This window comes from Centruroides vittatus, unplaced genomic scaffold (genome assembly GCF_030686945.1).
Source record: "Centruroides vittatus isolate TY-2023 unplaced genomic scaffold, ASM3068694v2 contig_955, whole genome shotgun sequence".
In the NCBI taxonomy this organism is placed as follows: Eukaryota; Metazoa; Arthropoda; class Arachnida; order Scorpiones; family Buthidae; genus Centruroides; species Centruroides vittatus.
Window position 1 is genome coordinate 1337142 of NW_027122634.1, and position 61912 is coordinate 1399053.

General features: G+C 27.8%; 2 protein-coding genes and 1 pseudogene across 4 annotated transcripts; 1 reads left to right on the top strand and 2 right to left on the bottom strand.

The window, feature by feature from the left end:
- Window positions 1-11214: 11214 nt before the first annotated feature.
- Window positions 11215-16228, bottom strand: LOC136985229 (lysosomal membrane ascorbate-dependent ferrireductase CYB561A3-like). 2 transcript variants are annotated; one of them, XM_067282463.1, is made up of 5 exons: window positions 16102-16228; window positions 12549-12757; window positions 12266-12375; window positions 12042-12196; window positions 11215-11620 (listed from the first exon to the last, which is right to left on the bottom strand). In XM_067282463.1, exons 2-5 carry the CDS (start codon window positions 12742-12744, stop codon window positions 11452-11454), a joined length of 630 nt encoding a protein of 209 aa, XP_067138564.1. In that variant the 5' UTR covers window positions 12745-12757; window positions 16102-16228; the 3' UTR covers window positions 11215-11451. The 2 variants fall into 2 exon arrangements, with proteins under 2 accessions (XP_067138564.1, XP_067138563.1); XM_067282462.1 differs by having other exon boundaries at window positions 12266-12474.
- Window positions 16229-22805: 6577 nt separating this feature from the next.
- Window positions 22806-25572, bottom strand: LOC136985225 (four and a half LIM domains protein 2-like; annotated as a pseudogene).
- A 417-nt stretch (window positions 25573-25989) lies between these two features.
- Fbxl4 (F box and leucine-rich-repeat gene 4) lies at window positions 25990-54549 on the top strand. 2 transcript variants are annotated; one of them, XM_067282404.1, is made up of 15 exons: window positions 25999-26285; window positions 26366-26462; window positions 30414-30519; window positions 33046-33138; window positions 35498-35726; window positions 37113-37183; window positions 38168-38237; window positions 44871-44980; window positions 45200-45309; window positions 45387-45522; window positions 47541-47633; window positions 50926-51033; window positions 53757-53843; window positions 53927-54031; window positions 54317-54549. In XM_067282404.1, the coding sequence occupies exons 1-15, from the start codon at window positions 26031-26033 to the stop codon at window positions 54450-54452; spliced, it is 1806 nt and encodes a 601-aa protein (XP_067138505.1). In that variant the 5' UTR covers window positions 25999-26030; the 3' UTR covers window positions 54453-54549. The 2 variants fall into 2 exon arrangements, with proteins under 2 accessions (XP_067138506.1, XP_067138505.1); XM_067282405.1 differs by lacking the exons at window positions 53757-53843; window positions 53927-54031; window positions 54317-54549 and adding an exon at window positions 52869-53039 and having other exon boundaries at window positions 25990-26285.
- The last annotated feature ends 7363 nt before the right edge of the window (window positions 54550-61912 follow it).

Below are 61912 nucleotides of genomic sequence, written 5' to 3' on the forward strand. Positions count from 1 at the left end.
AAGTTCAAGTTGTTAAAAACGTTTACATTTACGAAAAGGCATTTTAGTCCGTGCCTACAACTGCAAAAGTTGAATTTTGCCCTGTTACGAGCAAGTTTTTTCCGATAATAATGACTCAATTTTTGTGACTTACCTGTAATATTTATTACTTTATATAAAACTTCTTTATCTTACAGATGTAGTCCGAGAAGTGTCCTGTAATATGGGGTTCATCTTACCAAAAACTTCAACCCTTCTTTAAAGCATTTACTTCGTCACTAGAAGATGGCTGACGAGCATGTTTAATTGAAAAGATCTTCCCCGAGATTTCTTTCTACTCTCGCCAATAATAACATGAAAATTTAACAAATTTTTACTATTTATAAACTGGAGTTTATTAATAGTAAGAATATACCCAAGTGAGCTTTTGAAAATCTCGTCCCCTAAAACCGATTGTAGTTCCAGGTGGAACAGTTTCAGACTCGGAACTACTAGAAATCGTTCCACACCGAATGCTGAAACAGTTGCAGTGGTAACTCTGAACGCGTTCTTCATTCTATACTTCCACGGAACAATGAATACCTATCTGAATTTGAACTTGAATTAAATGAAAATGTTCCATGAGTTGTTAGAAAAAAACGAAATTAGTTTTGAAAATTATATTTTTATTAGAGTTTATAACAACTTGTTTATAATAGTAATTTATAATTATGACAAATATATAAATTTCAAGAAATAAAAAACATTTTATTTATTACTACACTCTTGAGAGTAATATGATTTCATGTTTCACTTCCGTCATTCTATTTCCATATACGAAGGAATAATGTTTTTAATTTGTTGATTCTATTCCATGAAACACATTCTAGGCATTCCGAAAAACCGTTTAGTTCAACAAACTAGGCAGTTCTGCACTCGAAACGGTTCCAGCAATTCAAATTCCAGAAGAGGAAATGATTGCCATCTCTACACGAAGCAAACCAAATATAGTGAAAACTGCTTAGGTGATCACCTGCATTCGACGGGCACCTGTCAAAACGGGCAAAAATTTCTGGCACGGAATAGTTTATACATAGTCTTCGCACAAGTTACCGTATTAAACGACCACCTGTGTAACGCGACCGCAGGCATCGATTTTTGATCCGAAACAACATACAACAATTGCAATAAGCGACCATTTTCGCGAATATATCTGGTCTAAACTATTGTTCGAACCCACTTCGGGCACTTCTCCCACCCTTGAAATTAGGTGCAGGTGTTAATAAATTAGTCTAGCAACAAAGGAAATTCGTTTCAGTTTGTTCGAAATTGTCAGAAAAAAAAGAAAGGCAAAGTGCTGTCGTTAAGAGATCGTGTTAAAGTTATCAGAGAAAGTGAAAATGGTTTATCAAACGGCAATTTAGCTGCGAAGTTTAACTGTGGGAAAACGAAATTTATTTACCGTAGCTCAGTGGCGTAGCGAGGGGGTGTATCATGCACCGGGCGCCAAAATGGTCTCCAAGATAAACTATATGTGTTTCTGGAGAGGGGAAGGGGCACCAATAAAGTGTCGTGCCCCGGGCGCCAGTTATGTTCGCTACACCACTGCCGTAGACCTATAGTATTTTCCTTAGGGGTATAAAATATTGTACACGATACAATTAAACAGCTGATCTCATCGTTTGATAAAATTTATTTTACTTATTTATTTATTTTTTGACGCTTATATACAGTACTGTACATGTGCGATAAATAGTTTCTGTATCAACCTACCTTATTTCTACGATATTTTTAGAAAAATAATATCCAAGTAATTTTCGCACGCAAAATATTCAAAAAACAATAAACGCATTAACGCAAAAATCAGTTTTACAAGAAACCTTCCTTTTTCGATTTCGCCATTGTTATTGGATAATCACGGAATGTAATAAAATCGTATTATGAGAAAAAATAATAAAATCGTTTTATTATTAATTAATAAGTTTTCTTATCGAAAATGTTAAATATTTAAAAAACACAGTATTTTTAAAGTTAAAAGAAGATTAACGAAAATCAAAACCAAAGTGATGGAGAGAGACGACGCGCTTGTAGGCTATATCGATGACTTAATACACGTAACTGAGGAGCGAACGAAAAGAACCAAGTTGAATTAATTAAGTCCGAAAAAAGAAAGTGTGCATTATAATCGAGAAAATGCGAGTATTGTATTAATCTTTTAAATATTGGTATTAAATCTGTCTTATAAAATCACGACGACTGCTGTAAATCGAGTTATCCCATAAGAATAAAATACAATACCGGTATAGCTCTATCGTTGAAAAAATTCGCTTATTTTTGCTCACCTCGAGTTTTACTTAGTAGAAATGGCTATATACGCAAATAAAGTAGAAATGCGCAAAATACGTACGGAAATACGGTATTACAGCACCACCTGTCTAAAAGACCACTTTTTGAAGGAACTGTAGGTGGTCGCCATAGAAGGTTTTACTGTATTACAACGATCAAAGCACTTTGAATTACAGATACAAATATTCGAAAGGGAAGGGCAATTACTATGGTCATGAACCATTGGCAGGATTGTTTCTACTTTACATCTAATTTTGATAACAATGAATGCGTTAATCCTACCCAAGTTCCTTCCTTGGACTGCTTGATGATTAAGAATTGTTTAGAGACTAAAATTATGTTGTAATGTAGGCCTAACCTCTCTTCAGCTATTATTTGCGTCTTCAACATATTTCAACAGCTTCCTAGTGTTTATTTTTCATCTCTGATTACACATGTACGCATTCATAACTTTAGAAAAATAGGCCTATTATAACAGAAAAATTTCGTTAGGAAAGTTCGTTATAGTCATTAATTCTATTTATCTCACAAAGAATGACTACAAACACTTGTACATTTTATACTTAATATGGCTATTACGACTAAGCGTAGAAACATTCAAGTGTTAAGCCATTAAGCCAACAAACTGGCTAATGCGTAAAGGCACCAGAGTGGTAACTTTGAAGGAACACAAGATTCGAGTTCAAATCGGCTTAGAAAATTTAAAAAACGAATATAACATTTATGATATCTACTACTTTTTAAAATATTTATTAGTAATAATTTGTTGAAATAACAAATAATAATTATTTCAATTAAGCCTAGAGTAGTGTTCGGCGATGCGTTTTTGTCTATATTCTTGACTTACATTCAAATTCTGAAAAATTTGAATATAAGCCAACTGTACTGAGAGCTCACACTATGCAAATGTTTTAAATACGCCATAACTGTAGTTAATGACATCTTCAGTTTTAATTTTCCAGCTGTTATTAATATGTAATACAGGAAAAGTATGGCGATCGGTCAAAAATTATTTCCAAGAATTTTATATTTTTGGATTCAGGGGACCTTGAAACCTCGAAAAATGCAAAAAAAAAAAAAAAAAAAGTTGGAGGTTTTTCTGTATGCATGGATGTTAGGACGTATGCGGATGAGTTTTTTTTCACCCAATTTTAAGCTTAATAACTCCGGTGCCATTTGTCGAAAATGTCTAAAATTTTGCTGGAAGATTTGTATACTGGGGAGAAATATTACTAGAAATTTTCAGGAAAATCGAACCATTGGTTTGGAAGTTATTAAGAGCATGGCGGCCATATCTTAAAAAGCTTTCAAGTTATAAAATTTTTTTACTCGTACAGACTTTTCGTTTACCAGAAAATAAATGTATTTATTTCAAAATTTTTTATTATAATTAATAATATAAAACTTATTTATAAAAATAAACTATCATATAAAATGGTGCCTCTCTCTTTCATATTCCTCAACTACTCCCAACCATTATGTCACAATCCTTTTATTCTAGTCCTATTCACAATTATGTCACAATAAAAGCTTCATATTTACTTTACTTTCATAAAATTTAACTAATGACGGCAAGTCGTACGTATCCGGATTAGGTCATCAACTGTTCGAAATTTTCGTATAGGCCAGGGATCGTAATAGTATCAGTCGTTTGGCTTTAAAATGGACGTTTTCTTTTTCTTTTAAAGCCTTTCACACTATTTTCATATTGATGTTTCTTAACACTGTGTTTGGAATTTGTTACTCTGAAAGTTAGTAACCCTAGCCCGAATATAAGGAGTAGAAACGAAGTCAATGGATGAATGTATTGTATTAATATTATACCCATTTTCTCTAAAAGAAAGAATGCCAAAAAGTTATAAAAATAATTATATAATAATAAATAATTTTCCTATATTCCTGAAATATTTCACGAAATTTGGCAAGAGCCATTATTTGTTTGCTTTTCTTCAATTCACTAAACCATTCATATCTTTTAGTTTAAAAATGTTACATACAATGTTAAGCAGTAGATAATATTAATATATATATACTGTATATATAAAGTATGATACCTTTTACAAGAGTCAGCTTTAATTTTAATAAAGACAATTTAAACCTCTACATGTAAGTGGAATAATGTAGCGCATGTAACAATAGAAACGCCTAACGAATATCTGCTAAAACTTAAAAAAATAATAATAATAAATAAAAATGTTACTACATAACTATAGTTAATCGGTAGCAGGTTTTTCGAAATCAATTTTTGCCATATTTCATAATCGAGATTTATCAAATGAAGCTCTTATTGGATTCAGTAATTATAACAATTATATTTTGTCAAGCAACCTTCCATCCCTTATGAAAACTTTATATAATTCAAGTTGTTTGCAACTATCTACAACAGATTTTAATTTACCAGTTCAAAAATCTAAAACAGAAACAGCTACAAGTACAAAATAGTAAGCAAACTGCCTCATATAGAATTGATAAAAATCACTTTATTTTTCGGCAATTTTGTCGAGAGAACGTGCATAACTATAATACAAGCACACACCCCCTGATTATATCCGGACCCATACGAATTAACTTCATTCTTTAACTCTATCTATAATAAAAAGGACTTTTATCCGTAACGCGACTAGTTTTAATCAGGCGATACTAAATGGCCACCAGGAAAAATACGCTGTTACTATTGTTTTTATCTGTAGTCTCGTAGTAGGTATTTAGTGAGATTTTGTTAACTTGTAATAATATAGCCTATCGGTTGTTGACTTATCAATCAATACATTCTATATAAAGAAGAGTAGACGTCTGGAACTGTGGTTGGTTCATTCTCTTAGTGCCGTATGCGACAGCGCAGGTTACTGACCTCTCTAGAGAATACTTACTTTGATAAAAACTAACATCGGAATTCGGAGCAAACAAAATAATTCATGCCTGGGATCGTAATAGTATTGTCGAAATTACATCTATACAGAAGTGTTTGCAATTCGGCGATCATTTTAAATAAAAAATAAAAAAAAACATAAATTCACATAAAAAATTTTGATAAACTATAAATTAGAAGAGTTTTTCGACTAATTCTAGAATTCAGTTTGTAATGTATCTGTATTGTTTAATTTTTGTTTTTTACTCTTTGCATCCTGAGGCCTACCAGTGGTCAAACGGTTTTCGTTCCCTGAACACTGGTAGTTCGGTCGTAGTTTCGCGCCTCGCTCGGACGGGCTGGCCAGGTGGAGTTTTCGTGGTTTTCTCCACGTCTGTAACGCCTAAATAGGGCCTAGTTTCCCTTAAAAAGACCTCCCGAAAAGCATTTCCCTAGGCAGATCGTCCAAGTGTTGCGTTGCCATAACAAACAAACAAACAAACTTTGCGTCCTTGGGCACTAAGACGGCCTTTTAATCAAACCCATTATGAGTTTGGCCAGGCCCATAATAGGACATCCGGGTGGTGAGAACAAGGCTCGATATATCCTGGACGGACCGTTCCAGAAACTTTCTGGAATTTTTCAACCCGTCTAGATTCGTTTCCGGGTACACAGCGGTACGCTGACACCTTAACAGCTCGGCCGTCCGATCATCATATGTTGTGCAATGATAACCTATAGCAGTGTTTCTCAATCTTTTTCTCATCACGAATAGGTAAAATTATGAATAATTTTACGTGGACCAGTAATTATGCGACTATGAATTATGCTTATTTATTACGCTTATATATGCTTAACTAGAGCTACTGTACGTAAGAAAGTACAGTACTTACAGTAACTATAGATTACTATTTAAATGTCACCTGTAATCAACTGTGACAGCATCAGGTACGGTTAAATATTTTTCTACAAATCGGCGGTTGATAAACACTGATCTACACGATGGCAGAGACAGTAAGGGTCGATTTACACACAACAGTGACGTGTCGGCACAGTGACAGTTTGGTGCATAAACATCGATAAATATCACACATAGCTAATCAGAGTTTCATCTACGCCACGTGATCTGTATTCTGTCAATCATATAAGTGTCGTACATGAAATTCTGATTGGCTATGTGTGATATTTATCGATGCTTATTGCACTGTGCCGGCACGTCACTGTTGTGTGTAAATCGACCCTAAAGCTGCGTTCAGACTGACTCTTCTTACGTTGCGTTGCATCTGGAAAATCAAAGAAGGCGTTATAGATAACGTTTTCTTTGATTGGCCAGACGTAACGTAACGTTTTTCAAATTTTCAATCGCAGAAGGTTAATATTTCAAAACTATTGAGAAATCGCAATTTTACTCCTAAAAAAGTGCTTTACTGGGGGTAAAATATACAAAAGTCTGAGTACTATATAGTTATCAGGAACCAAAGAATTCTAAAATGCATTCCATTCCATTACTTAACTCGTGGAAACAGGTAAAATTCATAGACAATTTTTCATACCTGACAGTAAAAGTGAATTTTGAATTTTGTATTTAAAGAAGTGAAATCGCCTAGTTAAATGAAATTTCGCATAGACACGACTCTGTTGGTTTTTTCGTAATTTTAAGTAAATCGTTGCTAAAATTTATAAGAAAATCCTTAAATGTTTCTTATAAAAAAGTTACAATCAAGTTTTTAGAATCGATCCGAAATCTTTTCAATTGTTCATCTAAAATTCTATTCATTTTGTTATTCAATAGTAAAAAATTTATAATTTTTAATAAATTTTATACAATATTTTATTAAAAATACTGGAATAGAAATTTTAAATAAATAATCTCACAATTTAATCAGAGAGCATATTTATAAAGTCATGATTTCGTATCGGATTGCAAATGACGAAAGTGTGATGTTTCTTCTAATTAGGCCTACATAATTCATTGTATGAAATTGGCATTACAGAAAATATCAAATGAAATACTCCGCATTATCATTGTCTAAGATTATAAATAAATATGTGACAATGCGTGCCCTATGCTTCGGCACCCCGGAACCGAAGGGTCGATCGACTGCAATGACTAATTCGTCAGAACTGACACCACTGTCTTCTAGGTAGACACAGAAACCTAAGTGGTCGCTAATTTCGATTTTTCCCGCACGAGCGGTCGCGTTTTAGGCGTTTGGATCTGATACGAGGGATGGCACTGATGGGAAACTGCACCAAACACAATTCTAACAATAACAAATTTCGTTTATTAAGCTAGTTCTACAAAAAGATTATTATTTCACATTTAAACCTTAAAGCTTCTTCGCGAGATGTAAGTTGGAGAGAGAGAGACCTTACATGACATCGCGTGTCGTTATAAATACCCAAGGCACTGTGTGCGGATTTCAAGATGGCTGTGGAGTCGTTGGGGAGGCTTGAGAATGTCTCTTTCTTTGGATGGCGGTTAAAGTCTATCGGAGGAAATAATAATCCGTATGTGCTTCGAATGTGTTCCAAGAGAAACACGGGATATTCTTGGAGGAACGGGCGACGACGATAAACCTTTTTGGCCGGGCACTAAGTGATACACTCGTGGACTCTCGACCACCTTCTGTTCCTTGAGTTCTTTTTATATTTCCAAGTCACGTTGTCTTTTTTCACCAATAGTGAATTTTTAGTTTTAGTTCCCAGTGACACATTCTGAGTACCCTGGAAACGACTCCGGGGAGAGAAATGCACTCATCCTCCGGTAATAAAAATGCTGCTTTTCGCTTTTTTTTTCTGAGATTTAAATAAATTTCCTTTTCAAGACGAAAAATGAATTTTCCTTCGAACATTTCGTCAAGACCGGTCTCTCACAAATAGATTATATATTGAATATTTTTCTTATAATGTTCAGTCATACGCTCACAATACTGCCTAATATACGATTTTTTAAATATCAAGTTTTTAGAATCGGCCATCCAGCCGTCTTTTCCGGCTGTTATAACATAACACGGGAAAGTATTGTAATAATTTCAAATTTTTACTTTTTTGTTACTTTCCTGGCTGTTATGAGATTGTATTTTAAAAAATAACTTTTATATTATTATTGACACTATTAATAAATACTGTAATGTGTGGCGCCATATGTTAAGAGATTTTATCATAAAAGCTTTTATATTATTTATTATAAAACGGTAAAATACTTAATTTTGAAGGTAAAGATGAATTTTATTTTTAAAAAAGATTGAAAACGTTAATAACGAGTAAAATCTTGTCCGAACTCAATAATATGCAAAAATTTAAAACGTCGGCTATTTTATAAATATTGAAGAATTTTAAATAAAACGTTCAAAAGAACACCTAGGAAGCGGTCAGCTCTCGAAAGAGCTATTAACATATGTAGACCCCTAGATTGTTTGGTACCTTGGTGTTACTATTCTTTCTCATTGTAAATCTAATGAAAAATATGCTACATTTGAGATTGCATAAATCCAGAACGATCCAATGAATTTCTTCAAAATTTAAAATGTCTATAATACTCATCATGGACTAACTGTTTTAAATTTCATCCAAATATAATAGATTCATTGGTCTTGAAGATATTAAGAGTCAAAGTTGGCACTTTAACAGTATACCAGTGGCTGAGCTCTGATAAAAAAATAAATAAACAGAAAATAACTTGATATTGAAAGAATGAATCTCTCTCTATTAATTACAATTGCATATTAAGTTATAGTATTTCATTTGCATTGTTTCGTGTCTGCCATATTAATTTAACAATTCATATATTTTAAGAAAAATAACATCTTATCGTGGACGTCTCATTTATTTAAATTCCCTTTTGGTGGCAAGTAAAATAAATTAAATTTATTTCGAAACGTTACATTTTCAGAAACATAATTTTTAATAATAATCAGTAATATTTTCATTTACAAATCATTTAACTAATCATTTAATTAATAAGACAACATTGATTAGAGTTGCTATTAGAAATTCTGTTAATAACTCCATTTATTATTTATAATGCAAAGTATTGATTTATTTTTATTACATCTTTTCTTTCTTATTGTGAAAATTATTTCAACAATTATACTTAAAAATTCCTATGAATGACCGTTGAAGATTCTTCCATTAATTACAATAATAATCATTATGAAAATGACTAAAAATATCATTAACAAGATAATAATTTCCTTTTTACTTTTTGCTGTATGTAACAGGAAAAGCGTGGCAATCTGTCAAAAAAATGACTCCCCTCAACATTAATTTTTAAACTCAAGGAAATCTTGAAACCTCCCTTGCCGCTCATCGGTGGTGACCAGACCCTGAACACTGGGAAGTTCGGTCGTGGGTTCGCGCCGCGACTCGGACAGGCTGGCTGCTAGGAGTTTTCCGGGTTTTCTCCTAGCCAATAACGACTGAATAGGAGGCCAGTTCCCCATAAAAGTCCTCCCGGAAGGCACGGTTTCCCGCGCGTACGTTTAGGCCGTGAGATAAACGGTTGGTTCGTCGGTCGCGAAGCGATCATAGCACCACTCTTCGGAGGAAAGGCGAATATAAGGCTACAACCTCCATATGAACCAAGAGAGGCGAAGAATAGAATAGAAATCTTGAAACGTCGAGAAATGCAAAAAGAAAAAAAAGTTGGGGTTTTTCTATATATATGGATGTCAGTGTGTGAGAGGTACGATTTTATTCACCCTGTTTGAAGCTTAATAACTCCTGTGCTTTTTGTCAAATTTCCTGACATTTTGCAGGGAAGTTTTTGTATTAGGGAGATTGATGCTATTAAATTTTGATGGTTAAAGATCAAGGTATGGGGAGATAAACGGGATCATATCTCGAGTGGGGTAAGTCCTAAATGAAGATTTTACTTGTTATTAGCATTTAGAACTTTTTATAAAACTTCTCTCTACCCTCAAAATTAAGCTTTTTGCCATTTTATAATGTTATAATAGTTAAAAATATAAAATTTTTAAAAATAGAATATGATAACAGATGGAGCCACCAAATGTTACCGGGAAAGTTAATCAACTAGTTGCTGGATTTTTATATGTAGGACTTATATTTGTGTAAAATGCAATAATTTTACTTGTAAGTAATAATATTTTTAAGAATTAAGAATATATTAGATTAGAGTTTATAGAGAAATCAATTCTATACAAATGCTCTTAATATTTATAAATGAACATGAACATATATGTAGCGATAAATCAGTTGTAACATCTATTTTTATCATTATTTCTAAATATGCAGTTTTCAAATAATAATATAAAAAATTTTAAATAGTTTTACATGAAAAAATCTCGGTTAATTTATCCTGAAACTAGAATTTACCCACACAAAATTGCATCTGCAAAGAACATTCTTTAATCTTCTTTAGTATCTTTAACAGTTGTTAATACAGTTTCTTATCTTAATTTAATTTTTATAAAATAATTTAAAGTATAATTCATTATAATTAACACTTTAAAGTGGATTAAAAAAATACTAAAAGTGAAGAAAAAAATCATTGATTTAACACCATCATATACAGCATTTATAACAGATGTAAACAGTAAATTTTTATTAATTAAATGTTAGTTTAAGTTTTGTTAATTAACTGTTGATGCTACTTTATTGTTTTCTTTGTACTAAAACTTTTTGTAATATTAATTAAGGTTCTAGTTTCTAACCAATTACTCTCAAAGTAACATGTTTATCAATCAATCCATCCAATATTTTTCTCAAATCTGTAAGGTTTATTTTGACTTCTTACATAAATATTTGTTTTAATAAAATACAAATATTAAGTAACTTAATTAAATTCTAAACTCTTATTTTAAAGATTTTAATTTATAAAAAGATGTTAATAATTAATTAAATATAAATTCAAAAAAAATTTAATTTAGAAAATAAATTTGTTAAGTAAAACTTTATTCCAGAAATTCAATTTATGTTGTTTATAGAAAATTATTTTTTAAATAAAAATGTTTTATAAAAATCTAATTATTGTCTAAGTGTGTTTGATTAATTGAACTATTTAAAATATCAATAATAATAAATAATATTAACCATAATTAAGTATAATAAAATTATTTATTTTTTAATAAAAAATACACTTCATAAAAATATCTGAAATGTAATTTTCAACTTGATCGCCTTTAAAATATATATTTTATAAATCTCCGTTTAGTATAAACATCAAACAGTTTACAAATTGATGAAAATTTCATATTTAAAATGTTTATAAAAAATATTTCTCCTTTCAATAATGCAAATTATGTATCTTACATTCATATTCATCTTGGAAAATATCACAGAATATAAGATTGATCACTGGATTCGGATTTCCTGTAATTTGAATTGGTAACTAAGTAGCTAACATACATTGCTTGTATAACTAAAACAACTCCTAAAAAGTTTCCAGTGAGAGCAAGGGAAGGAAGATGATCATATCTTTCTGTAGGATTGGTTTTATTTTTTCTAAAAAAGAGAAAAGTCTTTTAAATTAGAAAATTGTGTAACATTTTTAGATTAAAAAGTAACATTTTCCACATTTAACTTACTATTTTTTATTTGGTTTATATATTTCTTTACCATTAACTTAAATATAGAATTAAATGCTTTAATAAGTTAATGATAGAACAATGAAAAATTATAAAATAATGTCATGGTTTTAAATAAAGAATAGAACTAAATTGAAAAATAATTAAATTTGGTATTCAATTTTTGACTGCATGCTCATAAACATATTTTTTTCTTTCCACTATTTATAAATGAAAAAGCTCTATCTCTCCAGTATTATTTACACATTTTGATCTGCTTAAACTACAATTAATAAATGCAAAATTTACTTCAAATTTATATCAATCAATGAAGAAATTTACTAAAAAGACATACTTACAATTTAAATATAATTTTTTCATTGATTCCAATTACGCAAGATCCAACAATTAAAGCAAATATAGTCAATCCAAAGTATTTATGAACTGATCTAAATGATTTCATTTCATAAATGGCGTAATATTTTAGGACGGTCATAGTGATGCCAAAAACAAGCTAAAAACAACAATTAAAATATTAAATTTTCGTTATTTAAATATTATTTTCGGATATTTATAAACTAACCTGTGCAGAAAATAAAATGACTGCGCCCAAACCGATCCAACTATGAAGAGTATACATATTTTTCTTCGGAATTTTAGCCAGATCGTGAGAATCAAAAACCGCTTTCAATGCTATTACGACAAAGATAAAGCATAACATAAAATGGACAGCGTGGATAATTTTCTTTTTTATATTTGAATAACGTTTTATTAGACGATATATTAACATTCCTATTTAAAAAATATAATTTTTAAATATTAGAATAAGGAAGAAATTAATTTTTAAAATGAGTATTGCTTCTTACCATTGCCATAAAGATAGACGAAGATTACCATAAAAAGTGGATGATAATTAAATTCGGTAGCGGGATTACTTTGCCAGGAAAAGCCTCCTAGTTGTTTTCCAGTCCAGATACCAACCAAAATCAAACTAGTTAATGATAATAAATGAACGATGCCAATACTGATGACGAATGATTGTCTATCGTTAGCCATCCTCATCTACACCTGTTAACTTAGAAGTTAAATAAATAATAATCTATTAATTTAATTTAATTTTAAAGATAAGAGCATAACTATTTCGCGTACAATTTTTCTAAAATATCTGTCTAACACGCTTTACATTCGTAGAGGTAAACAGAGATAAATAAAATTACATAGATTGATTTCAATGCAGTTGAGTATACACATTTTTCCCCATACTAAAATTATTGAATTCCTCAGATTTTTCTACAGAAAATGATGAAGTGCATAGAGTGTTAATAAAAGAATACGCAATTTGCTATCAAGCGTGAAACTATAAGATACGATGTACTGTATGACTTAAAATGCAATATCCAGAGGTAAACACCAAGTTATTACCCGGATATAATTCATTTACCTCTAAAAAAAAAAGAAAAAAAAAAAGGTCTTCTGAAACGTTCGAATGTTTTCCCTTTATTTACCTACTTTTTTATTAACCATTGTATTTTCTTCTTTGGGCGCAGCCATGTTTGTTGTAAAGTACATTGTCTCGAATAATTGCAAACAATGTTGCTGCAAAATTTAATAAAGTTGCACCGTGTTCGGACCAAGTTAAAAAGTTTTGATTATGTATTAATATAAAATTCAAATATTTTCGTCTAATTTTCTTGTAAATAAATAAAAGCAATTCCAATAATTAATATATTAAATCGCCGAAAGTTTAATGGAGAAATATATTTCATTATGCTGCAAGAATGCTATTTTTAATAAAAAAAATAACGTCAATCATAAGTGCGTTGCATAATTATCGCTTCATGTTAAGTGGCAGGCTTTCATTAATCCTGGACACAATTAAAACCTATAATTTAATATAAGTCAACTTATAGGTCGCTTATCAACTGTATTCGAGAATAACGGAGTCCACATAAATTCAGACTTATAATCCTTCAAAAAGACTCTTCTGGAATGAAAATGGAACAAATGATCACTGCGCAAACATCGTGGAAATAACACTGGAAATAAAGGTAGGGCTGGATTTATATATACTATAGCCCTTACATTGACTGAACATACCTTCAAAAAATGTCAGACAAATAAGAAAACAATTTAAGGTGAGGCCCTACCCTAAACCATGGCTTATCTTTCTTATATGTAAATCCAACATTGTTTTGAGGTGCACTGAAACGCCATGAAATTTCGACATGAAAATATCACAAGAAGAACATTTCGACACAACAAAATTCCGATCAAATCAGAATTTCAATTTGTCGGGTTTTAAAAGAATTTATTTTTTTGTTGTAGAAAAAAAAAAACAAATCTATTTTATTTTGCATTCTTACTTAAACAAAAATTACATTTACACGATTTAAATAAAATCCACTGAATAATGAATTTTATTTGATTACTGATTAAATATTTAATGTACAGTACTAATGACATTTCACATTTTACATAACAATTTGAAAAATAATAAATTATTCAGTTATTTATTTATATTATATTTGTTTAATATATATGTTGTACAGTACTTATCTATTCTGATGTATAAGTACAATTTAGGCTTCATCTACGAGGATACAAATTAAGGCCTTACGCTTTCAAATTCATTACTATTTAGTACAGAAAAAAGGGTTGTTTTAGATTTATCTAAAACCAATTTTATGCACAAATGTATTCCCGATAAGCTTCTAACGATGATACCCGAATATGTCGCTGGAAGCATAAATAGAACAGTAATGTCAAATCAACGGAACACGTGCTAATTTGCATGCATGCGGCGAGATTTTCATGGCATTTCAAAACAACCTGAAATTCTTAATAAAATTTTACTTCAAACGAAATTTAATTTAAGAAAAAAAGAGTATAATACTGTCAGCACTCAATTTAGAAAAGTGGAACTTGAAGTGATTGATTTCCACTCCAGATTAATATAGAAAGGAAAATCTATTGACGTAAGGAAGGTTGTTGAAGAAAGTGAATCAGATGGAAATATAGCTGTTAATATGGGTGATAAAAAAATTAAAAACAATGAAAACGTTTCTTTGATATTATATAGAATGTTATAAAATAGTAAAATATCTCTATGGGAAACTTTGACCTATTGATCCGAAAGTTTCCCCAGCATCTCACTGATAACGAGAAAGGCTTAAGTTTAAAATTTGAGTTTCTAGACCCAGTAGTTTTTTCTCTAGGAGAGTCTGCAGTGCCGGATGAAGAAAATACAACTTTTTTGAAAATTTTTTCTCTTTCAATTGCTTATATCTTCGGCAGCCCATTTACAGAAAACTGAAATTTTACACACTACTTAAGAGAACAATTATCTTACGAACGAGACATTCGGAATTACCATAGGCATTTGGGGGCGGATAAATCGACCTCCGAAAATCAGCAACTCAGACTCCTGTATACGTAGTCAGTGACATTTTTACTTGGTGCGGAGTCACTGCTGTAATTCTCAATACATAATATATTTCATATTTGTTTTAAAATATGGTTATTTTATTTTTTAACTCTTTCTGCCTTTATTTATCAAGCCCATTATGGATAAGGCCAAGTTAGCTGGGTTGAGAAACGGGCCTTAACCACCTTATCCATCTGGCTGGCTACTTTACTATAGTTAATTAAAATAAATATTTTTATAATCAAAACAAAAATATTTAATAAAAATTATAATTTAGGGTATAAATATCTGATACAAAAGAAATTTTCTATACTTTAACAAGTTACATAATCACCAAAAAAGACAATCTTAAAAACTATTAATACCTATACTTTTTATCATAAGTTTGACAATATAGTTGATGTCAATGTTCAACAAACATCCCAAAAAAGTGGAAAATAAATTTTAACTACAAAATACACTCTTATGGCATTCAAGATAAATTTAATAAGCAATCTTATACAGTTTATAAAGATATTTCCTTATTTAAATTTAATTTAACTAATAAAATTCTTCTGACAAAAATTTAATTTTGTATATATTATAATGTTTCTCTTCTCTTATACATGTATAATACATATAAATAAATATATAATTTAAGATGTTTACTTTTATATTTTAAGTGTAGATCATATTATTAAGTTATAAACTATGTGTAACAAGTGCTGCCATCTATTAGCATTACATTACAACTCAAAATTGTTAATATCATTTGTATTTATTATTTCCGCTAAATAATTCATAAATCATGTGGATTTGTGTTTCAATAATTAATTAAGTTATAAACTATTACATTTTATATTCCAAAAACTCATTAAGTTTAGTTTAGCAGTAATATTAAGACCGTGATAGATAATTTAATAAACACTAAGAGCTTAAAAATATATTGATAACTTATATTATAAATTTAAAATTGATTATATTTAATAATAATTAATTCAAGAAAAATAAATTACTTCAAACTTCCATGTTAGTGTCAGGTACTGTAACTGGAGGAAAGAGTTGAGCACCACCTAAGAAATAAAATTGAATTTACTCTAATTGTACCTAACAAGGAAATTGAAAATTTCCCGTAAATACATATACCGATTATTGAAGTTGGTTAAACATGAATTTAAAACCGGTTAGTTCGGTTTTAAATTCATGTTAACCAACTTAACTTAACCAAATTTAACATTGTTCTATAGAATCCATTTTAAACGACACATTATTATTGAACTGAGAAAAACAAATTCATAAAGACATTCGACTTTTATCTGAGATAAATATAAATGTATGATCAGAAGAATTATTAAAAAATTAAAAGTATAGCTAAATAAAAACTAAATTGAACTTAAAAAATCCTTTTACGAATTTATACGAGAAAGTTTTACGTATCGAAAGTATCATTATCCTATGAATTGATTATAGTCTATCGCATATATATATTGTTATTTTTCTAATACAAGTTTTACAAAAAGATTTACGACATATTTTAAATGCAATTAATGTTAAATTAAATATGAATTTGTCAATTTTCTATAAGCAATTAAATCTGTAAAAATTTCCATTCAAAATAAAAAATAAAGTACTTATCTATTAAATTATTGTTTCGACTTCCTCGAATTTAATCATGTTTTCCTATTTGCATTTTTCTGTTGAGTCAACGATTCTTTATCTACATTTACAATTTATCAGATTTAATTCTTATATATATATTTATAAATTTACTTTTTATCTGTAAATTTTTTATATACTGTATTTTAAAATAAAAGTTATTAATAATATAGTAAAGAAAATATTTTAAAATTTTATTACGCCTAAGTACCATTTTCCTAATATTGTATATTCGGATACATAGAGAAGGAGAGATAAAGTATGTGCCTCCGGCGATACAAATTTTCTTAATAAACAGTAAATAATTTTAAAAAAGTGTAAATAAAAAATTAAATGATATGCTAATATTAATATTAAAAATAGTTTTAAAAACACTTGCTTTATTCGTCATCAGTGTATGCTGTTATCAGTGGCGTAGCTAAGGGGGTGCGGTAGGTGCGGTCCGCACCGGGCCCCTGGAAAGCGATAGGCCCATGGGGGCCCCAAAATCACAAGAACAAAGACCCGAAAAATTTTTTCGGGGGCCCACAAATCTGGTTCCGCACCGGGCCCGGAGAACCGTAGCTACGCCACTGGCTGTTAGTGTGGAATTTCGCCGAAATTTTACAATATGTCTTTGAATATATGTATATTTTAAATATATTTAAATATATAATAAGTTTTTGAATATTTCTTCAATATTTTCTTTGATGTATTCTATTTAAAAAATCAAATTTATTATCCTATATTGTAAGATGGAAGTTTCATTATCAAAACATCGTCGACGTTCATGTTTATCTAAAGAAAATTTTAAATAAACTAATTTGAAATGTTATATAAGAATTTAAAACGGTGTTTAAATATATATTTGATACAGACATTAAATAAATTTTATAGAAATAATAAATGTTTTAAAATAACTAAAAAATTCTGAAAACATGAAATATGAGTTGTATATATGATTATAAATTATTTGTAGGGATGTTTATTAATTTAAAAATTAAAAATTATCATAGTTATACTAATATGTTTAAAATATTTCAAAGTATATTAATTAGAATGAATGTATTTATACATTTCGTCTTTATACTCGAGCATTAAACTATAGACGGTTGCATACAGTTACCATTGTTAGGCAAGTTAAGCTTGGTTAAACTCATAGAACCTGCTACTTGAATAAAGAACAAAAGATTATACAAATTGTTCAATGGAAAATCACCTCTAGAAAAAGAAGAGTAAAACGAAAGTCACCGTGACTACTGGTTCTCTAATACTACGTTTACACAATGAAAGTTAATAGGCATAAGATTTACCCTGATTAAGTTAACCAGGAATAAATAGAACATAGGTCAAGATGGTGTTCATACAGAATGCAACTTAATTTAGATTAACACGTCGTCATTCTTCTAGTTGTTACTTCCAGCAGAGAACTAATTCACTAATACAGAATGCTATGACTCATGTCACTAATCCACTTGAAGGTTAACTCAGTTGAAAAAAGTGTTAGAATAACCTAGTTGTTAACATATTGATCGAGATTAACTCCGTTCTGTTCAAGCGAAAAAAGTTAATCGGGTTCGTAAACGTGATCGAGGTTAACTCTTCTTATGGAAATGTGGTATAAAAGATTTTCATCAGCTACCTCCAACTTTTTATTATGTAATAATAAAAAAACATTTCTTAAAAATTAGTTACGACCTACGACTTTAATAGATTACACATTAGACTACATGTTTGTAAATAACTTCAATTATATTACAACAATTTTTCCAAATGTAAAATTTTTGTCCGGATAGATTTTTCTAGATATACTAATAGAAATGCCTGGCACCGCTCGGGATAAAAGTAATAAGGACAAATATTAAACTTAAAATATTATTTTAAGTTTGGTATATTTAGGCTATGTCAAATCAATAGCGTTATTTTTGCAGAGCTTCCAAATCTGGAAGACCTTATACCTTTGAAATCATCACTAAGAATGTGGACTGTGTGGCACCTTTATTAATTATTACGCATTTCTTACTTATTTAACTGCATTATTATAAAATGTCATGAGTTTCGCCGCACGGTATTTTTCGCAGAGTTATAAAGATTTCTAGTTCTATAAATCTGAAAAATTTGGTCTAGATTGGTCAAAGTGTTTACAAGTTTATAGGAACAGACATCGTTATATACAGGGTGTATCAGAATGACGTTTTAAAGATTTGGGGGAGTGTAGAGGATGAAATTTTGAACGTATTGATATAAGGAACCCATAGCCGGAAATGTGATATAAAGTTTCTACAGCGGTAGGAAGTGCTTGACCGCCCTTCACTTTGGTAGCTACCCTTCCGTCATGTTATTGTTTTTGACTTCTTCCTCTGGGGTTATGTAAAGTCCCTTGTGTACGTAACACCTGTAGGAACAGTTCCTGAGCTTACGGAGCGCATCTTTACAGCATTTAATACTATTAGAGGGGAGCGTGGCATCTTACAGAGAGTCGGACAAAACATGGTCCGTCGTTGCACATGACGTAACGAAGTTGGTGGTCGTCACATTGAACATTTAAAGTAGTGCAGCTACTGATTCGATGTACAGTTTGATTGTATTCTACTGTTTTGTCAATAAAACTTGTCATAAATACTGTATTCTGCTGTTTCATTCGGCATACCGACAGCAAAGTGCAAAGTGTTGTAGAAACTTTATATTACATTTCCGGCTATAGGTTCCTTATATTAAAACGTTCAAAATTTCATCTTCTACAATCCCCAAATTTTTAAAACGTCTTTCTGATACACCCTGTATATATATATACACACACATATGCAGTATATGTATTTCTAAGGATTGAATATTCTTACTATATTATTTTTTTTTATCAGAACTTTTCTTAGATGTGTTCACTTCTATGTAATATCTTTACACAGAATAGAACACATTTCTTACTCGTTGGATGTAAATGTAACAACTTTAAAGTTTCATCGATACAATTTAGGCATTTTAAAACCAGAAAATCTATTTCAGCATTTGGATAGTTGAACAAACTTTTTAAAATCACTTTAACTTTATAAAATTTGATTTCAAAAAGTCAATACTTTTAAATATAGTTGTTTAATTAAAAACATTTTTAAAAATTATAAAAAATAGCTTGTTATATAATCAAAATCATCTCTAATTAAAATCAAACTATTAAATTTTTTTAACCTTATATAGTAAGAAAATTTTTAAAATACAATAGTCTACTGAGCGGACTCTCGATTAGCTAATCTGGAATGAATGAGAAAAATGTTATTTGCAAATAAAGATCTGTAGTATTTAAATCCCAGTAAACAAAACATACATTCTAAAAGGAACATACAGAGAACAACACAACTATTTCACGTAATTAGGCCTACTCGTAATAAATTGGAAACTTTATCAAAATGTATATTCCTCTTGTTAATAAACTTAAGATATGATAGATTTGAAATGTTACAAAAGAAGAGATTTAGGATTTAGGGTGGCTTTGGAGTTTACCAAGGTTAAGCCCATATGTTTTTTTATTTCTTAATATTAGGTAAATTATTGTAGTTTGCAGTGAGAAAAGAGCTATGATATATATTATTCACAGTTTATATTGTATTTATTAATAAGATAGAGAGAGATTAAAGTTGAGCCAAAAAAGTTAGGAATAGCTTAGAGAGTGGGATTAAAAGTCAGTAGATTTAGTTCTTGGATTTCAAATCTAGGCTGTTAGAGGAAAAAGAGGAAATTCCAACTATTTAGACAACATATTCAACATATTTACAGACACAATAACGTAGAGATGATTGGAGGACGATGAGTTAGAGATTGACAAATAAAATAGGGAAATATAGGATGGCAAGAGTTCAGACAGTATTATTAGATATTGACAGTGATAGCAATTATACTAAGTATAGAAGAAAGACATGTTAGTGATATTTTAAACCTACATAAATAAAGGACAGGTGTATTAAACCACAAATAAATCTTCATTTACATTCTATATTTGACAGTGCAGAATATTATATTACCAAACTATGTAGAGCCAATGTGAGTGTTATAATTTTAAGAAATGTAATTTCTCATGTCAAAAATACAAAACTATTTTATCCCAAATACTATTTCTCGCTACACTAAATCAAGTAAAATTGTATAGCACAATTTATGTAGTGTTAAAGTTAATAAATTATTTAAAAAATAGTGTCTTTATCTGAATTAAATTTCTGACTATTTAAATGTATCAGAAAATAAGCTATGGTTTTCCTAATTATATTGTCATACCTGTGTAATAAAACAAAACAGTAAAATTCAAATTTATTTACTTATTTCACCATTACCTATTTATTAAACAGATATATTATGCAAAACTCATTCACAATATGTAACAATGTAACAGTTTTTAACATTATAAAAGAGCTTCTTGTCTTTAAAATTGTTGAAACTAATATCTCAAGTACTACAGTAGAGATAACAGACTTATAACAATACTACTGGTAACATTAAAATGATAGAAGATTGCATTCTGATGAGAGAAGTATCATTTTTATGTTACCAGTAGCAGGGTGATAAGTCTCTGTTATCTCTACTATAGTATTTGAGATGTTAGTTTTAACAGTTTTAAACAGATCTCTATTTAAAAGCTGGATAAATTAGATCGAAAATATAACTATTCCCGATTTATCCACATCCTCATCTGTAATTTAAAATTAATGTTATTAATTTTTTTTTTCTAAACCAAATACACTTTTTCTTTCTTTATACATGATATAAAATTTAAAAATGTAATTACGAATGAGATTTTTTTGATAAAACAGTAAAAAAAAGTTACAAAACTGTTTGAAAACGGGAAAATTACATATTAACCAAAGGATAAACAAACCTCTCGCCTAACAGCGACTTTCACGTCAGCTATCAGCAACTTGAGAGATTGGAGAGGGTAGCGCAAGGACCGGTATATCTATCGACTCTGGACTCTGATTGGACTAAACGTATTTTATTATAACAATCACAAAGTTATTCTCTCATTCTAAATCATTAACTCATTCTAAAATGACTTCGAAATGTAAAATTATCAAACGTCAGTATAACAGATTCCGAATACATTTTAACTGAAGATAGCGGTCCATTTCGTTGATTACAGTTAGTAATTGCTTCGTTGATTTTATCACGATCTGACGTCAGCTTCCATTTGAATAATTGTATTGGTTACTTCATCATTTTCGACCAGTTTGTTTGCGATAATTGTTGCAATCATGATTTTAACTTCACCCACCATTTTGCCCAGTTGTCTAACTAAGAATAATCGTTCAGTGATGCTCAGAACACTCTTAGCTCCGCCCACTAAGCCACTCTGAATTCTAACTTCGGTGTTCTGCGTTACTGAACACGGCCCAGGATCACGATTATTAGAATATAAGATTGGAGAAACTCCAATATTCAGTGTGTCGAAAAAGCGGCTAGAGACAAATTGTGCCACCAGGACTGGCAATACCAGTAAGTTAGGCAATGCTGCTATAGCAGGTTTATGTAAAGGATCGCATTAGTATAGTGGTACTGGACACAGAGATTCACACTGACACGGATTGACAGTAATATTCGCGTTTAATAGAATAATAAAGCAACGCTTACAATAGAGATATGTAGTCTAGTTCCGTGGTTATCAATCTTTTTGAAGTCGGGGAACACTAAACTTTGACATTTTCTTCCGCAGAACACTTAAAATACATCAGCATTAATGTAAGCTATCTGCCAAGGGGAATGCCTAATGGGAGAGGAAATTAACCACTATTTCGATGTCAGACACATGAAGGAAATCCGGAAAACTATGTGGCCAGCCCAATGGTCAAGCACGAACTCACGACCGGTTCAATGGTTTATGCACTCGGTCGTTGATGGGTTCACGGCTTTCATAACCGACTCATAAACATAAAATAAAAGTAAAATAACTTTAAGATATTTTGTTATATTGTATATTTAGCTATTAAAAAGTGTACTCGAAAATTATATAATGAAAAGTAAAACAAAAACAATTTATTCATAGTAAAATTTTGCAGTTTATTTTTCGTAAATTATTTATTTATTTATTTTGCAAGATCATTTTTTAAAAATTTATCAGCTACAAATTAAATTAGAATCAAAAAATTTTGTTATACCAAAATAAATCAAGTTTAGAAAATTGAGATTCTGAAATTTCTTCCTAATTCAGTTGAATTTTGTATAATTTTTGTTAAATTGTCTATTTTAGAATTAATCCAATTAATTTATACGGAGAACTTTTGTTTGGCGCATTCGGGACATAAGATGTCAGATCCATCGAAGATGAAGCCTTTTCCAACCATTGATCTTTTACACACGCCGCACAGAAAACAATCGTTGTGCCAATTTCGATCTTCAAAAGATATAAAGCGTGTTCCTCCGATGCCTAGAAGATAAGAAGATTTGATACTTCACTTACGATAATTATGATTATTAATCTACTAACACGAATTAAAGAAACCGACCTGTAATAGGACTGTTGCAAGCGTAGCATCTCTTGGCAAATAATTCTCCGAAACATTCGGCACAGTATGGTTTTTCGTCTTTCGAAGTAAAACGCTCTCCAGCTAGACACGTTTGGCAATTTACGCAAGAGAAACATTCCCGATGCCACGGTTCGTTGCGATATGTGACACCACCCGTAGTTATTATTTGGTTACATTTGATGCAACGAGTGGAAAACTTCTGCTCGTAGCATGTGGTGCAATAAATATCATTATCTCTGGGGATAAAGCTTTTAGTCCCAATGGGATTTTTGCAAACGACGCAACAGAAACATTGTTCGTGCCACTGTTTGCCCTTATATTCCATTTTCTTTGTACCTGTAACAATGATCAAATTTGATGAGTCTAATTATGTTAATAATGGCAAACTGTTAACGATTCCAAATTAGCAATATTTTTTACCTGCCCGAAATATTTCTCCACATTCATCGCATCTGGTAGCAAACGCAGCGTCGTAACAACTTGTGCAATAAACTTTATCAGCTTTTGAACCGAAGGGTTTGTTTATCAATGAATTATGGCACTTGCTGCATGAAAAGCAACTTTCGTGCCAATGTTTACCCTTATAAGAAAGATCCTGGAAAAAATGTTAGACTTAATTACAAATTTTTGGAAAAAAATTTGCGATGATTCTACCTTCGAATCTACACCAATGGAACGCCCACACTCGTCACAGGTGTTGGAGAACAATCTCTCATAGCAACGAACACAATAGGGATGCTCGTCACGCAATACATATCGTTGTCCTGTCAGAGAATCGTCACATTTCCAGCAGCAGAAATGAGTAGTGTGCCAATCTTTAGACATGGCTTTGGTGTATTCTCCGGCAAAGATTAACTAAACTTAAAGGCAAAAAATTATTTTCATATTCTGGATTCTGGATTCATGATAAAGCTTAGAAAAAATTGATAACCTCATCGCAGGCTGCACACCGGGGTCGGATCTGTTCCGCGTAATGACGTTCGCAATATATCTTTTTATCCTTTATGCAGCAAGCTAAATCCACCAACAGCTCTTTACAAACAAAACAGACGAAACAAGATGGATGGAAAGGATATCTCTCACCTAATCTAGGAGCAATCACTGCTATATCTCCAGAAATCATACTCCCTTCACATTGATAACATTCCTTAAAAAATAATAATTTTTTATAGTAAAGAATAAAAAGATTTTAAAACAAATACTGTTTATTCTCACAAATGTCTGCTCCGAAATGCTTTTGACATAGGCAATATCGAGTGCAGTTCTCTGTCGTTCGTTGATGAAATCTGCATATTGTTGTTGATATTCCTTTCCTAAAAATTTGCAATAACGCGGAGAGAAAATCTTGCTTGGGTAGTTGAGCGATGAGTTGTTTTTCACGATATTTCTCCCCAAGAGTTCCGAGCCGAGGTACTTTTTGAGAAGGAATTTGAACAAAGTATTCTTGGATCTATAATTTTAGATGTTTAATGATATAAAATAATAGTTTTCTAATATCAAAAACAAGAAATTTACTTTATCCTTAGATAAATCAGATGGCATCCAGGCGTATCCTTCTTCCAAGGCATTCCGTTTAAATGACGATTTGTTCGATTGTCGTGGATCTTTCAGACCTATTCTATCTCGGACGTTCACAATATCATTATGATAGATATCATGACATTCACGTTCGCATTTACAGTTATCGCAGACAGTTCTATAAGAAAAGTTATTATTCATAATATAATCTGTATAATTATGAAAAGATTGCGGCAACAACAATATTGCACCTCCATGGATGTGGTTTGAATCCTATGCAATTATTTTTGCAGTCTAAACATCGTTGTCCCTCATCTATTTCTTGAATTAATACATCCTTCGAAAATAAAATAATAGCAAAAACTTATATATAAATAATAAATCAGCAGTTTTTCATGAATTATTGACAAAAATCTTACAAATTCCAATTTAAATATCATTAATATAAATAGTTGACAGCCAGATGACCGAGCGGTCAAGGTGGCAGCCTACCGCTATGGGAGACCCGGGGTCAAATTCGGTCGGGTCGAAAAATCCCCAGGAATTTTTCGGAGTATGGTGCGACCGGATATGTCGGTCTCCGTCCCTCACCATCCGACCACCCCATTATAGATCTAGCGGAACCCATAATGGGCTTGCCAAAAGAGGTCCTCTTATTGCTCACAGGGTGGAAAGAGTTAGAAAAAAATTATATATAAATAATTACGGAAATAGAGTTAAATAAATGAAGCCTACCGAGATTCTATCATCCCTTTTCTCCATTATCCTTAATCTGCTTGTTTTAACAAAAACTTCACTTTTATATACGTGCAAAAGGAAACCGACTAAAAGTTTTTTGATTGTTTTCTGATTGTTATTTGTTGTTATTGCACGCAATGTTGTTTCTTAATTGTTATATTGATATTTCAATCAATGCTTAACAATGAAAAGTTCGAAATTCATTATAACTAAAGTAAGCGTTAAAAATATCACACTCTATCTAATCTTAGTAATTTTTCAACTTTTTTCGTGTATTTTTATTTATAGTCTTTTTCCATCCTGTGGGAGTCTTACAGGAGGAGGCCGGATGGCCGAGCGGTCTGGAGGATCCGGGTTCGAATCCGGTGAACTTTGATCTCCGGTCACGGCAGTGGCGTAGCTAGGGGGTGCGGTAGGTGCGGTTTGCACCGGGCCCCTGGAAAGCGATAGGCCCATGGGGGCCCCAAAATCACAAGAACAAGGACCCAACAATTTATTAAGACGCCAAGAAGATGGCTACTTCCTGGCTATTTTTACGGATCAGTTTGTTGATGAAAAAAAGTCTGGCAACACTGTTCCAAAAACGATGTGCATGTTTGTATACAAGTACATATGTCGATATGTCTGTCAATTTGTTTTCTATATACAATCCCGGACCGACTACCATAGAACAATACGTAGAAGAAGTGAAAGATTTTAGTTCTCAATACGGAAGCGAAGGTAGCATCTCTTACACGGCGTTAAATGTTGTTGGTGAACCGAATATTTTTCCGAAATTCGGTGATTACACCCAAGCATTTCTTTTGGTGGGTCGAAACATAGAAAATACTTTCATATTTAAATATTATACTTTTCAATTAATTTATGCTTTTACTGTTTTTTTTAGAGAACTTATGGAAGTTGGTGGTTAAATTCGGCATCTTTACAGAAACCGTTTTCTTATTGTATTCCAAAAGATGAAGTAATAAGTCAGGATTTTCTTGGTATAACTTACTTTTATCAATCATCACGCGATAAAGAGTAAATTTATCTCTTCACATACCTTTGTGGGTAATTCAGTGGTTTATGTCGGTCAACATTGATTGCAAATTTTTAAATATTTATATGAGAGTATTCTTTAACTCATAATAAACCAATTCAAATGTATTGATTTTCAATTTTTTAAATCGTTATTAAAAATATCTATATAGTTTTACTGTATAAATTGATCGACTTAAACATTGGGATTACTCTGTTGCATGTCGGCAGCCCCTATGTATGTAAAAGAAAAACAATTTTTTCATAGATTCCTACTGGTTAAGTTCAATACACACAAAAAAATGCACCTGCTTAAAGTTTTATCTTGGCTGTTTGCTTGAATGTCATATAGTACGTAGGCTGTTTTTTTTTCAAGCTCCAATGATCCATAAAAAAAAGACAAGTGTAAATAACAAAATGAATTTATTACCAAAAGTTAGGTACAAGCATGGTTACTTTTTGACGTAATCACTGTGAAAATTGAGAAATTTGTCATATCTGTGGATGAACTTTTCCATCCCCTTGTCATAGAATGTTGCTGCCAATGACTTGAGATGGGCCCTAACATTGTTTTGAAGATTGTCATTAGTCTCAAACCTCTGCTCTCCTAGCCACTTTTCCTGTTCAGGAAAGAGGTGGAAGTCACTCAACACTAAATTGGGGCTATACGCAGGGTGTTTAAAGGTGGTGAAGACTTCCACCCAGTTTAAAACTTTTTAATGTGTGAAGACTTCCACTACTTTCCCAAACTGAAAACGTGGCTAGCAGGGCAAAGGTTTGAGACTAATGAACTAATGACGATCTTCAAAACAACATTGTTAAGGCCATCTCAATTCACTGGCAGCAACGTTCTATGACAAGGGAATGGAAAAGCTCATCCACAGATATGGCAAATTCCTCAATCCTCACGGTAATTATGTCAAAAAGTAACCACATCTGTACCTAACTTTTGGTAATAAATTCATTTTGTTATTTACACTTGTCTTTGTTTTATGGACCGTTGGAGCTTGAAAAAAACTGCCCTCATATATACAGTAAATTCTGTGTAAACTGGAATTGCACGAAACGAATATTTTTTCTGTTTTGAACAGGTTCTTTTTCACTGCTGAAAATCACTCCATTCTGAAGAATTTTTTCCTTTGAGACAAGTTTTCTTTTTACTTAGATTCTGTTTTGGACATGTTTAACTGTATATTTATATGGTAAATAAACTACAAATTTTCAGAATGCATTTACAAAATTAAATATTGAAAATATCACATTTACAAGTTAACGTATTTTTTCATTAATTTGGGACAAAACATAAATTATATTATTTACATGGATATAATTTGTTATTCCATAGACCATAGTATATTCTCTAGTTGTTTGACAACAAGTTAGAACTACAAATACATCTCGCTAGATGGATGAAGTTAGAACTATAACAAAAATACCTTTCCTTGAGTTGTATCCAGTCTGGTTAATTCTGTTTATCAGTTATCTTGATATAAACAGAATTAGAGATTGAATACAACTCAGCATAACACAATTATAATTGAAATCATCTATAACCAGAATTCTATGTTCCTGGAGTTTGTTGAATATCGATGCTATCTTTGACATTTCTAAAGACCATTAGATTGTATTTGGATGTAAAGTTCTCAACCTTGGCAATGTTCTTATTTAATTCTGCTAGAGATGCATTTAATATTACTGTATTGAATATGCTATTTGGAGAACATATTTGTTTAGAACAGATAAGCATGCTACATTCTGTGTATACAGAAATCAGGTTTTGTATAGAATTATTGTATTCTGAAAATGAAATTGAAATAATTCATTGTTCATTCAGTTTCTTCCAGATAATAAAGCAAATTTGGATGTAACCAAGGATTGTTCCTGGATTCATGACTCCATTTAGTATTTTGCTTGTATAGTGATGACCTACAGTTGTATTGTTTATAATACCTGATAAAGATAAAATCTTGCTGTAACAAATAAGTTTTTAAGATTTTTTTTTTAATTGGAATAATGGAATATTGGTTTTTAGTTAAAAACAGGTTTGTCTCAAACAACGTGGAGTTTCTGTTACAGAAAAACCTTATTATTTCAATTTCATATAATTCAAAACATCACATAATTTGAAGTCAAGTCTAGTCCCCAGCCAAAAGAATAGGATTTTCATATATTTTTGTTCAAATAATTCAAAATATGCATACAATGAAATTTGAAGTAATCTGCTCTGGTGACCTGCAAAAATATTGTTTAATTTGAAATCATCCATCATAGTCATGTGTTTATGAGGAAAGTTCCATGTCCAAGTGGCAGTTTCATTTTTGGTTTTACCAATTACATTGTTGATTTATTGGACATCTGTTCAAGGTCTTTCAGACATTGTACATGTTGTCAGTGAAGAGAGAACTTTTTTATTTTTATTGAAGAAATTTGTTTGGCATTTAATTATTTTGGACAGTTTTTTCAAAATCTATTGTGTCAATAATTCAAACTTCATTAAATACACGTGTGTATTCAGGATAGAATTTCTACATTGATACAGCTTGTTTTCATCAGATCACATGATTTTTGTAATCTTAAACTCAAGACAATAAATTCTTCATAGAACTAGCCATTGGTCCTCTTGACAAAATTTGTGGGTAATTCTTATTGAAGCACTTAAACTTTTTTCTTACATTACTTTCAGGTCTTCCTTTGAATATAGTTTTATTACATTTTCATTGTTTTTATTATTTGTATTACGTTTTCCATGCAGTAATACACACTACCTGACAGTTTTTTCAAAATAACTTTAATTATTAAGTAATAACTTGTAATAGTGCATTTGTAACCAAACCAGTGAAATTATATTCGATAGTAGCATAATTTTATTCAGGAATTTCAAAAAAATTTTATTGAACTGAAATAATTTGAAGCTGTGATTTTTTTGGTCCCTTGAGTTTCAAAATAACAAAGTCTTACTGTAATCAGGGTTCTGCTGTATATCTAAAAAATAAACATTTTAATTATAAACAAAATTCTTAACATTTTTTTGTACACTTGATCTTTATTCTGATATTTGTTTCTATTATTTTATTATTATCAGAATAAATATCAAATCTACAAAATAATGTCAAGAAGTTTGATTGTAATTAGAATGTTTATTTTTTTGAATAAACACTATAGTAGAAAACACTGATTAACAGAGACACTGCATTGTCTGAGGCAAGTCGGTAACTGAATACATTACTTTTCTTATACAGTTTTTCATAAAAAAGTTTGAAATGATTACATGTATTAAAAAACAATTCGCTTCTGTTACTTTTTATCATTTTAATTATAATATGAATCAAATCATTCATATTAAAATGTAACTAAAATGCACATATTAAAATGTTACAATGTAAAATGTAATAGTACACATTTTTATTCGTAAAACTATTATATGTATAGTAGCTGTATAATAAATGATATAAAAAAAACGTTATATATGATTAAATTTACCAAGGCATAGAAAGAGACTTAAAAGTGATATACCATATAAATCTTTTATATTTTTAATTTTAAATCCAAAAATTGGCCATGATCCCTGTTTTATCCAAGTTGTCAGCCATCCAAGGTAGCATTGGTCCACATTACCTTGAATAATCAGAATTTATTGTATAACTGATAAATATTTAATTTTTGAGTGACTTTTTTCCACAACAGAATTTGTTCTTTAGACTTCAGAATGAATTTGAATTTAAATCACTGGTAATATATGCCCCCACAAGAAATTTAGTGTAAATAATTTCTCAAGCTCTGAAGAAATGCTTAATGGTTCTGAAATTCAGCATGATGATGATGATTTAAATTGTTGAAGATAAAAAATAATTATAATTTTGTTGAATTCATTTAATTGGTTGTTTAATTTTTGACTAATTTTATCTTTTTATTTTCAGAAGTCAGATTTAAAGAAAAAGTATATCCATTAGAACTGAACATTTATGAAACTTATAATCCTGGTGCAATTGTTAAAGTGCTTGCATATAGCTATGGAAGTGCAGAGTTTGTATTATTTATTTGTATATAATAAATTATTTTTACTAGTAATTAAACATTTTAATTATTAACAACAACAATTTAATTAACAATTAATTATTTTAATTGAACTTAATTAAGTTCATTTAAAATAATTAAATTTTATAACAAATTTATAAATGTTAGTTTATTTTCATGATTAAATTTTACATTTTAAATTTAAACATTCATTTTTTTTAAACAATAAAATAGCTAAATACAGTGGAACCTCACTTAACGAGCATAATTCGTTCCAGAGTCTTACTCATAATGCAAAACACTCATTAAGCGAAACAATTTTTTCCATAGAAATTAATGTAAAATACGATAATGCGTTCCACGCCGAAGAAATGCTCAAATGTTTTATTTACAACGTTTATTCAAAAAGAATTGTACAATATACGCTGTTAAGGAGCATGAATCATCATCATCTTTTCTTCTAGCACAGAATGAACCATCCTGGAATGAGAATTTGATTTGCACAAACAAAAAAAAAAAAAATTACAACTGATATGTTTGATAAACACTCCAAACGATATTCCAAATTCTTGGGTTATGTAAAGGCTATAATTAAATATTAGAAAATAATTAATTTGACTAGAGGTAGGCAGTTATGTTTCCATCTCGTATGAAATTTAATAATTATAAATAGTTAATTTTTAATTCAGACATTTCTAAAATTTAGTTTGGAATCGGTCATTAAATTTAATGACCCAAGAATTTGGCATATTGTTTGGCGTGTTTATTATATAACGGGCTATGGTTGTTGATGTTTATAAGTAATATGTGTGAGCACAAGTTTGGAAAAATATGTGATCACAAGCGACACTAAGATGCTAGCGAAAGGAGTGCTAAACACAGACTGATGGAGCATGTTGCATGCGCACAATTTGGGACTTCCCCTCTCCTTGTCACTTGTTATGCGAAACATCGCTCGTTAAGTGGGGAAAATTTTTACAATTTGTTTTTCTCGTTATGCAAAATACTCGTGCGAGGTGCTTGTTAAGTGAGGTTCCACTGTACATTTTTAAGAATTACTAAAACTGATTATTTAATCATTTAATCACATGAGAAATATTTAATCTTACAATTAAAAATTTGATATTTGTAAGAATATATTTGATAAAAAAATCTTTTTTATAAAAAAAATATTTAATAATTTACATAGATTACTGAATATTTTATGAATATTCATTTTATCTAAATAATACTTAAATACTAAATAAAATCTAATATACTTAAATCAACTTTGGCATATTATAGAAATATAGAAAAATAGATCATGTTAACTCTGAAAATTGCATATAATATGCTGTAAATAAACTGTTATTAATTGTTACCATGTTGCGTTAAGATGCTTTAATAAATTATATAGTTTTTTTTTTTTAATCAAAACAAAATAAAAATATGATTGAAAGTTTGACTTCTTAGAAAGGTTACAAGATGATAATATAATATGTATATAAAAGGAGTGGGGGTCTCTATTTTAAAGTAGTATGTATTTTTTTGGAGGATTCTAGAGAGTAACTACTCAAAATTTGTTCAGATACTCAAAAGGTTTGGGAGTTTGAAAATAGCAGGATGAAATAAGAGAGGAGGAGTTAGGGATCAAACTTTTTAGTATTCCATGTTTCCCATAGAGTACCAAAGAAAATAACAAACTTGTTAAAATAAATCATATATTCTTCACAAATACTTTTGATAACATTATTCTAAATGCCAGATGAATTCTAATGTTATTAAAAGTATTTGTGAAGAATATATGATTTATTTTAACAAGTTTGTTATTTTCCTTGGTTTAAAGAACTATTAACACTGAAAGACAGTTTTAAAACCAACATCGGGTAATAATGGTGTATGTCATTATTGTATTATGTTAAATACATCTTGAGTGAATGCTTCAGAATAAAACATTAGAGACAAGCAAGAATTTAAGGTTTCTTCTCTATTTTTTTAATTTATAAAATATGCATGTAAAATTAAAGATGGATTATAAATTCATGATTGTTAAATTTAAAAAATTAGAGATTTTAATGCTAATAATTTTTGTATAACAATAAAATTATTTTTGTGTTTCTTAATAAATTGGCATGAGAATAATTTCAATTCTTTTGAGAACATTCTCCAGAGAAGGTTTGAAGATTAACATAAATAAAAATGGAAATAGATCATAGAAAAGATTTATATGCTTTTTGGGCTTGAAAAAAAGAAACAAGTTCATAAATTCTTATAATTCCATTTGAATCATGAAAAAGATCAATAGAGTATGTATAAAAATATCAAAAAAAAATCTTTTTTTAAGTTAGTCTAAAATACTAAAGAAAACAAGTAACTGCTATAATATTGACATATTTTTAATTTTGAAGGTTAATATCATCTGAGATAATTATTGTAGTTGAAAAATTAAACTATTATTTCTTTTGTATGATTGTGTAATGACGAAATTTATTGGCATTATTATATACTTTTTTTATTGGGAATTTATATTAAAACTGTTTATGTTTTATTTTCCAGATGGAAGATTATTTGGAAAAGTTTGCCTCAAATAGTACATTCTCAATCTCGGATATTTAAAATTGAAACAAAAAATGTTAACTTTGCTACAGAGTAAGTATTAAAGTATTGAAGTTTTTTTATTCAGTTCATATGCAAAATTAAAAATTTTAAATTATATTTTTTAAAAATCAATATTACTTTATTTTTCAGGTATTAAAAATAAAGTAAAAAAAATATAGCATAATCTTTCAGGTGAAATAGAAATCAGTTGCTATGAAGTTAATTTTACTTGTATTACTGTGTATAATTTTTTTTTCAACATCTCAAAATTAACAGAAAAATAACTTAAAATTATTTATTTTTAAAAATCATATATGTGGGTTGTTCAAAAAGTTCCCGAATTTTTTTAATAGCTCCTCCAGTTGGTTATTTTTTAATCCGCTTAAAGGTGTTGTGTCCATGGAAACCTCCCGAGTAACCTCCTTCAATCCGTTTGTTGATATGTTGTTTTGCTGATAAGTTATGGCTGTTTATGTGTAGATTGTGGGGTTCGGCAAAAAATCAGATCCGCGGAAATGAGCTCTATGAAGGAGCAGCGTTTTTCTGTGAAATTTTGTGTGAAACTCGGGAAATCATTCACAGAAACTTCTGACAGGTGTGTGAAACATTCCCCAACCCAAAAAAGCTCGACAAATTTGCTCAAATGTTAAGGTGATGTTGACTGTTTTTTTCGATGCAATGGGGGTTGTGCATAACAAATACCTACCTACAGGCCAGACAGTCAACACGGAGTACTACCTGGAAGTTATGAAATGCCTAAGAAACAGAATCAGGCAAAAATGGCCTGAACTTTGGAGCAGTGGCGAGTGGTTTTTTCACCATGACAATGCACCGGCCCATTCGTCCCTCAGAACTTGTGATTTTTTGGCCAAAAACAAGATTGCTGTGTTTCCCCACCCACCCTACTCACCTGACCTGACCCCATGTGACTTTTTCCCGTTCCCCAAACTAAAAAAACATGCTCAAAGCATAAAGATTTGCCACCATTCCAGAGATAGGAAAAAAATGATGGAGAAACTTATTAGCATTCTGGAAAAAGCATTCCAGGACTGTTTCAAAAAGTGGAAACACCATTGGATAAGTGTATACATTGGGGAGGAGACTACTTTGAAGGGGACCCTGACAAATAAATTGTAAGTGAAGTATTTTTTTTGTAATAAATAAAGTTCAGGAACTTTTTGAACAACCCTCGTATATCATTAATATTTTTATTCATAAATTTCCATAAGAGAATGTTTAGATTTTATAGATTTCATTAATAAGATTATTTACAGTTTGCTAATAATTTATTGTTGCTGTCTATGAATTTTTCCAGTTTTTGAAGATGGTTTTCTCAAAAGAATAGAAACTGTTTATATAAGATGATGCATCCATTACATGGTGAATATATTAAACATGAGGTCTAACAGAGAATTTTCACGGGTCTCTAATTCTTTGTTGGACTAGTTAAAAAGTTTTTCTGATTTAGATCCATTAAAAAATATGCTTAAATGTCAAAAATCCAGACTAATTGGGGCTGATCCACCTGGAATTTCAAATAATACATATAAATTAGCATTTTAAGTACTGTAATTCCAAGTTTAATTGTTTTAAGTTCAAGCCAGTATTTTGCAAGTAATGTAGGCATATTTAAAAAAGATTCCGAATATAACTTACAGAATCACTGTATTTAAACAAAAAATACACTAATAATTTTAAAATTAAAAAAATTATAAATTCTGAATAAATATTAGAAAATCAACAATTTATATCTGAAAGAACACAGGTCAAAAGAACATCAACTATGAAGTTATCATTGAAGTGCTTAATATTCATTTTTCAACAGCCAATTCTGGATTTTTAATGATTCACTGTATTTGATTTATTAAAAAGAAAAACATCAAAGGAAATATTATCAGTAAAACCAAGTTAATAGAAAAAGTAGTTTCTTATTGGAACCGTGGTGATAATGGTAATAAATTGCAATGAAATCATGCTTCATAGAATAGAATCATCATAAAAGTCAAATACAAGTTCTCAAAGTATTGATTTAATTTTAATCTTTAACAAAAATTGTTTTGTTGTTAAAAATATAAAAATATTTAAAATATATTGAAACAAATAAATTCTAATTTAAATTCATGTTTACATTAAATTTTTATGATTTGCATTAATCTCATAATTGTTAAAAAATTACAAATAGTCAAAATAAATCGTCTAGGGAATATATAATAATTAAAATCATTTAAACCATTTTTAATTAACTTTAATAATTATTAAATTTGATTACTAAATATTTTTCAAACCAGGAGATATTAATATATTTAAATTACAAACTGAGATTTTATGATCTATGATACATAATTTATTTTTTTTATCACATTTATAAATTTTAAAAGATAATAATTGTTTATTTACTTATTTTTATCAGTTTATATCGATTGGAATTTCATCATGCACATCTAAAATATTATTATGAATTGGATGCCATATCACTTACTGGAAAATCTCTCCTATTTTCATTCCAATATATCCTTCAAAGTGAATCTAATTTAAATGCAAATGAAGAAATTGGTCTCGCAGAAACATTTGAAAAAGTTAGTTTAAAGGCTATTAAAGAATATAAATCATTAGCAAATGGATATTTTGATCTTTTACCTGTAAGTTTCTATTTTGTCAATAGATGTATAATTTTGTATTGTAAATTTAATAACATAAACACAGTTAAATTGATTGAACAATAACTACAAAAAACATTATTTATGATTGTTTTTGTAATATAATAGCATAAAATTAAGGATAAAGAAAATATATGTATAAATCGTTTTTAATGGTGATTATCATATCTCACTTATTATGTCTAAAGTATTGGAGATTTATAATTATCTGTTAATAACTGAAATATCTTGTAAAATTCTTATATCAAAGTAATGAAATAGAATAATAACCTATTATCAGTTTTAGCTTAAAACATGTTAAATGAATTTGTATATGTTGATATAAACAGTTTATATCACATATATATAGATATATGTGATATAAACAGAAATTAACTTATTCAAACTATTTTTATATTATTGCATATTATTGAGAGTCAGCAAAGTTTATTCTACTTATATTGATAAAATTATCATCAATATAAATAAAATGATAAAAGTTATTATTATTAATTTTAAAATAGTTTTTCTTTATTTTATCTGTAACAATAAAAATTAAATTCAATAATACATATTTTTACTTAGTTGTCTTTTATATTTTCAAAAAGTAATTACAGGAAATCCTCAAAATTCGGGACAAAATATTCACGACTTTAAATGATTGAATTTCAAATTATCCGAGATTTATATATTTTTGTATAATAATGCAAATACCATGTAACTGATGTAATTTATTAAGCAAACAGAATACAAATACTTATACAGAACACTATTTTTTTGTTAATTAATAATGATAATATAAATGTGAAGGTAAACAGCATGTACTCAGAACCTCACAGGTTGTTAAATAGGTTTTATAAAAAGTAAAGCAGAATTTTTCAAAATGTAGCCCAAATTATTTTTAAAGTGGCCCAAAAATAGTAAGACGCCTAAACATAATAGCCTAGAGCCCTTCAAATATCTCAATCTGCTACTAGTAGCCCAATTTTGCCATCCCAAAAACCATTCATATTTTATGAGATAAGAGAAAAAAGGGTATTTCATGGGTAAGGTGACAACCAAAAATGTGTTATCATAAAAGCAAAGCCGTATAGAGTTGTTCTCAGTCTGTTGTTCTCTTATAGCATAGAGGTTACTTTGATCTAAATGAACCAGTTAACATACACATATCACAGTTTGGACAGAATTTTCATTTTGAATTTCGAACTAACCAAATTCCTTAACATGTAAATCTCTATATTCCCCCTACCAGGACAAAAGTATGGTTACAAACTAATGGGATTTCAAATTATTTAAGTTTGAATTAATGAGGATTTCCTGTAATCTAATTTGATCAATTTATACATTATAATTTATTTATACACTAATTACATTCATTTTTATTTCCAGAGTGAAGTGTTTAATGTAATTTTAAGTTACTTAGATTTAATGTCTTTATGTATAGCTGCAAGAGTTTCAAGGTATGGATAGTTTAATTATATTAATATGAATTATCAATAATAATGTTTTTTAACTATGATGAAAAGCAAAAACTCTATGTAATAAATTAATTTTTTTTATAATATTTATCAGTATAGCTGTTGTAAAATAGAAGTTTTATATTTATAAAATATATTTCTGTTGAAGTTTGTCAGAAAGAAATTACCATATTTACTTGCATATAAGATGATCTCACATATAGGATGAGGTGTGACTTTAAAGATCAAAATAAAGAAAATTAGATTTATTAATACAATTCTAGTTTTATTTCATTTAATCACAAATAAAATATCAAACGTCTGTAAGTGTACACATTTTCCCACAAAAATTACTGGCATTTTAGACTTTAAGGAAAAATCTTGTAAAATCGACATAATTTTAATTTGTTCATGTAAAGCTGGACAATCAGGAACCATTTTTGCCGATTCTTAACAGTTGAATCCACTCTCCGTCGATTACACTTATGAGTTTCTCCGAATTCTGATTTCCAAATAATCATGTTTTCACATGGGAATGGATTAAAACATATCAGGCTCCTGTGTGATTTTGGAATTTCAATTTGGGATTGAATTCAAAAGCTTTGCTTTTTCTATTGCTATTCATCTTTACTCCTGATAATACACAAAAACAATTCAAATGACCCAGATAAAATAGTTTTGTTTTTAAACCCAGAGTGTGAGCATCTGGTTAAAGGTGCAAATACACAGTTTACAAAAATTATTCCAAAAACACAAAAATCCTTCGCTCGCACGTATACGATGACCTAGTTTTTGAAGCAGTGAAAAATGAATAAAACCCTTGTCTTATATGCGAGTAAATAGGGTATATCTTTTCTCACATCATTAAAATGAATTAAACTATAAACAAACTTAAAATAAAATACAATAAAAACTATTAAAATATAACTAATACAATATTTTATAAATATTTTGAAAATTTAATAAGCTATTTTAATAATATTACAGATTATTTTATAAACATTGTTATGATCCAACTCTATATACTGGCTTAGAGTTAAAATTATATTGGAACAAGGTAGTTAACTGTTTTAAACTTTTTAATATAATTACTTGAAACTTAATTATCTTAATTATAACTATGATATTTGGAATATTTATTAATCATAAAAGTTTATATTATAAATGTTCAGATCTTTAGTTATTTTAAAATTATATAGGTGGATGTTTGTTATAAAGTAGGTATAAGCCAAAGAAAGAATGAAAATAAAATAAAATAATGCAATAAACATTTCTATGTTAAAAGTTTCTTAAAGCTAAATTATTCAAAATTACAAAATAATTACTATATTATTGAAAATAATCAAACAATTTACAATGTTAGTTTAATATTGCAATGAAATTGATGATTTTGTTATGTAAAACTAATAGTCAGATAAATAATAATAATAAACTATTAAATTTACTATAATAAATTTATTAAACCACAATGCTGTAGAGACTGTGATCTCATTAACACAATAATAATAATACATATGTAACATTCTGTAATTCATGAAAACAATAGAATAACATGAAATAAAGCTAAATTTATTGAAAAGTTTATGAATAGCATACTTCACTAGAAATTCTCCTGTGAAGCATGCTTTTTACGAGAAGATAGAGGTTGAAGAATTGAGAAGAGTAGATATTTCAAGAAATTCAAGAATAGTTGCTAATATTTTGTTGTGATAAATGCAGGGTGTGACAGTGGAGTGAAGTGAAAAAGCAACTGCTCGGTTAGAACACAGAGTTTAATCTAACAATTAAGCTGTATATACTACATCTATCAAAAGCAAAGGGAGACAAGGTACAAAGTACGAGAACGCAGTTGTATAAACAAAAGTCTATACATCCGCTGGAATGTACCTAGTAGAGTGTCACGTTACTCTTAACAACACTTCCCCTCATTCCAGTGGGTTGATTGACTTCATATTTAAAAGTCTTAGTCCATTAGCATGCTTCGGATAGTGTAAGCCTTTTGTCAAAAGATCGGCAGGCATCCTATCCGTTGGAATAAATGTGATGTCTATTCTTCCTCGTTCAACGCATTCACGCACGAAATGATGTCTTATGTCTATGTGCTTACTTCGCGAGTGAAACATTGGATTTCGAGCAAGTAATAGTGCTCCTTGGTTATCGCAATAAATTGTCAATTTGGATTTATTGCCTTTTGAGAGCTCATTGAAAAGTTCTAGTAGGTGTAGAGCTTCTTTAGTAGCGTCTGATAATGCCATATATTCGGCCTCGGTACTCGATAAGGCAACTGTGCGTTGTTTTCTCGATTCCCATGATATTGGTCCATGATAAATGCAACTTGTTTGCGGAATGAAACTTCATAGCCTTTATCACAAATCTTACTTACAGACATGAGATTTGTTCGAAGGTCTGGAACCAGAAGAGTGTCGGATAAGTTAAATACTCGTCCCGTTGATTCGTCGTCAAGTGTTAGTTGCACTGAGCCTATTCCTTCGATTGGTGCAGTGTTTTCTTTGCTGGCTAGGTTCAACATTCGTCCGTCGGGTTTGATTTCTGTAAAATCATCTCTATTGGCACACATGTGGGAAGATGCACCACTGTCGAGACACCATTTATCCCTTTTGGTTGATCTTGAATCAGTTGTCTCGCCATGAAAGCATTCTTCGACGGCTTTACCTACACGCTCACTATTTTTGGGTTTGTAACGGCAGTCAGAAGACCTGTGATTTCGACGACCGCAGTATTCGCATTTCGAACCACTTGTATTTGTTTTCTCGAATCTGAATGGAGTTTTGCCTTTTGGATTCCTACGACCATCTTTGTTCTTGAAATTCTTCTTATTTTCAGCATACATGGCATTCGGTACTGCGCTGGTATTCTTGCCTTTTCGAGATTCGTGCTCCTTGAGGATCTTCACCTTAAGGGCATCTGGATTTGGCAGATTGTCGCGTGATTCGATTGCACAACGAAAGTTTTCGTAGGATGGCGGAAGGCTATATAACAACATTATAGCGAGAAGGTCGTCGTTGATGTTAACATTTAAATCTTGAAGCTTATCGACAGCATCAAAAAATTTGTTTAGGTGGTCTCTGGCGTCATCAGGCTCATCCATCTTATGTAGTATGAGCTCAAATTCTAAAAACTTTAAATTAAAATCCGAGTAAAAAGCTACTCTTTAAAATCCGACTTCGAGTGAGTTAAGAAGACAAATAAGGAAGAAAAAAGATGCTATACTTTCATATTTTTATTAATTTCATTTCCCCAAATGCATTTCGCCATGCCTCATCAGTGGGTAGTTGAGTTTTGGTAACCTCCGTTCCTTTTATGCTGGGTGATGTTTTCCCAGCATGCATCTATCTGCATACCGTCATTCAGATTGATTAAATTTGCATATTCTTTTATACAAAAATGTTCTATTATTCTACGTTTTAAACAATCTTCTTCTTTATAAAGTATTTTTATATTATTTCTGTCTATGTTACAAAAATTATTTTTATAATGTAGGTACCACGGCGATTCTTCTCTTTTTAATCTTATTGCTGCCTCGTGCTCTTTTAAACGTACTTCTAACTTCCTTCCAGTTTCTCCGATGTAAGACTTCGTTTGTGGACAAGTACAAGATAATTTATAAATTACACCTGCAACATCAAGTTTGTTTGACATATTGGCATCATCTTTGTTTATGGCATTAACTATATTCAACAATTTGTTCTTTTGTTTTGCCACGATACATATAGAATACTGTTTAAAAATTAATTTATATCTCTCATAAAGTTTATGTACATACGGAAATTTAACATATATAATATTATCAATATGATTCTTTACATTATATCTGTAATTTACGAATTGATTGTACCACTTACATAATAAATTCTTTGGATAATCATTCAATAAATATTTTTTAAAAAGTTGTTTTATTTCTTTATCTATGTCTTCTTGTAAGGATGTCCTATTCACTATTTTTTTGAGGTCCATAGTAAAGACGTTTTTCTTGGTTTCTACGGGACAGTATGATTTGTAATTAATGGTCTTTTTTGTATTACATAATTTTTCGTACTTACGGAATAGCAATCGGTTTTCCTTTCTCAATATAGTAATATCCAAATAATTTAATTCCTGATTTTGTTCTTCTTCACTGGTGAACTTTAAGTTGTTACTCAAACTGTTTGCATAGGTTTCAATATCTTTGGATGAAGTTATTTGTGAGTCATATATAATTAGTATATCATCAACGTAACGTGCATAGTACTCTATACCTGGAGCCTGTGATATATTTTCATCAATCGGTATCATGCAGATATCAGCCAGTTTTGGTCCGATGACCGATCCCATAGAGATTCCATTCTTTTGTCGGTAAAAGTCTGTGTAAATTTTAAAATAATTATTTTTAAATATAAATTCAATAAAAATTAAAATGTGCTCAGGTATATTATATCTATTTATGGTTTCTTTAATCATTTCTAGTGTTATCGATGGATACATGGACTTGATATCTAAACTCATAAGACAATGACTTTTTTTAATTTTACCTTTTAGTAGTCCATTAATTAATTCATCTGTGTTTTTTATGCTGTAGAGTGATCTATCGATTTTCTGCAAGTAGATTTTCAAGTAATATTCAAGGTTATATAAAACTGTTTTTTTAAAATCCACCAATGGTCGACATATATTACCAGGTTTATGAGTCTTAATTCTTAGATTTAATTTTGGATATCGTATATTATTAAAGTCTAATATCTTTTTTACCTGGTGACTTGGGACTTCCTGTTTATATTTCTTCATTAATTTTGTAAGGTTTTTCTTTATTTCCTTTAACGGATCTATTGGTAACTGTTCATATTCGTCAGACGTAACTATTTCATTTTTCTTAGATTGTAATTCTTCTTTTGTTAATATAACAAGTTGGTGCGATTTATCTGCCTTTACTATGGAAAGGTTATGTTTCTTAAAAAACTTAATTAATCTTTCTGATTTTTTAATCATTTTATTTGCTTTTTTATCAGTTATATAACTATTTTTACCTCTGTACTTGCCCAAGTCTTTACTTAAGTTGGCTCGTAGCTGTGCTTTATCCTCGTTGGATCCAGATATTTTCCGTATAACATTCTCAACTTCTGCTACTATCGGATAAGGTTTAGCGTACATTGGTAAGTTCATATTAAGTCCCCAGGACAACAATCTCAGAAAATCCCGTGGTATATCTACAGAAGTAAGATTAATTACCAATTTATTCAACCAATCTTGTTTTTCTAGTTCAGTAGGATACTCAAATTTAATTTTCAATTTCTTATTTTTGTTTATCAAATAAGAATTTAAATTATTGACAGTTACTCTATTTCCACTAGATCTTTTCATTTCTTTTAATTTTTTCCTTAGTAAAAATATTTTTTTACCTTTTATCTTAATTGCTGACTTTATAATCATTTTTTCTATTTTCTTGACGTCACCTAGTTGAATACTAGAACGTATAGACTCAGGTAAACGGAAGGTTACCGGTGTATGTTCTTCTCGTAAGAAGCACTTGAAGTAGTTCACATCTATCGTCAATCGGTTTATTTGTCGCTGTAACTCCTCTATCCCCATTCTTCGATTCTCAAAGTGCTGAAACTATTCAAAAAATTTAAAAACCAATGGGATCGGTAAAAAATTCCAATTCTAAAAACTTTAAATTAAAATCCGAGTAAAAAGCTACTCTTTAAAATCCGACTTCGAGTGAGTTAAGAAGACAAATAAGGAAGAAAAAAGATGCTATACTTTCATATTTTTATTAATTTCATTTCCCCAAATGCATTTTTAAATTTTTTGAGTAGTATGAGCTGTTTGAGGAGTGTGGTCTTGCGCACGGGACCTTTAGATTGGTAAATGGATTCCAATTTGTGCCAAATTTCCAATGCAGTTTTACATCCCTTGATTTGTTTAAGTTCGCTGGAACTGATCGTGAGAATTAAATCGGCTTGGGCTTTGGAATCGTCCTCGTCCCATGTGGCTGCCTTTTCCTCATCATCGATGGGTCTTGGGTAGGTCCCATTCACGTATTTCCACGTTCCATTTTTAACTAAAATAGCCTTTGCTTGAATTTTCCACGTATCATAGTTATCTTTCTTCAAAGGCTCGATTTTGATCGTGGTTGTCATTATTAAATTTAGTTGTTAATGATCGAATAAAAAAAAATCACGACTGTTATAATCGGGAAAATCGACGTATCGTCTTAAAGTCTGTGGGTACGATGTCTATATATATCAGTAATTTCCCACCAAAATCAGTTTTGTATAAATCCGTTGCAGCGTTTTTGTTTGCTAGCTTGACCGGAAGTTGACTTCTCGATGCTTGTCGTGGAATTTTATAAAAAAAGGATTCATACCTTTGTTCTCTGTTAGTTCTCTGAGTTTCGTAGTGATTGGATTCGTGGAACGTGAGAAATAGTCCAAACAAAATTCACTACTTGTTGCAGTTTTATCAATTACACTTCTTCCTTGGGAATTTTCTTTTATTCCTCTTCAGAAAGCTACTCCTGGGCCCATAACCTGTTGTGATAAATGCAGGGTGTGACAGTGGAGTGAAGTGAAAAAGCAACTGCTCGGTTAGAACACAGAGTTTAATCTAACAATTAAGCTGTATATACTACATCTATCAAAAGCAAAGGGAGACAAGGTACAAAGTACGAGAACGCAGTTGTATAAACAAAAGTCTATACATTCGCTGGAATGTACCTAGTAGAGTGTCACGTTACTCTTAACAACATATTTCTATAAAGTAGTTTATATTTGAGCTTGATGCTGTTTTAGCAGCCCTTGACAAAGCCATTCTTATTTGATGTTGCTCAAGTCGCACTTCACAGCCTTCAGGGGTCTCAGTTGTTCTTATTCTTATAGATCTAGAATTTAACTAACCAAATTTACTCTTACATTTTCCCCTAGGCTTTTTTTTTTTTTTTACAGAATAGTGAGTTTTTTAATTCCATGTTAATAAAACAAAGATGAATTGTACGTATGTTAGTTAGATGAGCAATGGAGCAATGACACTTTCTAAATAAATAATGGGCTTGTTAAACACATGGTCACTATGAAAAGATTTTTTTTTTTTTAATTTGTTATAGAAGTGATACAATGCAGCTATCTCTTTTTAAAGTTTAAATTTTAAATTTAATGAAATAAGTTTAAAATATGCCATTTGCCAAAATGTTTTAAAATGCAACTTAAGGGAAATTTTCTCATCTAGCTTGAACTAAATGAAGTCACTGATGTTACTGCAATGTAAGTGTGATCACTGATCCCAAATTGATAAAATGTTTATTCTATAGCTAATATTCTTGCAAAATAAGTAGTCTATACTTTCCGTCAGAACATAAAACATATATAACCAAAATTTCATCTGGATTGGACAAAAATTGCGAGAATTATAAGGAATTCACACACACACACACACACACATTTATATTATATTAGTAATAGATAGAACCCTAAAACAGTAAAACCAGATTGAACATGCTAATTTTACTGTAAAATAAATATATTATTATAACAATTGCTATTTGCATGTATAATTCATGAATTTCATCTGATTCACTTACTTTTGAAATATAGTGAAACATTTTTAAACAAATATGACTGGATAGGATAATCAAAAATTTAAATGCTTTAAACATTCCCATATAATTGAATTAAATATTAATTTTAATATTAATAATTAGGTAACATCAGATATGTTGTATGGACTTAAAAACAGATGTTCATCACTTCAGTATTTAAATCTTTCTTGGTGCGGCAATAAAGGAAAATTGAATCCTGCTAGTTTTATTCAGTAAGTATTGATTTTAAATATTGCAAAAGAATTTGTTTATCACTTAAATTGCTTCATGATATATAACTATCAACTATGGTTCATAAGATAACTAATTTTATTATGAAAAACTTGTCCATTTTCTTACATTAATTTACATATATGATTATTAAATGATCTAATATTATTTCGTAGAAGTTAATAAATTTAAGTAAATTTACAAAATTCTTTCTTTATCAGATTTTTAGAAAATTGTGGGCAATTTCTAAAATATCTTTATTTATCAAACTGTTCATTTGTTAATAATGACTGCATGAAAGCAATAGCTGATTTTTGTCCTTATTTGCAAGGTAAGTTGCAAGGTAAAATATAGTATCAATATTTTATTTCTGATTACTTTATAATATACTAATACTTCTTAAAATAGAATTTCAGATTTGTAGCTGCAGACAAAGAAGCTTAGATCAACTTGGATTTATGCAGATATCAAGATTGGTCGAACTTCGACATTTAGATTTGTACAGAACTCTCATTGATAAACATTCTATTATTGGAATATTAAGGTAATTGATTTTAATCAATTTCTTCAATAAAAATTAAACCATTTTAATAATAACTTGACTGGAAGTATTTTTTTATTTCTGAATATATTTATTATTTTTTTTATTAATGTAATTATTTTTCAATTATAATTAAAAATAACTGCTAGATTTGTTTTAAATTTTATATAATTTCATATTTTAAGATGTGAATTAATTAAAATCTTATTGAAAATACATAGTTTGTTATCTAAAATATAAATGGATATTCTGAATTTGATTACATCTCCTGTAAAATGTCTTTTTCTTATTATTTGGAAAATTAAAATTTTTATCTATAGTTTGATATTATTTCATTGATCGCCTATTTTAAATTGCATATAATACAGGAAATTTGTTTTAGTTTCTTAAGAAAAATTTTTAGTGTTGCATTTATCAATTATACAAGAAAAAGAAATGCAAGAAAAAATTCATAAATTAAGTTTCTCACAGCATGTGATTCATTTTAATAAATGCAGTTTCCATGGATTATAATCTAATTATTACAATCAACTAATGACTTATTACAACTATATTTATTTTTTATTATTTGTCATAAAATACAAATAGTAATAATTCAAAACTTATTATTAGCAGATTAAATCTGATATTTTAATAAATAAATAATATATTAAATGTAAATTTTAATGTATAAACCACAATACATTAAAAAAATCCAGCAACATTTAAAACTGCATGTGGCATTGTTATGATATTTTATTTTAAAAACTTTTTATACAATTAATTAATTATAAAATGGTAAAAAGCATAATTTTGAGGGTAGGGATGAATTTTATAAAAAATTGAAAATGCTAATAACAAGTAAAATCTTTTAAGTTTGACTCTTACTTGAGTTATGACACATGACCCCCTATATCTCCCCACTTCCTCAACCTTTAACCATCAAAATTTAATAACGTCAAACCTCCCTGCAAAACTTCAGAAACTTTCAACAAAAAGCATAGGAATTATTAAGCTTTAAAGTAGGTGAACAAATCATGCACATACACACACTAATATTCATATATATAAGAAAAAAATCCCAAACTTTTTTGCATTTAATGTTTCAAGGTTTTCTGAGGCCAAAAATGTAAAAATCTTTTGGGCGCATTTTTGACTAATTGCCTCCTTACTTCCCCTCTGTTTTCCAAACTAAGACAAAGAAAAAAAATGTTCTTATGAAAGGATTTGGATTCAGTTTTTTCCAAGATTAAAGCACATTTTTTTATTCTGTTCAATTTTTGCATTTTTCATTCAAGTTACACTTTAAATGTTTTTCATAACCATAGTTCAGTGATTTTCAAAATATGGTTTACGAGCAGGCTTCAGGTGGTCCACAGACATCTAGTCATTTTTTCAAAATGCAATTCTATGTTGTTTAGCCAGAGAAAAGAACATTTTTACGCATTACATATTTCTTACATTAGTTTGTAGAATAGACACAATATTAAGGCACATCTAAGATGATATTTACAACATAATAGTATGAACATGGTATAGGTGCATCATTTATCTGTGAATCTGTTTGAGTGGTCTGCAACTTGAATAACTTTGAGAATTGCTGATCTAGTTTGTCGTCTTGAAAAATAGTTATTTATAAATTAATTTACTTTAAGTTTGAAATACATGTTTAAAAAATTCTAAGATGATTACCATTTATTAATAATATGATAACTTAATATAAACTGATAGCTTTTCAATTAGTAATGAATGATACAGAGTAATAGGATGTACTGTACTGTTTCTTAATTATTAATCAATGCATTAAATGATTTTCTGTTTATTTTGTGGAATTTTTTTAGCTTTTAAAAAACTATACCTATTAAATCATTACAGATATTATTTCCCTTATGGTCTATAATGAACTGTTTTATTATTTCAGTTTTATTGGGTTTTGTAATTGAATCTTTCTTGAATCATTTATAACCGTTCAGAATTATTCTATTAACTTTTAAATATTAATTTAAAAATATCTTTAATATTTCAGTGAAACTTTTTCATAGGTCATGTATAAAATTACAATATTTGGGACTTGGAAATTGCTCATCTATAAATAACTTTGATGATATTGCAGCAGAAATTGCTCGGAATCTAAGGTAATTAGTTTCTTTTAATTATTTACTAAGAATAAATACTATATTAGATTTAATGTATGAATTTGGTATAATATATATATTATTATATTAAAACATGAATCATACAAAAATATTTTAATCTTATTCAATCTGTTTTGATTCAATTATTATCTGTTATTAATTGCATTAAGTTTAATGCACATCCATGCATATTTTATATATAATGATGTTTTTTCATATTTTACTGTTAGTAATTTAGACATTATATTATTATTTATTACATTTAACTAAATTTCACATTTATCTCATAATATATATAAATAGTTTTAGCTACTTGAAATACACATAATTAGATGAGAAAAATTGTCACTTAATTATTTTAATTGAAGAGTTTTTCTAATTTATTATTTTCTGTCAAATATGTATAAATCAAACATTTTTACTTTAATATGTAGAATTATCATCTTTTTTCTGTAATTTATTAATAATCTAAAATTTATTTAAATATTTTTAATGTAAAAAAATTAATGTGTCTATCTAAATGTATAGCATATAAATATAACTACAGTTGACTCCGCATAAGTCGTCGCCTGGATAACCCAACACCTTCGGTTAAGTAGTCAGTTTTCTGTGGTCCCAGCCGACTTACATAGGCATTAATGTTAAAAACTTCGGTTTACTCAACACCGTTTAACTCGTCACTATTGGATAAGTCGACATACTTTTGCTGTCCCACACACTGATAAGTCGTCACCCCTCCTGAAAAAATGAATTCACTCCGCATGTGTGGTGCGAACTCATTTTTTTCAGGAGGGGGAGTCGATTTATTTATTAATATATAATTAATATACATATACATATTAATAAAAATACCTTAACATTTTATATATTTTTATGTATAAAATAATAACAGATAAACAAAAAGAAAATATACAATCTACATCAATGTCACACCAGAATCCAATTTTGCATTTTCTCACGCTAGAGGCATTGAGAATCCTTAGACGTTACTTGCCAACAATTGACAATTGCGAAGATGATGTTTTCAAGGCGTTCGTGATCGTTGAAAAAGAAAATCGAGACAGTTAAGTGCTCAAAACAAACAACACTAAACAAATTTTTCAGTTTTTTATCTATGGAGTAATTTTAAATGGAGGACACAATGTATTGTAAGCCTATACTACTGTTTAACGCACTACTGTATTTTCCTAATTGTAGTTTTGTGGTTTTTTTTTTCAACTTCACTTTAGTTGTCACATCGGATAACTCAACACATTTCTATTTTCCCTTGGGGTGTCGACTTATGCGGAGTCGACTGTATTTACATTTATACATTGATTTTTTTACATTTAAAGATATTTAAATAAATTTTAGATTATTAAATCATAAAGAAGAGTTTTACTTATTATATACTCTATTATACACTTCTTCCGAAGATAACAGAAGAATCAAACTTTGTTTCTTGTTTTTTGCAGAAATTTTAATATTTTATTTTTAATACTTTTCTTAAATGCTTATTATAGTTAACATTTAGAATATTATTGTTAATTTGATTTTTCAAGAGAATCTTTTTTCTAAACATTTTTGAATATATATTTTTCCTGTTTTCCTAATCTTAAAATCATGTTACAGTATTTTTAGAAGTGATGCAATGTTTTCAATTCTAAATATTATTTGAATTTTTCATTAGGTTAATTGGATTTTGAATCAAATTTTATGTGAGTTTGATGTATTATAAGAATGGGAATACACATTTAATAAAGCAGTTATTTGATATTAAATGGGCAGAAACAAAAAAACATTAAGAAATAGATAATGGATTCATTTAAATTTAATAGAGTAATAAGTATAATACATTCATTTTATAAAAGGAAAGTTTGAGTATAAAAATTTTACTGAAACAAAATCCTTGAAGAAAAATAACATATTATTTTTTAAGTTTTGATTTTCTTACAATGCAATACCTTATTTTGTATGTCTTCCTAGATTTGAATTGATTAATGATGATTATCATTTCATATTTTTAAAATAATTTGTAATTAACTGTATTGTAATGTTTTTTAATATAATTTTTTTTAAAACATTTTAAAAAATAATTTTTACATATTTATAAATATTAAAATTTTGTATGTTTTATTTAAACATTTAATATTAAATTATTGACCTAAATATTTATTTGATAAGTAAAGACTTTTTTGAATACATGTAATAGAATTTTCTTTTTATGAAACAAACAGGATACATTCTGACTGCATAAAAAGCTATTGTTTCAAATTCAAACGTTGTAAGCTACTTATAGCTTAACTTTAGAAAATCTTATAAAAATTCCAGCTGTTTCTTTTGGAATATTTAAAGGATTTTCTAAAGATTTTGATATAAGTAGCTTAAAAATGTTCAAATTTAAAATAAATACAACATTTTTAAGCATGTAGAATGTAACCAGAATTTATTGATTTTTCTTTCCCCTCAGATAAATAAATATATTTGAGAAAGTAAATATCCTAAAATTCTGTTGAACATTGAATTAAAAAATGCAAAATGAAAATATTTAGTGTATATATATTTATTTATATATACACTCTAAATATTTTTATTTTGCATTACTGTTTTTATATATATAAATAATAAAGAGTAACATATTTTCATTTTTCATTATTCTTATATATATATATAGAATTTATATATATAAATTATTTTATTGATAGTTTTTAAAATAGCTTATTTAGAAAAATTTATAATTTATTCAATTTTATTCTCTTACTTAAAAGACTACATAATTTTATTAAAAAATTATTATAATTAATAAAAAAAATAATTTGCTTTCTTTTTGGATACAGTTAATTTTCAGAAAATTATAGAAATTGTAGTTAATGGATAACTGTTAACTCTCAATGTGCTACATTCCCATTACAATATTAAGATTGGTTTTAATGCTTACAGATGTAGCAGATGTCTCTCAGATACTGGTATTCAGACAGTTATATTTTCATATTCTTCATAATTTGCATTTCATAAATCTTTATCATAACTTAGATCAGTCAAAGAATAACATCGATCAGTATTATAATATATTTTTCCTGATAGAATAATGCTCTGTAATGATAAAGCAGCTGTCAATAATTAATTATAAATAACTTTTCAAGGTTATTGTGGAAAATTTCTAACATATTAAAGGAAAACAAGAAATTACTATCATTAGTTAAGAATTAAGTTTGTATTTTACTATACTAAAACATTTTTCTCATAAGATTTTTGCTTACTAAATTCTTATTTTACTAAAATTTATTTAAATTAATTGAAATTTTAAATTTAGGAATTTGAAAAGTCTTGATTTATGGAGAGCAAAAACATTAAGCTCTGTTGGAATATATTTATTAGCTAATCATTGTCTTTTGCTAAATGAGATTGATATTGGCTGGTGGTGAGTATTTTTCTAAATATAATATTTTAAAATAATAAAGAAAATTTATCCCATATTTAAAAAAAATTATAACCTAGAATAGAATTTGAATATGAATAGATTTTCTTCTTATATAACAACATTTCAGAAACATCTGAAACTGTTTATTTCATTCTCTTATTTTGCATTTCTAAGAAAGTATAGCCTATTAAAACATTACAGTCTCCACAGTCATTTAATAAATTCGATTTTCTTGTTATTCAGTATGTGTAATATGTTTAGATCTTATGGTTTTATACTTATAATTTTATTTCCAATTTCTGATTTCAGATAATTATAATTCTATAATTATTTTTTTTTAATAATTCTTTTAATAAAGTTATAAAGAGACTTTATTTCAGTAAAATGCATTATATTTTAAGTTTGTTTCATTCTGCATGTATTGATTTGTTCTTTCATTAAATCTTACTGGTATCCATTTCCTAATGACATAAAGACCATTAATAGTACTATTTCTATCTTTTCAAGATTATTTCAGTTTTACATATTGAAAAAAGCTAAGTTAACTTAAAATGATTTTATTTAATGTTATGATCATTATCTTTTCTTAACTATAAATTATATATTTTATAATGTAGAAAAGCATGTAACTATTATATTAAATAAAGAAATTTGTAAACTATATAACATTATATATATGGCATCTTTGCCATATATACCACATAAATATTAAAAATGGATCTATGTATTTATGATGTGTTTAATTATTTAATAGATTGTAAATTCTGTAAATAAAAGTTTATCTTTGATTCTGCCTTTAAAACATTAGTTAGAATGCTAAATAATAGTAAGCTCTCTTTTTCATGCAAGACAATTACTAAAAGTTTACATTTAAATAAATTTAAAGAGAAAGAGCATTCCAAACAATTACTAAACATTATCTTTAATTGTATATTAATCATTTTTTGAACAGTCTATTAAAGTGAAGACATTATCACTTTATTTTTTTACAGTTGATTATTACTTATCCATCTGGCTCCTCCTAGAAAGCTTTTAACTTCTCCTCTACTATATTTAAGTAAAAATTTACATGTTTAATTGATAATCTCAATTTCTGTTTTTACAAATTCAGCTAAAGTTTCTAGAAAATGCATTGGCTTGCTTTTTCTTTCTAATTGTGTAATGTGCTTCCATTAGTTCCTAATTTAAAAAATTTAAAATATTTCAAAAATTTTTTCAATTGTTCTAAAATGGCCTATTTCTCACTTACACAAATTTGATTTTAAACATTTTTTGCTATAGACTTCTACGGAAACCAGAATATTAAACTTTCTTAGTCAAGTTTCTGTAAATAAAAGATAGTCAGTTCAATGCCCTTTATAAGATATAACTTAACAGAATCTGTGGTGAGCATGAAGTGCATAGTTTAAATATTAAAAAATTCATACCTCTGTTAAAGAAAATTGTTTTAGAAAGCACAAATAGAAGAAAACTTCTAACTCGTCTTTGTAATTTAAAAGTGAATTCTCGAGAGTGATTTAAGTAAATTTTTGTATGAATTTTGCACTGCTTTACTTTTTAATCTTTGAATATGGAAAAAAAATATAAATTTTTCAATTCACTAAGTTGTTTAATAAAAATTCTTTCTTCTCTCTCATCCATTAGAAAATTTATTTGTCAAATAATCAAACTAAATTTATAAAAATTTAAATTATTTATTTTTCTAAAGCACTTTCAAAATTTATTTTTTCATTCTCTGTAGAGTTCCATATATTTTATTTATTAAAAATAGATATTTTTATAGATAAATTATATATTCTTGGCCTTTGAAAAATTTAATTTTAAATTTTTCATAGTTTGATTCAAAATTTCAGAAGAAATACAAATAGAATTTGAACTTCAAAATATTACAGGTTTATGTTATTCCTCTCAAAGAATATTTTTTGAAGAAAATAAATAAATATTATTATAGAGTTTGTGTATATAAAATCCAAGTTTTCTTAGATATTAAAAGTTGATATTTGTTTATATAAATTACATAAAAATGGATCCGCATATTTATGATGCGTTTAATTACTTGAATGGATTGTAGATTTGACATAACTCAGAATAATTGATTGGTATATTCTTGGATTATTAATATATTTTTAAGAATAATAGACAGAAGATAAATATTGATGATTCATTAAATTCGTCTTTAAAATAATATTGTTATGTAATATTTTACATTTTATATGACATTAACAATTATGATTTAATATCAAATATAATAAGAGTTCCAGTTTTTCATTTACTTTTTATAAATTGAAATGAAAATATAAAATTAAATTTATAAAATACAAACGGTTTTTTGTTGAAATTGAGAACAACTAATTGCTATGATAATAAATTATATATAATATATGTAGCAAATACAGTGCATTATGTTATTCTATACATCTATAATATGTATCAATTGTTGTTGCTAATTTGTCAAATTATTAACGTTACAATGTAAACTATAGCTACTGATTTACCATAGGATAAAACAGTTTAGCATTGAGTTTTATGTTGTTATTTTCTGTTATTACACAAAAAAAATAGATGTAATGATCTTATAACATTTGGAAAAAAAAAAACTCTTATTAAGGAATTAAGAAAAAACAATTACTATTTGTATTTGTGGCATTAGAAGATTAAATCAAAAGATTAATAAATTTAAATTATAAAATATTATATTGCATTTTTAAATATTTTTATTTTAGTAATTCAATAGATGCAAGTTCAGGCTGTTTGAGAGATCTGTTTCATAAATGCACCGAATTGAAGAGAGTGATTCTTACGACAATACGGTAAAAGCAATAACTGTAAAACTGTATTAAAATATTTTTCTTATAAATTTAACTACTTTTAAAGAAATTATATTTATTTACAGTACAGTGTCTGATTTTGATCTGGTAACTATTGCGAATCACTTGAAATATTTGGAGCAACTTGATCTATTAGGTGTGAGAGAAATAACTAAAGAAGGAATATTAAGGTAATAATAACTTTATTTTTTTTTTTTATAAAATGTACTGTACTTCAGTTTTTACTAATATTACAATTAATATGATAAATGTTGCATTAAGATACTCAGTATATAAGATTATTCTCTTACAACAATTGTATGAATGATAAGGATCTTAAACGATAATTATTTACTAATTTAATAATCAACAAATGTAAATGTTTTAAGTTTTTAACTTAATTTTAATATTAAAAATAACATATTTTTATTCTTAAATTAATTTTTTAATTGTATTTTTCATACCGAAATTTATAGGATATTGACGGATTGTAAAAAGCTGAAGTTACTGGACGTGTCCTTCTGCGGCCAGATTGATTTTGAAACAGTTAACCACTGGCAGGAGATGTTTCCAAATATAACCATTCAGAAAAGCTATCAAATTCCAGATTGATAAACAATAAATCTATATTTTTATATATAAATGTAAAAGTATATAAAAAAATTTTTATATGTAAAATTTAATAAAATTATAATAAAAAATATATGATATCCTGTAATTGATAAATATAGAAATAAAAATAGTTTTATAATATAAAATATTATTGAAATAATTAAATTTATATAATAACTAAAGTGTAAATCACAATAATTAAATTTGCAAATTTAGCTATTCTCATTTTCAGTAATATTGCTCGGCTAATTTACTAATTTAATAAATGGAATTTAATTAAATTCATATACTAAACAATAGCTTAATATAAATATTCAAGTAAGATATTTAGACCATAACTAGTCTTTTTTTAAGAATATTTAAAGCTAATTTTAAAACATTAATCAGTTGTTCTTTTTATTTATATAAGTAAAATTAAATTTGGCATAAATATTAAATTTAACTTGAAAATATTTTACTCTTAAAATACAAAGCGACATTTTTAATCTTCTTTTGTGACATATTTTAACATAATGCCAAGTTATTTAAAAGTAATAATTACACCAGAATATAAACCTGTTCAGTTGAAAATGTTTCATCATAATAATTTTCCACCATTGAAGATAAAATGAATGAAAATTCTATTTTAATATTCAGAATAAAACATTCAAAACAATTAATTTGTTCTATTAATTAAAGATGGAATTTACATGCTTAAGTGAAGAATTAATAGCTATTTGTAGTGTAAGAATTGTTTTTAACTATAGAAAATTTTATCATAAATTGGATAAAACAAGATTTAATCGATTTATTTGATCTATAAAAATCTATTTACAGAAAATATTAACGTATAGAAACTGGAATTTTTAACCAGAAGTTTTAATTATCAACTTCATTTATAAATCTTTTCTAAACTGGTATGGAAATATAATACATAACCTACATCAGTGGTTAAACGATTATTACATTAAGATAGTTTTTATTAATATCATTATTGTTACTTTAAAAATAACAATAAAACGTGTAAATACGTAAATGGTTTAATAAGAAAGACGATAAAATAATTTAAATTTCTAACTTTTATTTTCAATTGCAACCAAAAGATGGTGCCACAAGAATTTAACTTAGAAAATCAATTTTTGTATTCGGAAATTAATTTTCAGTTAAAAAAAAAAAAAATACAGCTTTTAGAAGTTTTAAGTCAGCAATTTTTTTATTTTTGATTAATTGTTATTAAGTACATTATAACTTGTTTAAAAATTAAAGCATTACAGGTAATTTTGACTGGCAAAAACAGGAAAAAATTAACTAGATAATTATAACTAATAAATAAATAATTTACTAATAAAATTTTAATTTTTAGTAAATTGATTTTCACGATAAAATTTTTAAATAAAATATTACACTTGAAAACTTATAAATAACAATTTAAAAATTCTAGACATATTAAAACTAAATTAGAGTAATTCTTATCAATGTAAATTATATTTTGACAGAAAAATATGAATTTTATACATTATTAGGTATCATTTAAGATATAAAAATGATGTCGAATCGGAACTTCCTTCGGCTCAGGTTTCGCTAAGTGTCGTATAAAAAATAAAAGAAATATATTGAAAAATAGAAATTAAAATGTAACAAATATATAAGCCCTTGTATAGTATATTGTTCTTAGAAAGTTTGATGTTATTCTTCTTTAGTAGAAGCACATATCCATTAAGAATTTCGTTTCCACCTCTATTAATCTGAGTGAAAGGAACGGTATTGTAATCCTGTGATACTAGATGGTGGTCATTCAATATGGCGAAAGATAAGAAACTCCTGCATTTCTTTCATCCCTATTGCTATCACGTCCACATCCTCGGATTTCCGTTTAATCTCAATTTTCTTATTGTTCTCTTCTTCTTTTTTCCCATTTTAATTCATCTTCGCAGTCTTTTTCTCTTTTTTTATATTGACATTTTTTCAAAATTTCCTTAAAGAAAACTTCATTAAATATGTATTATTTGATGCTGTTTTATATTACAGTTTATTTATTTATTTGATTCCTTTTACAGATAAAATATATGTTTTATTATAATTTTAAAAAGTTCTATACAGGCTACTCTTTAAATGAATTCAAAATAATGCTATAATTAAAGCTTCTAAAATTAATAAAAAATAATTTAAATCGTCTATGAAACAATACATTTATCATTAAAATTTATGAATAAAATTAACCTTTAGTTCTTCTAAAAAAAATTACCGTATTTAGATAATAAATCCCTTTCGTATTAATAATGAGTCCTGTTATCATTCTCCCCATAGAATTTTTGCTCCTGATGATATTGAAAATTTAATTGGAATGATGCTTATCGATGTATCTTTATTATAACTTCATACTGATAAAGCAAAGCTTATTATAATTGAAAAAAGAAAAACAAATTAGGTATGTTAGGGGAGAATAGGTAACCTCACCATAGCAGGTTTAATTAAAGAAACCCTATTAAAAATAAAAGAAGATGGCCGCATCGTGCTCCTTATCTACGCTATAGAGGGTCAATAGAACAATAAGGTAATGGTCACGATCCAGCAATTGGTTGTTTAACCTGTCCACTTTAATAGATTTCCATTCCCACTCTCACTAAATCTATGGTTGATATGAGGAAACCTTTAAAAAGTGCAGCCTTCTAGAAACAGTGAAATTCAATCAAGGGATTTTTTTTCTGTTATATAAAGTCTTGTTATTTATCTTATACTTATTACTTAAGTCATTTTTCTATATATATATTTATTAAAAGAAACACTTTTTTTTCTTACAGTAAACACTTTAAAATGATGAAATTAAATGATTAAATAAAGAAAAATAAGTTGACAGCTCCTCTCTATTTAATGAAAGAAAAACAAAATTTTAACAAAATATTTTTATATATAATCTATAATATATTTTATATATTTCTTTAATAAATAAATAAAAAAAAACTAAAAGAAGATAAATCTTTAAAAAAATAATATTTTATTTATTTTTCTTTTGGAGAGATTTGCTAGTGAGTTCTTAAGATTTATTACATGGGCTCACTAATAAGGAAAAATAACAAAATAGTTTCTACCAAAAAAAAAAAAATCGATTTTTCTGTTAAAAAATCGATTAATATTAATTAAAAAATTATTTATTTTATAAATATTTTCGTTTTATTAAAAGAATAATTTAATTTATCCTTTTCTTAATATCAATAATTAAAAATGAATAACTTCTCTCCCAATTTTAACAATAAGAAGTAGAAGAAAAAAAAATTAATTTTTTTCATTTACGTTCTATTATTTCGAAAATACATTTTTTCTTCCTCTAAAATAAGAATTTCAACAAAAAAAGAGAAATAATTTTTTACTTATCTTTTTATTGTATATATATATATATATATATATATATATATATATATATATATATATATAAAGAGAGAGAGAGAGGGGGGGGGAAAGAGAATTGAAATAAAAAAATTAAAAAAAATAAAAATACTTCTGTACAAAACTCGTTTACAAATTCTATTTTTCCTTTTTATTATGTTTATTTTTATATTTTATTTATTGAATATTGTTTATTTGTATCAACTTTATTTATTATTTTTAGTCTTTTACTTGAATGTCAACAATTAACAAAGTAAATAAAGAGGAAAGAAAAAGAAGTGTAATTTCATCTTATGTATTTGTAATGTAGTTTCTTCTTTCAATTCCACATTACTCTTTCCATTATACCATTTTCCATCTGCCAATAATCATACGTCTCGATAAGGAACCATTGTGAGCAAACCATTTATTTTATCTTCTCCATTTTTCTCTTTCCCATTCATGTTTTCATTGTCTACCTTTCTACGTACTTCCGGAGAATATCTTCGTAAATATTCTAAAGAATATTTTATTTTATTTAAATATTATTCATAATGTCAACTTATATGCTTTTGACAATAGAGATTGACATTGATTTACTTATTTTCACCTTTAACATCATTTATTTAAAATTATTATTCTGTAATTTTATCATATTTAAATTTTTTTATTATTATTATTTTATAAGAAAAAAACTTAAAATTGATATCTTTAAAATCTTTTTATATTTTTGAATTACATTTTCTAATACTTTTTAAGTATTATAAATCCAAATTCCATCAATTTTTCTGAATAAATCCTTTTAAAGTCTGTGTTTTGTGTGTGTCTTTTTAATTTCAATTTTTATATTTTTGGATAAATTATAAATCTTATATTTTCAAAACTATAATGGCCTGCAATATATATTATTTACAACATTTAAATTTTCTTTATTTCTGTAGATTTTTAGACTTACTTCAAAACTTTGTTTTTTACTCTGTAAAGTACTTGGGAACTGAGATATTTTGATGTTGTTTAAAATTATAAGTTTAGTTCTTGAAAATTCTTCATTTTTTTCCCTTTGATAATCTTTCAGTTTTTCAAATCTGTAAAATTTTGCAGTTGTTTTTACAAAAGTACTATGATCTTTTTTTAGTTTTTGCAGTTGCAATCTCTTAAAATCTTTTAGATTTCTTGCAGATCTTTAAATCTCCAACCCTTCAAACTCTTAGTAATTCTTCAATTCATGAAAACCTTTAAAATTCTGTAATACCTTCAATATTTTAAAACTTTCATTTCTTACAACCCTATAAAATTTTCATTCTTTGCAGTCCTGAAAGCCTTCGCTTAAACATAAATTCTCACCTTTCTGTATATTTTCAGTATTTTTTAATATAAAAATTATTATTTTAACTAAAGAAAAAGTTTATTTTCGAATTATTCAGCAAGCAAATAAGCTTTTATAAAATTTCAAATTAAAAATTTCTACTTATAAATTCATTAAAATAAATCTTAAATTAAAAAATAATCTCAACAAACAATTTTTTATATATATTTTAAAATGTTTATTATAATTAAAAACTTATTTTCCTTACATTTTTCTAAGATAAAATATAAAACTTTAAAAATTTATATAATTTTCATATTATTAATAATTTTCATTAAAATAAATATTTATTAAAGTATTTTCCAATTAATAAATTAATAAATAAATAAATATATATAAAATAATATAAGCTAAATATATTTATAACCAAAGAAAATGCTTTTATTTTTATTATTATTTTTTAAATTTTAATAAAAGGAATATAGTTTAATAAAAAGTTTTTTAGTAAAGTTTTTATGATTTTTTAGAATATATTAATATTAAAATTGTTCTTCTGTTTTAATTTACTTCCGTATTCAGAAAGTATCCTTTCATATATATATGTACACAGCAAAGTTCTTTTATAATATATAACATAAAATATTTAATAAATTTCATAAAGTTGAAGAAATTTTCCAAATGACATTCACAAAATGATCCAAGCAAGCAGAAGAATTAAAATAAAAAAATAAGTTTATAAAAAACAAATTTAATATTTCTCTCTCCAACATAAAGTTTGATGCGGCAACCATTACCAGAGATCAATACATTTTTGGATGAATTTAATTGATTTCTCATGTCAACTTTAATTAACTAAATGTAAAATTGATAAAATTAAAGCATTTAAATTTTAATATATACATATATATATATATTTTTTAATTTTGACATTAAACAGTAGATAACTTTCTAACTTTTATTTACATAGGAAAAGATTTAGATTAATGAGTGTCCAATGCTTGTTATTCTCACATTATTAATCAATGATATGAATAGAATATCTTGATTAATAGGAGCATCATGTTCTCTTTACTACAATAGAATATGTGTTTAACTTTAAAGTTTAGTTTATTATAAAATGAATAATTCTTGTATTAATTAATATTAAAATCAATATAAATTTTTATTAAATATAAACTTAGTAACAGATATTGCTGCCACCATAAATATTTAAGAGAAGATAGATCCTTTCAAGGATATAATTTGATTATCAAAACATTGGTCAGGTTGATTTGTTGTTTATAGTTTGATAAATTATACTTTCTACATTAAATCAAATTGATTTTCCTAAGGCTATAAGGTCAATTTTTAGTTATAAATGTTAATTTTCTATAGAAGATTTGAAGATTTTCAAATGTTCTATCTACTTCATGTTGAGTAGAGAAAAAATAAATTTCTGTAAAAAAATCAATCTTTAAAAGTGTTTTTATGTATAAAAATTTGGTTATTTTTATTAAAAACATTAAAATTTATAAGTCTTATAAATTCTAGAATAATAGAGAAATTTTACTCTTTAGATAGATTATATAAAAATTTAATTTGTCCATATTTATATATATAAAATAAAAAATATACAAAGAAATTACAATATATCTTTATATACTGTAATATATATATTTTACAGTATATATATATATATAATATAATAATTGAAAATTTTTAAACCTTATGTAAAATTCATAAATCTTGCAGTGGAAAGAATAAAGAAGAATTGGTTACTGTGGAGATAGAATTTTTCAAAAGAGTATATTTTTGGTTAAAATGAGGAATGTGGGAATAGAAAAGATATAGTAAAGTCTTGCTTCATATTAAAATAATGGACAAAGATTATCATTGAAGATGATCCAAGAAGACAAATTGAAAGAAATTGAGGATGGTGACATTAAAAGAAATAAACACAAAGACTTTTACAAGAAGAAATATAGCTAATGGATATAAGTTTCTCTAAGTGATTTTGATATAACTTTTAATTGTTATTATTATTATTATTTTATTATATACTTTAAAATTATAGAAGATATCTTAACTACTTTCTTTATAAAATAATTAATTTTTTTGGCATTAAAACAATTTTAAATTTAGAAAATACATTCAAAATTTCTTAAAATTTTAGTACTTATCATAATGGAATTTAATTTCTCGTGTGTGTTTTTAATATTTGGGATAATAAATCGTAGACCTACATTATAACAAATAACAAAAATATCATTGCATGCATATTATAATTAATTAAGTAAGTAAGTAATTTAATAATATCTTAATTTATTAAAAGAAAACAATTGATATAACAGTTATTTTCAGTTGTTATAGTTATTCATGTATGCTATTACTCGATACAACAGAATAGTTATCTGTGCATTCAAAAAATCAAGAGAAAGAGATCACATCCTTCTGACATTTTCTACAATAATAATACTTATTCTTTACATTTTTTTTATAACTCGATATATCTTAAGTTGACATAAGAAATGGAAAAGCAGCATCTAAAATATCGATATGCTTTTTATACAAACATAGAGATGCTTTTGCTATAAGCCATAACTCATTTTTCTGTATTTTTTTTATGTTATATAGAGATATATACCTTACATAATTCGTCTAAACAGTAAAAGAAAGCTATGAGAATGCAGTACTGGATGCAAAACACATTTATTTTTCTAATTAAGTGAGGGGTTCGAGTACACGACAAGCTTATAAAAGTGTTAAACAGCCTGAATAAATAGCTAAAAAGTGAAATTTTATTGTGTTCTCTTTATAAATCTTTTCTGTACGT

What these genes read in the sequence shown, in the direction of transcription:
- LOC136985229 (XM_067282462.1), bottom strand. Translation starts at nt 12,744, where the DNA reads ATGAGGATGGCTAACGATAGACAATCATTCGTCATCAGTATTGGCATC. An exon ending in CGTCTATCTTTATGGCAATG is followed by an intron (nt 12,475 to 12,548) that starts GTAAGAAGCAAT and finishes TTTTTTAAATAG; the next exon opens with GAATGTTAATATATCGTCTA. An exon ending in GAAAAAATTATATTTAAATT is followed by an intron (nt 11,621 to 12,041) that starts GTAAGTATGTCT and finishes TCTCTTTTTTAG; the next exon opens with AAAAAATAAAACCAATCCTA.
- Fbxl4 (XM_067282404.1), top strand. Translation starts at nt 26,031, where the DNA reads ATGAAAAAAAGTCTGGCAACACTGTTCCAAAAACGATGTGCATGTTTG. An exon ending in GATATTTTGATCTTTTACCT is followed by an intron (nt 35,727 to 37,112) that starts GTAAGTTTCTAT and finishes TTTTATTTCCAG; the next exon opens with AGTGAAGTGTTTAATGTAAT. An exon ending in GTGATTCTTACGACAATACG is followed by an intron (nt 53,844 to 53,926) that starts GTAAAAGCAATA and finishes ATTTATTTACAG; the next exon opens with TACAGTGTCTGATTTTGATC.